This window comes from Lactuca virosa, chromosome 5, assembly GCF_052849685.1.
Source record: "Lactuca virosa cultivar CGN04683 chromosome 5, Lactuca_virosa_CGN04683_v6, whole genome shotgun sequence".
Lineage (NCBI taxonomy): Eukaryota > Viridiplantae > Streptophyta > Magnoliopsida > Asterales > Asteraceae > Lactuca > Lactuca virosa.
In genome coordinates, this window is record NC_136430.1 from 177819858 (window position 1) to 177891946 (window position 72089).

Genomic DNA, 72089 nt, shown 5'->3' on the forward strand with positions numbered 1-72089 from the left:
GACACTTTTCTCCATACAAAGCGTGATAAGATGCCATCTTGATGCTTGAGTGGAAACTATTATTATAGGAAAATTCTACTAGAGGTAAATGTTCATCCTAGTTACCTTGGAATTCCAGGGTACATGCTCTCAGCATATCCTCCAACGTTTGAATTGTTCGTTCGCTTTGACCATCGATTTGCGGATGGTAAGCTGTATTCAAACACAACTTGGTACCCAATTCCTCTTAAAGACTCCTCCAAAACCTTGAGGTAAAACGGCTGTCACGATCGGATACAAATCGTTAACGGAACACCATGAAGCCTCACAATTTCCTTCACATAAGAATTCACAACTTTATCCATAGACCATTTCTCGTTGGTTGTTATGAAATGAGCACTCTTAGTGAAGTGATCAACGACCACTCGAATCATGTCGTGACCGTTCCTTGTTGTGGGAGTTTAGTCACAAAATCCATGGTGATGTCTTCCCATTTACCCATGGGTACAAGTAAAGGTTCTAAACTCCCATACGGTTTCTGATGTTGTGCCTTAACCCCAGCACAAGTTACACACACTCGGCCACATACTTAACAACATCGAGCTTCATCGTCAGCCACCAGTAATAGGGTTTTAGATCCCTATACATTTTTGTACTGCCGGGATGAATCGAGTACATTGTCTTGTGAGCTTCTTCCATCAGAAGATCTCTTACTCCTCCCGTCTTAGGTACCCAAATCCTATCTTTGAATACCTTCAGTCCTTGACCGTTTGTATCAAACACTAACGTTTTATCCAAACGTCCTTCCTTTCGGTCATTTTTCTCTAAAGCTTCCTCTTGAGCTTTCTTTATACCTTTCCCAATTGTCGAGACAATTTCAATTCTCAACGCTCTTGGCCTTTTCTTTTCAAGATTTACCTTCCGACTGAGAGCATCGGCAACAATATTTGCTTTACCAGGGTGGTAAAATATCTCACAGTCGTAGTCCTTGAGTAACTCTAGCCAGCGTCGTTGCCTCATGTTCAATTCCTTCTGATTAAAGAGATATTAAAGAATCTTATAATCAGTGAAAAGTTTATATTAAGTACCATAAAGATAGTGCCTCCATATCTTTAAGGCGAATACTACCACTGCCAACTCCAGATCATGAGTGTGGTAGTTCTTTTCATGCTCTTTCAATTGCCTCGTTGCATATACTATCAATTTATCCCTTTGGGTCAGGACACAACCTAACCCAACTCCAGAGGCATCACTATAAACTGTGAAGTCATCAACTCCTTCAGGTAAGGAAAGAATCGGTGCTTCACACAACTTCTTCTTTAACTTCTCAAAGCTTCCTTACGCTTCTCATTCCAAGTATAAACAACTCCTTTATGGGTTAAAGCTGTCAATGGAGTCGCGATCGAAGAAAAGCCTTGGATAAACCTTCGGTAATATCCAGCTAATCCTAAAAAGCTTCAGATCTTCGTAGGACTTTCAATCGTAACCTTCGAGTTACCAAATAAATCCTTATTGAGGACTCCTTCTTCTTCTTAGAATAAGTACTTTCCTTCATTCATTGTAACAGACCGATGGGTCATGTTCTAATGATCTCTCATCGTACAATGCAATACTTAGACTCAGATCTCCTAGGGACAAATTTCGGAACAAACTATACCTTCCTTCATGTTCTAATGTGATACAATCACAGTTCAACATGTATCATTTCTAATTACCAACTTCTTTAACAATGAGTGCGATACTTCTATTGATCGCTTTGATCATCTTTCACTTCAATCTTCTGGCTTAAGTCAAATGCTACATCGAACTTGGTTCTCTGAACCACATAATGAACTCATCGTAGTCGGACTCGATTCGATATGACCTCTAGGGTCAGAATAACAATCATCTTCTTAGTCATTACCGAAACGATGGTAACGACAGACTAGAACAAGACAGAATCAATTACTAGCTCCTTGGTAACTTTGTGACTTTCCCTGATCCAAGTACGAGTCCTGTGCTTCCGGTAGTATAGGCCTCTACTACCATTCACACCTACTCATACTCGTCCCAAGTATTGTCTCGCAGTTCTCCAAATCACCATACAAGAATTTCACATAGTCATTCAATTCATCAGATGACAAAACCAGGGTTTATATTATTTCCTTGAAAGGATTACACAAAGGTTCAAGTTTACCCTATACTATGCCTCTAATAGGCTAAACCACTTGTTACTATTCACATTACTATTTCATAACTTGATCTTCGGGTATCAAGTCTTTACTTCTACTTCCTAGCGTTGTTATTTGCTTCGTCAAGGAGATTCTGAAATTCCCTTGGCGTTGGCGGCACACTTGGCCTTGTTACTTCATTTTTTTCGGACAGTCCTTAGAAATATGGCCTTCTTCCTTACATAGGTAACACATCCCCTTGGGAATCGTACACTTATTGGCGTAATGCCCAATTTCTCCACACCTAAAACAATTCACCTTCTTGCCACAATTCCCAGAGTGTTTATTTTTGCACTTCCCGCACCGTTTTCCTTTACCTCCTCTTTTGCCAGACTTTTAGAATATGTTGCTCTTGTTGGGCCTTGAAGACCCCTCAAATTTCCTCTTCTTGCCAACTTCAACCTTGTTGGCGGTCCTATCATTGATCATTTCTTCAATAGACTTAGCAACCCAGATAGTTGCCTCAAGAATAGATGCCTGACGTACTGGCACAGTAAGTTCATCCTTACTTGGTTGAAGTAAAAGTTTTGTTTCTTCCATCTGTTGATCCAAGATCGTACGCACCATTGCCTGCACCCCAACCATCGTGATTGGCTCAGGCTGTGGATTATCGTTTCCGAATCCACTTTGCGTACTCGCCATTTCGATCTATACACCAATCGTAGGTGATATTTGATCTTTATTTTCAATAGACGTTAAATATTCGTTATTACTCTGAAACGTTTATATGTTAGTTCTAATATCGTAGTCATACGTTTAGAATCCTACACACATAAGGTTCCCAGATCCGGTCGGCAACAGACCATAGATCCGAACAAATAATGGCATATATGGCAAACATATAGCATTTAGCACATAAAAGCATTTTAGGCATCTTTCCTAAAATAAACTAGTGCTTGTGTCTAAAATATGGTAGACACTCATCTCACAATCATCACTTAGCATTCTAAGTTTAAGTCTAGAAATCCTACAATTTCTTAGTTCGCTTAAACTAATGCTCTGATACCAACTGTGACATCCCCTAATTTCTCGGCCAAAAAAGACTGATTTATTTTATGCTTTTTAGAATAAAATCAGAGTAATCATTTTAAAAGATGTTGCGGAATTTGTTCCCAAAACCAAGCATGATAAAAATTTATCAAAACCTTTCTTTAAGAAATATATATTTTTATTTCATATCAAAACCTCGGGATGTCATGTTCCGATACAGATAAAAAGCATAAACAAGACATTATAAGCCTTACAACAGTTATTTACAACTACTGACCTATAATCCAAAAATCACTCATCATCATCATCCGACTATGCTCGAGGTCCACTACCTGTAATATAAAAAGCTGAGTGGGTCAGGCTTGGAAGCCTGGTGAGCATATAGGGTTTTCAACCCACAATAAATAAATTTATTATACTTAAACATCAATCAATCAACCAAATTACCCCAACCCCATTATCTTATTTATTTCTTAAGGATTTACCCTAAGATTCAACTATCACTCACTCCTAAGGATTCATCCTATGGAATAGGCACGAAGTCACATCGTCGCCAGGGATTATACAACAGGCACTAAATCCATAGCTGCCAGGGTTTATACAACAGGCACTAAGTCCATAGCTGCCAGGGTTTATACAACATGTGCTAAGTCCATAGCTCTTATTCATCGACAGTATTATTCACAGGAATCTCCCTGTCATACATGTCAATGGGTTTTTAGGGTATGACTGATGAACATATAGCTCACACACTTACAGGTTGCGAGCCTGCTAGTGTTCCACAGATCATCTAGAATAGTCCATAGTTGTCATCCATACTCTGCTGAATGACGGGGGCCAACGTTTGGGTAAGGGCTTTTCTCATATTTCACCACTCACCCTCAACTCATGATCTATATCACTGATCATCTCATTTATCCAACTCATCTTTCAACACACACCAACTATTTCATCTAACTATATTTTACCCAACTTTTTGTAGATAAAAATATACTTATACAGTTTAAATTATTTAAAAACCTGTATAAATCATTCCTTCAACATCCTCTCATTTATCCAACTCATCTTTCATCACACACCCACTATTTCATCTACCCATGTTTTACCCAACATTTTTTTGTAGATAAAAATACATATACAGTTTAAATTATTTAAAAACATGTATAAATCATTCCTTCAACATCCATCTCAAATAAACAAACAATATATATATATTCACATAGCACGTATTTTATATAAAATACTTCATATCTATGTGTAAGGTGAAATTGACTACACACTCACCTGATTTAATAATAATCGGGCAGCACTTCGTTTCCTAAAACGATCGTTTCTAATAAAACCGGGAGTTTTATTGAGAAACCGGGCTCTGCGAGGGTCGGGCTTAAAAACCGAAAAGATAAATTTTCCGGGTCTTCGGGCACTTCGGGGCGTGTTTCGGGTGTTATAATTGATACCGGGGCTTCGGGGGATGTTAAAATGGTGAAAATATTGAAAAATGGGTGAAAAGGGGCAATTTTCCAAAATTACCCGGGAAGGCTCGCAAACCTTCTATTTATAGGCGAGTCCGAAGGTCGGCTAAGAGGGCGGAGTCAACAACGAAGGTACGTGGCAGCAGGAGGCGAAGGCACGCAGATGGCTCGCACGTGCGAGGGTCCTGGTGTCACCTTCTGATTGGACCGAGGTCTATGCTCCGAGGGGGGCTCGTGGCGCACCATGCGAAGGTCGGACACGCGAGAAAGGACACGCGTCAGATTTTTAGTGGACCGAAGTTCGGATGTGAGGGCAGGCGACACGTCTCGCTAGGTGGGCTCAGGTGACTCAGCATTTCGGACATGTGGCACATTTTGAGCGAGGGTGACGTGGCCGAAGTCCACCTATGCAAAATTTCTCGATTTTTGTGCAAAAACTTCTAAAATCCATTACTTTCGCATACGAGCTCCGTTTTTGACGTTCTTTGTATGCACGCGTAGGTAAAATTACGCTCTACAACTTCGTTTAGATTTCGTCGGCTAATTTTGAATTTATTTTTATATTATTATTTTTAACAGATCGGGACAAGAAATCCGTTAAAAATTCATAACTTCTTCATCCGACGTCCGTTTTCGTCTGTCTTTTTACTGTTGTACTACTATTTATGAGACCTTCGATTCTCGTTTAGGTCGTGTCGGCTAAAAATCACTCGATCTAAAATTCGAGTTTTTAGCTGTCTACTGCCAAGCTGAAACTTAGAAAAATCTTAACTTCCTCATACGAAGTCAGATTTGGGAGTTTCTTTTTATACATACTCTCGGTTTAACGAACACTACGAATTTCATTTAGATCACTAAGGCTAAAAAGTAGTTTATCAAAAACTCACTTTTTACGACATTCGGCACCGTGCCGGTTTTGTCGCGAAACTTTGACAGGTCATAACTTCTTCGTTATAACTCGGATTTCGGCATTCTTTATATATCCGTAATCTTTGTCACGACCACTACAACTTTCTTAATAGATATCAGCTTTATCTAATATTTATTTTTGACGCTCATTTTTATTCTTAATTAATTAAACCCTAATAATTAAGCATAAAACACATAATTACACATAATATTCACATAATTTCTTTTCATTTCTTCAAAATGAGTTCCAAAGGTTAACCTAGACTGTAACGTCAATATTAATGCCTAGCCTAGAAACATGGGCATTACATGTGTGTTCACGTTTTTAGCTAGTATGCACTCAAAGGTGATGGCCTTAGTAGGATATTGTGCTAAAACTTCCAAACAGAGTGTTTAATGTGTGTTTTCTTGTTGACTAGCCAAGAGTGCATTCAATCATCGTTCCATAAAGCTTGTTACACATATTTATATCCATATATGTTAGCTTAAGTCATTGTTCCTTTGGCCTTCCATGTTCTAAGGTGGGTGGGATACTAGGCTTAATACTAATAGAAAATCTTTTAATCCAAGATTCTTATTCAAATTCATTTGTCTAGTTTTGCCTTGATAAACTTGTTTACTTTCAAGAGGTTACCTTATATGTGATTCTAAAGTGTATACTTCCATATGCATGTACTTATGCCCTAATGGTTTTCAAGGTTTTCATTGTAATAAGGTTACAATTTAGACCTTGCTTGATCCAAATATTTTGGTCCGGATAGGCTGTAGGCCCTGCGAGGCGGTCCAGACGTGTCAATGGCTTGGAGAGCAGTCGAGATAGGATGCAGTCCCTGAGAGGCGGTTCAGTCAAGCTGATGGCTCATTATGCATGATGTTTATATGATATTGTTATAGTTTGTATGGCGTTGGTATTTTGGGGGAACTCACTAAGCTTGGGCTTACAGTTGCCCATTTTGTTTCAGGTAGTTCAGATGATGGCGGGAAGGCGAAGGCATGATCGTGCACCTCCTTATGTTTTTTTGATTTGATTTCTAGGATACTCTGACATGAAACTATTTTGAAAACAATTTGTAATAATTATTGGTTTTTGAATGATTTAAAAAGTTTTAAATTGGCATGATTTTTATGGATGTTACAAGTTGGTATCAGAGCCTTGGTCTGAGTGAATTGGAGGAACACTCGTGTGAATCCAGTCTCAAACTAAGGACAGGATTTTCAAAATGATTTTTCAAATGGTTTTCAAAATACTAAAGGAGGATGCAAGTATACGATCAGCCGGAGCCAGTAAGTTGACCCCAAAATACCTTACGGATTATTTGATTTTGTGATATGTTTGAACATGAAGCTAGTACTAGGCTAGGGATCTTCAGGAATTGCATGATTATATGATGCATGATAGCTTAGGGTTTTCCTTATATGAAATTGACACCATTACTATAGTTGCTTAGTGTATGCATCACGGTCGTATATAACTAAGATCATATAGCCTGAAAATGTTTGGTTTGGCCTTATTTCCTGTTCTTGTTTGATGAAGGGCTTAGGGTAGGATTAGTTATTCGAAAGTCTATAGGGTCCAGCGTTATGTATGACTAGTATACACGAGTACTGCAGGGTTGGTGAAAGTTTCATGGATGAGTTGTGCGGGGTCATTCGACCAGTAATGAGATATTTAGCCTTCCTCTAGGAGTGAGGATTGAGCGATCTCATATGCTTATGTGTATTGTTAGGGCATTGTGATGATACTTTCGACAAATATGGGTAGGTGTAGAAGGTAGTATGAGCCCATACTACTAAAAGCACATGACCCATATGCATGGTAAGGAAGTCACAACCCCTAGGGATTTGTTGGGAGTTGGTTCCCCGATTGTTATGCGGGGTATCTGATATCTTATGGTATATTTTCAGTATGGTGGTTACGAGGCGATTCATGACTGGATCTGGATCGGGATCAGCAGAGGGCAGTCAGGGTGCACCGGCAGTGCCCGAGACTATCAGCCAGATGAGGCCAAATGAGATGGACGCCAGGATTCGGGAGATCCTGCATGATGAGGTTGCTACGTTATTCTGGGCCCAGTTGTCGGAGATGTTTGGGTCTATCAAGACCACCATGGTGTAGTACTTTAATGAGCGCTATGCAGCCATCGTTGAGACAGATGCCGCTATAGCATCTGCAGCCGTAGCCATAGCCGCTGTAGGCAGTAGGGTCAGTCGGGCTTTCTAGTACCCGAACTTCAATAACACGAAGTCCCCAACTTTTGATGGGATTCAGGACCCGATCATAGCCATGAGGTGGATATCTGACGTGGAGGGATGTTTCTTCACATGCTCATGTCCTACTGAACAGAAGGTCAGATGTGCCCTAAACCTGCTGAGGTCCGGGGCAAAGGATTGGTGGAGATTAATGACAGGGTCGTATACTAATGAGTAGAGAGCTGTAGCGACATGGGATCAGTTCAGGGAGATGTTCCACTCCCGCTACATTTCGTGGGTCGAGCGAGAGAGGTTAGCTTAGGAGTTTTTGGAGTTGAGACAGGATGTTGAGTCGGTGACATAGATCACCCGTATGTTCACTAAGAAGGCGATGTTTTACCCAAAGTTTGCTTCCGAGCAGGCTCAGATGACACGTTATCTGAGCATGCTCAAGACTGACATCCGACAGTTTGTGGCTACCCAACGTTGTGATACACTTTTGGAGTTATAGGAGGCCACTAGGCGGCGTGAGCTAGATATTGAGCTGCAGTTGAGGGAGCAACGGCAGGTCGCGGCGCAGTCACAACCGGCGCCAAAGCGGTCTAAGACCGCTGATTCAAGGTCTGGGGGCCAGCGTGGCCGCACTTGCGGGAAGTGCGGGAAGGGCCATTCGGGAGTTTGTAGATCTGGCAGTGCATGCCACAAATGCGGAAAAGAGGGGCACTTTGCGAGGGATTGCCGCCATCCATCCCCGGTTCAGGATATGAGGATTTGCTGCCACTGTAATCAGGTTGGTCACGTGAAGACCAACTGTCCAGTGCTCGCTTCCAGGCCGTCGCAGGCTCCAGCGCCGGCTACACTGAGGATTACTGACAGGAGTCAGGGTAGAGCAGGGCCGCCGAGGGCTTAGGGACGCGCCTTCCAGCTTACAGCTGAGGAGGCCAGGGCAGCACCATATATGGTTCCTGGTATGTTTCTATCCCTTATCTTGTTGATTATATTTATTTTCTTCTTATATGTGTTGTACCATGTTAGGTACATTCTTAGTGAACTCCTTACCTGCTGTGGTATTATTTGACTCCGGGGCGAGTCGGTCATTTGTCTCTCGGTCGTTCAGTAGGGAGTTTAGTTTCACTGTAGGAGAGCTAGAGTGTCCGTTGCGAGTCTCCATCGCCAACGAACACGAGATTTCTGCTTCTTCAGTCTATCGGGGCTGCATTTTGGAGATCTTCGGGGTATCCTTCCCGATAGACCTGATTCTGATTCCCATGGGGGATGTATGTGTGATTGTAGGTATGGACTGGTTGAGTCGCTTCGGTGCCATGATTAACTGCGAGGGTCAGCGGTTGGTAGTTCGAACCCTAAATGGGGGAGAACTGGTTATCTACGGTGAGGGCACCAAGTTGGGTTTAGGGTTTTGCTCAGCCACCAGGGCTCGACAGTATATTCATCACGGGTGTGCGAGTTACTTAGCGTATGTGGTGGATACGCGGGTCAGAGATCAGGTCTCGGTTTTAGAGGTTCCAGTTGTCATGGAGTTTGCTAATGTGTTCCCAGAGGAGTTACTCGGAGTGCCTCCGTAGAGGCAGGTCGAGTTCAGGATCGACCTTGTGCCAGGTGCGACCCCTATTGGGAAGGCGCCATATCGATTGGCACCACCTGAGATGCAGGAGCTGTCCTCTCAGTTGCAGGAGCTGCTAGGCAAGCAATTCATTCGTCCGAGCATTTCTCCGTGGGGAGCACCGATTCTCTTCGTGAAGAAGAAGGATGGTTCACACCGGATGTGCATTGACTACCGGGAGTTTAGCAAGTTGACGGTGAAGAACCGTTATCCACTACCACAGATCGATGATTTCTTTGATCAACTACATGGAGCATCTTGGTTCTCCATGATAGATTTAAGGTCCGGGTACCATCAGGTCAGGGTACGGGAGGAGGACGTGGAGAAGACCGCATTCCAGACTCGTTATGGACACTACGAGTTCGTGGTGATGCCGTTTGGGCTCACCAATGCGCCAGCTATATTTATGGACCTGATGAATCGAGTATGCAGACCAATGCTCGATCGCTCAGTCATTGTGTTTATAGATGACATCTTGGTGTATTCCAAGACCAGAGAGCAACACGAGGAGCATCTTCGGGAGCTATTAGGAGTCTTGAGATGAGAACGACTTTATGCCAAGTTCTCGAAGTGTGAGTTTTGATTATGAGAGGTTCAGTTCCTTGGGAATCTCGTTAACCAGGAGGGGATTTTGTTCGATCCAGCCAAGATCAAGGCCATTATGCAGTGGGAGGTTCCGAAATCTCCCTCGGATATCAGGAGCTTCTTGGGATTGGCAGGGTACTACTGAAGATTCATACAAGATTTCTCCAAGAGTGCAGTACTCCTCACTCGTCTGACGAGGAAGGGGGTGGATTTTCGGTGGGGCCCTAAGCAGTAGAGGGCATTTGAGACCCTCTGACAGCGACTTTGCGAGGCTCCAGTCTTGACTCTCCCAGAGGGAGTTGAGGATTTTTTAGTGTTCTGCGATGCATCCATCATGGGACTGGGAGCTGTCCTCATGTAGAGAGGACGAGTGATAGCCTATGCGTCGCAGCAACTGAAGTCGCATGAGACGAGATACCTTACGCACGATTTGGAGTTGGGAGCGGTGTATTCGCTCTCAAGATTTGGAGACACTATCTCTACAGGGTCTGCTGCACCATATACACGGACCACAAGAGTTTGAGATACATCATGGATTAGCTGAACCTGGACATGAGGCAGCGCAGGTGGCTGAACGTAGTCAAAGATTATGACTGTGAGATCGTTTAGCATCCGGGTAAAGCGAACGTTGTGGCGGACGCCCTGAGCCGCAAGTCGGGTGGATCTTCTACTCCAGCAACATGTATGAGGATATCAGTGGATTCTCCACTTATGACCTTGATCAGAGAAGCTCAGGCTGAGGGTGTACAACAAGAGAACTGGAAGCTTGAGAGAGCGAGATCACCAGATTGGTGCAGGATAGTCGGGGATTGTTGACCCATTGCAGTCGGGTCTGGGTTCTGATGCCTGGTGGGGTCAGACAGATTATACTAGAGGAGGCTCATAAGTCTCGCTTCTCTATTCACCCAGGGGCCACCAAGATGCACCGGGATTTGAGTTTGAGTTATTGGTGGCCGTGCATGAAGCGAGATATCACTTGGTACTTCGAGAGGTGCTTGACCTGCAGGATGGTCAAGGCCGAGCATTAGAGGCCACATGGCAAGCTGCAGCCTCTAGAGATTCCCATGTGGAAATGGGAGCAGATCACGATGGATTTCATCACCAAATTACCGAGAACGACAAAGGGTTTCGACGCTATATGGGTCATCGTGGATCGATTGACCAAGAGTGCCCATTTTCTACCCATTCGGGAGAGCTCATCGGCCGAGAAGATGGCTGATGTGTATATACGTGAGATTGTCGCTCGCGATGGGGTTCCGATCTCTATCGTTTCAGACCGCGATGTTCGGTTCACCTCCTGTTTCTGGCAGAAGTTCCGCGAGGAACTGGGCACGCGGTTGCATTTCAGTACCACATACCATCCGCAGACAGACGGCCAGAGCGAGCGGACCATTCAGACCCTCGAGGATATGTTGAGGGCCTGCGTCATTGACTTCGGTGGGAGCTGGGACTCCTACCTCCCCCTTGCAGAGTTCTCCTACAACAAATTTCATTCCAACATTGGTGCTCTACCTTATGAGTTGTTGTATGGATGGAGATGACGTACCCAGTCTGCTGGGGCGAGGTTGGTCACAGGGTGATGAGACGGACCGAGGTAGTTCTGCAGACTACCGAGATGATTCAGCAGATTAGACAGCGGCTGCAGACCGCTCAGAGTCAGCAAAAAAGCTATGCCGACCGACACCGGTCGGAGTTAGAGTTTTAGGTTGGCAACATGGTACTCCTGAAGGTCTCACCCTTGAAGGGTGTGATTCGCTTCAGGAAGAGGAGGAAGTTGGGTCCCCGATATATTTGGCCATTCAGGATCATTGCCAGCGTTGGCAAGGTGACATATCGACTAGATCTCCCGGAAGAGCTTAGTCAGATCCACAACACTTTCCATGTTTCACAGTTGCGGAAGTGCATAATAGATGAGGAGGCAGTGCTGTCATTGGATGTTATACAGGTCGATGAGCGCCTGAATTACGTGGAAAGGCCAGTGGTCATTCTAGAGAGGAAAGTGAAGGTTCTATGGAACAAGGATATACCTTTGGTAAAGGTACAATGGGAGCATCAGAGGGGATCCGAGTGGACTTGGGAGCCGGAGGCAGAGATGCGAGAGCATTATCCGAAGTTGTTCACCGCGGCAGACTTCGACGATGAAGTGTAGTTCAAGTAGGAGAAACTTGTAACATCCTAACTCACAGGTATAAATTTTAAAGCTTTATATTCATTTTATTGTGTGAACTCGACGAGTTGGAGGCCCCATCTCGTCGTGTAGAACCTGATCAGCCCGTGTGGATCTTAGAATCTACTCGACGAGATGGAGGACCCCAACTCAAAAAGTAGGAAACCCTAATTTTTAGGGTTTGCACCCTATTTAAAGGACCTTAAGTCCTTTCCTCCAGCCACAAGGTTGTTGCTCATGAGGTTGTTACTCACGAGGCTGTTGCTCACGAAGATGTTGCTCACGAGGTTGTAGCTCACGAAGATTGTTGCTCACGAGGCTGTTGCTCATGAATACTGTTGCTCACAAGGCTGTTGCTCATGAAGATTGTTGCTCACAAGGCTGTTGCTCATGAAAACTGTTGCTCACGCGGCTATTGCTCACGAAGCTGTTGCTCACGAACAAAATTGGATGTGGCTTCAAGCGAGTATGAGAGTAAGAATTTGTGAGAGAGTGAAAAAGGAAGAATAAGAAGTGGAAGTGAAGTATTTATAGGTGAAGGTTTCTAGGGTTTCTCAATGGGCTGGGATAGGGCTTTCATGGGCCAACTTGTGGGCCCAAAATACTTGGACGGTACTCAAGTATAAATAAGAGAATGTCAACTTGAGTCGCGAGCGCGAGAATGATGCCTTGAGAATCAAGAAATAATGTAACATCTCAACTCCCATGTATAAATTTAAAAGCTTTATATTCATTTCATTGTGGGAACTCGACGAGTTAGAGGACCCAACTCGCCGTGTAGAACCTGGTCAGCCCGTGTGGATTTTAGAATCTACTTGACGAGTTGGAGGACCCCAACTCGACGAGTAGAAGCTGTGCATGAAAACCCTAATTTTTAGGGTTTGCACCCTATTTATAGGACCTTAAGTCCTTTCCTCCAGCCAACCTTGCCACTTTTCATGACCAGAAGCGAACCCTAATCGATCTAACCCTATTCTTGACTGTGTGAGAGGCTAAAAGTGTGTGTTTGGTGCATTCCTTGAAGAGGCTTGAAGATTTAGAGGCCTGGAATGAGAAGAAGCTTGTGGATCCAGTATCTACATCGTGTTGACATCCAGTTTAAGGTAAAAAGTCTTTACCTTTGATTTCCATTTCTTAGATCTCTTCTTATGTTAGTATATGGGCATTTTGGTGCAAAATGGAGTCACTTTCGGATTTGAGCTTGTCACAAGGGCATGGTTTCAGATCTGGACCCCTCTAGGCCCTTCTGGACATAAAGCCTCAAGCTTTATGAAGCTTTGGTCCTCCTCCATGTTCAAAACCTCTTCCTAAGGCTAGTTTTGAGTGTTTTAGCTTCTTGGAGCCTTGCATGCACGTAAGGTTAGCAACTTTACGTGATAACTACACCCTAGGAGCCTAGATCTACAGTTTGGAGCTTTGGTTTTGCTTAAAAGAGTTTGAATGAGAAATGGACTGAAGGAACTCGATGAGTTGAATAGTCAACTTGACGAGTTGGATGAGTATTTACTGCTATCTAGATTCTGCATGAACTCGGCGAGTTAGAGAGGTAACTCGATGAGCTGGTTAGGGTTTTCCTGACATTCTGGACACTGGATGGACATGCCGAGTTGTCTGGAAACTCGGCGATTCGACTAGGGTTTTCATGATTTATTGACTTCTGAAGGAACACGACGAGTCAGTAAGCTACACTCGACGAGTTGGGTCAACATGGACTGTTGAACTTGACCGTTGACTTTGAATTTGACCAAAGGGTTGACCAGTTTGACTTATGGGGGTATTTTAGTAATTTATAAATTTATAGAAGTGGATCATTGGTGTATGTAGGTGTTGGTTTTTGGAGCCGTGTTTCGGGAGTTTGATACTTCAGTTCCGATCGACATTGTGAGGTGATTTCTTCTCACTATATTAACAGGGTCTAAGGCACCAAGGCCAACCCTTTATGATTTGTATCAAGATTATAGGATTATGCTATGTTAGTGATCTGTTAGATCTGTATCCTGGTTATAGGATGATGTTATGTTAGTGATCTGTTAGATCGGTATCCTGGTTATATAATGATGCTATGTTACTGATCTGTTAAATCTGTATCCTGGTATATAGGATGATGCTATGAATAGTGATCTGTTAGATCTGTATGACTATCTGTACATGCTAGCTAGCGTATGATATTTATGTTCACATGATTGTTTTATTGGGGGTTGGGTTGAGGTGGTCCTGCTTTGTGCTTTGTGCCAAGATACCCACGGCGGCCCGGATAGACTGTAGACCCAGTAAGGGCGTACTAGTCAGGCCGAAGGCCCGACGAGCAGTCTGGATAGGCTGTAGGCCCTGCTAGGCGGTCCAGATGTGACGATGGCTCGAAGAGCGGTCCAGATAGGATGCAGGCCCTGAGAAGCGGTTCAGTATGGCTGATGGCTCATTATGGATGTTGTGTATATGATAATGTTATGGTTTGTATGGCGTTGGTATTTTGGGGGAACTCACTAAGCTTCGAGCTTACAGTTGTTGATTTTGTTTCGGGTACTTTAGATGATTGCGGGAAGGCAAAGGCGTGATCGTGAACCTCCTTATGTTTTTATGATTTGATTTCTGGGATACTCTGACATGAAACTATTTTGAAAACAATTTGTAATAATTATTGGTTTTTGAATGATTTAAAAAGTTTTAAATTGGCATGATTTTTATGGATGTTACAAATAAAAGGTGGCGCATGCATGGATGTTTATCTTAGAGACGTGCATGGCACCTAAGGAATGTTCATGACCTACTTGAGACGTGTATGGCCTACTTGAAACGTGCATGGCCTACTTGAAACATGCATGAAACATTTGTTATGCTCTATATGGACTTGATGATCCACATGGACATGATGCACCAAGTGGCTGAAGATGATCCAATGTTCTTGGTCGTGCTCCAATGTTCTTGAACATGCTCCAATATTCTTGAACATGCTCTAATGTTCTTGAACATGCTCCAAGTGACCGAAGATGCTTCAAGATGGTCCAAGTGACTTCCAGTTGATCCAAGGTAGTAGAGATGGTCCATGATGGTCCAAGTGATCAAGATCCTTCAAGTTGTTGAAATTGCTTCAAGATACTTCCAGTTGATCGAGATGATGAAGATGGTCCAAGATGCCTCAAGATGATCAAGTTGATGAAGATGGTCCAAGATGATTCAAGGAAGAGGAGATGGTCCGAGGAAGAGGAGATGGTCCAATATAGTCCAAGAGCATGCAGTTGCTCCAAGTTGGATGGTCCAAGTGATGAAGATAATCCAGTTCCTCCAAAGTACTTATAGTTGGTCCAAATTAATGAAGTTGCTCCAAGAGAATCTAAGATGCTCCAAGTTGAATGTAGTTGCTCCAAATTTGGTCCATGTACCTGAAGTTGTTCCATGTTGGTCTAAGAGCGTGAAGTTTCTCTAAGATGCTTTGAGTTGGTCCAAGATGGTCCTTTAAAGCTTTTTATCTTTTCCTTCTTCACTACATACGAAAATGCTCCATGAACCAAGAAAAGCACATATGGTTTTCTTGAAGATGATGGTCCACTTGTAATAAGATGCTCTACTTGGCTAAGGATGTTCCATGATCAAGTAAGTGATATCCTCTATCTAACTTAGCCGCTTTACCTAGATTCTAAAGGATGATTTAAACAGAAAGTATGAAAATGAAAACACTAAATAATCTATCTTTAAGGATGATGTGTGTGCATGTGGATAGAGAATCTGAGAAGGGAATAGTAAAATGCAGTGAAGTGTGTGCATGTTGAATAATGTTTTTTTTAAGGAAACACTAGAACTTAGAAGGATAACTGATTTAGAAGCATTGTGGATTATCTTGCTGCCACTTACAGTTTTATCAAGCAACTAAATTCTATGTATGATTCTTCACTTCACATTGTGAAGAATTTCGTTTGTTGATTATTACTTTTGAATTCATTAACATCACACAAAATAACCCGATTTGTACTCACCAATTATGTCTCACCGCAATGCGTATATTTGTAGTTTTCTCATATGTAAAGTAAAAATGAAAGTACAATTTTTTTGGAGTTTTTCTTTTGTGTAAAATAAAGCAAAAATAAAATAAAGTAGAAATAAAATATTTTTGGATATTTCTTAAAAACATTGAGAAAGAAAAACTTCAAATGTCTAAGGAATCTGGATTAAGCATGCCAAGTCGTCCTAGAAAGTGTAAGAACTTGGATTCATCCAGAGCTTTCGTGAACACATCTACAATCTCTTCTTCTGTAGGAACAAAATGAAGCTCAATATGAAATTTCTAAATATTATATTTTAGGAAGTGATACCTGATATCAGTGTGCTTGGTCATTGAGTGGTTGACTGGATTGTGAGAGATTTCAATTGCACTCTTAGAGTCACAATAGATGGGGATCTGTTGCATTTTGAATCCATAATCTCTCAGTTGTGTTTGCATCCAGAGCACTTGAGAACAACAACTGGAGGCAACAACGTACTCAGCTTCAGCAGTAGAGGTTGAAACACATGTTTGCTTTTTTGAAGTCCAACTGACCAATCTGCCTCCTAAGAATTGACAGCTACCAGTAGTTCTTTTTCTGTCAAGCTTGCATCCTCCATAATCTGAGTCAGTGAAGGCTTGGAGATATAAGTTGCCTTTTGCAGGATAGAATAGACCTAGAGATGTAGTTCCTTTCATATATTTGAAAGTTCTTTTGACTACTATGAGGTGTGATTCCTTGGGATTGGCTTGAAAGCGTGCACACAGACATGCTGAAAACATGATGTCTGGCCGACTAGCTGTAAGGTACCGTAATGAGCCAATCATTCCTCTGTAGTGTTTCTGATCTATAGATTTCCCATTAAGGTCTGAATCAAGCTTGTAAGATGTAGACATAGGTGTCTTTGCAGCTGATGCATTCTCCATGGAGTATCTCTTCAAGAAGTTTTTGATGTACTTCTCTTGACCAATAAAGATTCCCTTAGGAGATTGACGAACTTGTAGACCTAGGAAGTAGTTGAGCTCACCCATCATACTCATTCTAATTTTTCTTTTTCATAAACTCAGCAAACTCATCACTAAGATCCTTGTTGGTGGAACCGAATATGATGTCGTCGACGTAGATTTGCACGACGATCAGATGGTTGTTGTGGATTTTCCTAAAGAGAATGGGATCGATAGAACCTCTTTGAAATTTGGATTTTCCTAAAGAAAAAGGGCAAGAGTGGTATGTTGCGTGTAATACATTCCGGTATGAAATGTACCCATCTACAAAGAGTGTCAAAGTTTTATCAGTGTATGGCTAATATAGTGAATCAATAAATTCTTAATAGAAGAATAATTGGGAAAGAGTGGGTAGGTGCATGTAATATATCACAGAAAATGATATACCCATCAACACAAATTTTTCAAATTCTCATCAGCATCTGGTATCATATGTTGAATCATGAAATTCTAAAGAAGAATTTATGGAAAGAATGGTTTGATGTGTGTGATACACTGTGGTGTTTTAGCTTAACCATCATCATAGATTTGTCAAGCTCTCATCAGCATATGGTACATTATGCTGAATCACAAAGCTTTAAAGAAGAATATAAGGGCAATAATGGGGTTGGTGCGTGTGATAGCCTACGATACATAGACTAACCATTGGCACAAGGTTTCAAACTTTTATCAGTGTGTGGTATATCACAATGTATCACTAGGTTTTATTGAGAAGAATTTGAAGGAAATAATGGATTGTCTCAGTCATGCTGAGGTGTAATCAGCATGCATCATAGAGGGTGTTAACTCATTAACAAAAAGTGGTTTGAACTTCTGCATCATAGAGTTAAGTTGTAGTCTTGAACTATACAGCTCACTATTAATTCATTTAATATGGTACGAGATAAAATAAGAAATAATATAAGAATACAACAAAAGAACTAGTCAAACAAAGAAAAAGAATATATAGCCTTTTTCAGAGACTCTATATATATAGCGTTTTCAGAAAATCTTTTGAGTATAATCATAAAAGATAGATCTTTTGAATTAATCACTCATTAATTAATTTCCTATCTTCAAGATATCTACCCTTCGAGACCGGCTATAAAAGAAAACACAAGTAAAGATAAACATACCAAAACACAATAAATTTCACTATAAATTATAAGTGATAAAGCTATTTACCATTGGAACGTTGCATATGGATTATGAGTTTCATATTTATGAAGAGCAAAAGAGAAGTAGAGATCGGTCTTTGTAACTAACGACTTAGCTAACTTGAATCCATAAAACCATTGTGTCTTCAAGATCAACATGAGGGCATTCGATCTTTTATCAGATTTTGAGTCATTATATGAAAAAAAGACTTACTGCATTGATGGTTGCTCTTTGTATCCATGACAGTGAGTGTAGGAGAAAGAGGGTATTCTCAAGAAAAAGAGGACATCATGCCACTCTTTTTCTCAGCACCAAGAGTATTGAGATCTTTTAGCACTTACAAATTCTGAAGAAAGGAGACGTAGATAAATCTTAGATAGGCCTGAAAGATGTATTAGAGAGAAAATAATACTTGAAAATACTAGAAGCGAAGCTTAAAAAAATTATGTAAAAATCTATAAACATATTAAAAATAGTATTTGTTTTCGTGTTTTTGTGCTTTTTTTAGAAAGCAATCAGAAGCAATCAAAAGATTTGGAAAACAATTAAATCATTGAAAGCATGCCAAGATCTACAATTAATTTGTTTAAAGTCTTTTCTTCCAATGCCTTAGTGATAATGTCATCCAGCTGATCGGTGGATGGTATGTAGAACAACTCCACTTTTCCATTTTTAACTATGTACCTGATGAAATGATGACAAATGTCGATGTGCTTGGTCTTGGAACGCTGCACTGAATTTTGTATCATCTGAATGGCACTGGTGTTGTCACAACAAATGGGAGTCTTAGAGAAATTTAGACCATAGTCTAAGAGTTGATTATGAATCCATTTAATCTAAGCATAATACCTTCCAACATCAACATATTTAGCTTCAGCGATAGAATAAGCCACTGATGTCTGCTTTTTGTTGGACCACCTTACCACTCTATTTCCAAGAATTTGAGGTCCTCCTGAAGTGCTTTTTCAGTCGATGCTACATCCACCATGATCAGAGTCAGTGTATCCCACCAGCTTGAACTCAGAATCACGAGGGTACCATAACCCAAGATTGGGTGTATTCTTTAAGTAACAAAATATCCTTTTCAGCAAGAAGATGAGATTCCTTAGGATTGGCTTGATAACGAGCACACAATATAGTAGCTAAAATAATATCAAGGCGACTGGCGGTAAGATAGAGTAGAGAGCATATCATTCCTCGAAACAGGGTTGCATTCACATCAGTGCCATTTTGATCATCGTAAATGACGCTGATGATGACATCAAAATCTTTGCCGACTTGCAATAAGATAATCCATACTTCTTTAGCATATTTGCAATATATTTAGCTTGGGAAACTAAAATACTATCAGTTAGTTGTTTGACTTGTAAACCCAAAAAGAAGGTTAGTTCACCCATCATGCTCATCTCGAGCTTTTTGGCCATGATCTCTGCTAATTCTGAACTTAGCTTTTTATTAGTGGATCCGAAAATGATATCTTCCACCTACACTTGAGAAAGAATGATATGGGTGTTGGGTTTTAGTATACTACATCATCCTATGGTGCATATACAACCCTAAATGCTTTGGATCTATGTTTTCTTTAATTATACATGCAATATTGTTTCCAAAGCATTAAGCCTACAACTAGCATACAATTGACATAAACATCATAGAAATGAGTTATAGAATTACCTCTTTGTTGTAGCTTGTAGTTTTGGCCATTAAGAACTTAGTGCCCCAAGTGTGACACCTCAAATGGTTCACAGCACACCTTAGACAAAGGATGACTTTTAAGAGAATATTCTTACACCAAAATCAGCTCAATGATCTCCAAGAACACTAGTGTGTCATTTGGATGCTAAGGGGCTTCTTATATTGTGTAGAAAGATTAGGGTTACATCCATGCAAACCCTAATGCCCATGACCTTTCATATTACTTAGGATCCATGGGTTAAACCTCCATGGACTATCCATGGACTACCATATTGGTTTAGCCCATCCTAAATAACCATTGGCCCACACTATAAGAATCATTGATTTACCAAATCAATCCCCATATATTTAATTAGTCTCTTTTGATCACTAAATTAATTCGAAATTAATTCTTGATTAATACTAATTAAATAATATGATTTCATATTAATATATTAGAACTTATAATATATTAATAAATCATAATTAACCTCTTCTCAAAAGTCCATCCTATCAAATTGTCGTGGTTATATGCAACCCAAATGGACCATGCTACTCTCGGGTCAAGTACATACCAATTATAGTTATGGGCTTAGACACCTAATCCAACAGTCTCCCACCTGGATAAGTCTAATAACTATTGTTGCAAGTATGACTCCAAAATCCCGACTAGCAATCGTAGCTCTTAAAAGCCATTGTCGAACTCTGACCTAGTCAATGACACGTCCATTAGATAAGGGATCACACATTCCTCCATTCTACAAGATATCATATGGATTGAGACATGGATTATAATCATTCTCTCTGTCCATCTGTTGTTTCTCGATTTCCAATTTATGACGACAGACTAATTGAACAAATCAAATCAGTCCAGGCTTGGCCAAGCACTTAGGTTTGTCATCACTAAATCATCGTGGGCCCTACAAATATTGCTTTTATCCCTCTAAGGGTAAAAGGAATGGATAAACTTCGACTCAAATGCTCACTTGTACTTACTCATCAAATCACACACAACAATATGTTTTATAACACCAAGTTACTGGTGCGTTTACATATGTCAGTGTGCAACCGACTTGTAAAATACAACTCACATGTCTTGGTTTCAAGAATATAAGATATTATCGTCTCATGATCACTCGTGATAAAATCCATGAAGTGATACAAATGAGCATGGGTTGAATCCAATACTCAAATCTTATTACAGGAGTACTCATGAATACTGCATCAAACTTGTTCTATGTCTAACACCTTAGACAATCCTACAGACCCATTCATGATAGTCTTGCCTCAATACATACTTCCAAAGTATGATCGACTGTGGATGGTTTGAATAACCTAGTTATTCGGGAAGTCAAAACATGCAAAGTGAAACACAAGAATAATACTAATCCTATATGGCCCCAAAAACTTTTGAGTGTAAATAAGACACCTTTTATCTAATCGCCATATTGATTACTCATTATTCATTGTACAATGTTTCGAATAATCAACTTAATACTTGAATTAGAACAATAGTTATCCCATGCTCCGAGGATGCACACTATGTTTGCCTATGGTCCTTTCTTTGTGAAAGAGATCAATTGAAAACATTTCAATGATGCTCATTACACAATACCAAATCCTTATGATAAATGTAAGAATACCAAATTCTATCCATTTACTGATATCTATTAGTTTCTCAACTTATATGCAATGATCCTCTTGTAATGACTATGCAGAAAAGTCACAGAGACTTGGCAACAAACAATACAAAGTATTCCAATGGAGAGCAATTCTATGGAAATGAAGTCTCACATTCAAAGTACATTCCTTTGAACATCCTTCTTGCATCAAGTTTTCTAATCTTACACAGATTTAAAGAATAACTTCCACTTATGGAAACATTTCCATATTCCCATTTTGACTATCACTTCTGATCAAGAGTCACCTCTTTTCAGAATATGTCAGTATGGTCCTTCCAAAAATTTCACTATACTTCCAACTGTCCATGAGCAACCAATCTTTGGTAAACCTCAGATTATCCTCGACAATTGCTTAACCACTTTAGTCATATCTTGTTCTAGTCCCTTTTTCCCTCTTAATGCCCTAGGAATTTGGAAAAATTAGAACGCGAGAATATTATAACATATGCAATCGATCCTATACCCGAAGCACACATGATACTTGATCAGTCTTTTGCTATAATATTTCTATTTTTCATGTTCTCACAAATCGAACTATGAAGAGGGATGCCATAATCATAATCGATTTTGAGAACGCAATTAACATTTCCATATATATAGAATTTCCTTATGTTAAACCATTCCAACATAGCATTCATACATATCCTTGACTAAATTTGATTAAAATCTCAATCTAAGCTTTTATAATTGAAATGAAGTATAAATTCCTCTCCCTTAATTATAGCAAAACAACTTTTCAAACCCTGCAAATTGAAACTTTTGTTTTCTATAATTAACATTGCTAACTCGCAACACTTAACGTAATAATTGTGCTCCCACTAGCATAATAATTAAATTCTTATTAGCACAATACTTATGCTCCCACTAGCTTTGACATGTACCCAAAAATCAGCTGAACTTCTAGAAATCAATACTTATTGACTTCCTTACCAAATTCAGATTTCTGACACGAGATGCTTTGATAAGACTTTATCTAGGCTTCTCAAACTCATACACCTTTCCTTAGGTAGCTCACATGTGTGTCTAAACAATTTTAGAACTTACAACAATAAGTCTCAACTGTTTAGACCTTTTGCCATTTCTCACAATTCGAACTATGAAAAGGGATGCCATAATCTTAATCGAATTTGAGAATGCACATAACATAATTGCTATCTCCTTAAAATCTACTTAGTGAAAGCGTTTCCTCACAATCATTTTCATGAATTGGAGAGAAACTTTATGACACTTAGATTTTATGGTGGATGTGTTCCTATCCATGTGAATCTGTCAAAACCATAATCACAAGACAAGGTTAGTGACAAATCCATACTCATATGGACTGAACTTGTTCAATCTTAATTTCTTGCCACCTGGCAGCACAAGGGTCTACCATTGCTTCCAAGTTGTTATGCAAACAACTGAGAACTCATAGAAGTCACAAGCATAGTCAACTTTAACTGGAATGGGGACAGAAACAAGAATATGTCAACACGATAGGTTACAAACCTCAGGTCGTGTGCTAGTGATTAAGAACAGGTTTATTCTTGATTAGTTCTTGAAGCTTTTCAAGATCTTTAAGACTCCTACTGACCTCTTGACATATAAAATTCTCTGTCAAGATACATTCTTGACAACCAAATATTGAAGAGTTAGTGCGGATTCTCATCAAGAATAACACTTCACACAATTGGTCTGAGTTGGTCTTGTCTTATCTAAAACCGCACAACTTACCAATTTCAAATGTATAAGAGTAAGAAACACTTTACTTTACATTTGATGAGTGTTATAAAGCTTCCTTAAGATTATGTCACTCAAGTTACAATTTTGGAGTATGACTCTAAGACTTGATTTTGGAACGAAGTATGACTCATCTTCTTGATTTAACCATTTCAACAATTCATGATTCCTCTTCTTAGTTATACAGTCCTTAGAGGATCAATTGTGATATGATTTTTCATAATCATTAAGATGATCATAAAACACGATACTAAAGTACTCTCCCATCTTTTCAGATTGGAGAAACTTTTATCTTTCTGCCTAATTTGATTCTTCTCATTCGTTCTGCCTTATATTGAAACTTTTCCAATGTTTCAGAATTACACTTAAACTTGTAAGCATAACCATATTTACTAAACTTTAGTAAATCATAACGAATAGTCTTATCGTTCTTTATGGTGGACCTGACCAACGCACAACCAAGTGTACCCAATCCCCTAGTCCTTCACTTGACTCACATATAAATGTGAACAAGGAATTAGTCTTATATCCCAAAAATGAAAATTCTCATTCATCACACAATACAACTTGCATGATTCAAAATTTCTATTCAACTGAAACTTGGGTGATGAGAATCTTTCCTTATTTGGTAAATTTTTGACGCTACTACAAATGAAAGAATCAAATCTATTTTCCAATATTGCTATCAATGGAAACATATAAACAACAATTTTCACCAATGCCATTATAAGGAAACTTAAAATAAGATAAAATAAAAAAAAAACTTTTCTTTATTTATAAAACTACGAAAAAACTTTTCCTTACAATGCAATTAAAAATGAAAACTATGTTGTTATCTATTCCTAAGCAATCTATCACAACTCTTAAGTAACAGCTCAAAATTCTGACCACTGAACCATGCGATCGAAATTCATCTTTTCACGATCAGAATCAGCTTATTCTTCCGTTAAGCTTCCTTTCTTTTCTTCGATTCTCCAAACCATTAACATGTAATTACATCACATCATGTATTAAGAATCTCCAAATAGGAACTTGGTAGAGTTAGATATTGGACTTACCTGAAGTAGAGTCAAACTTTTTGACTTTACCATCCTTATAATCTTTCAGGTAAAACCAATGCCCCTTCTCTTGGCAATAGGAACATATGGACCCTTTGGGAATAGGATACTGGACTATCTCAGACTTAGCCTTTCTCTTTACCATTTAGTCAATTGACTTTACCATGACCGGTCCCTTTGCATTGGGAAGAGAAAGGTTTTCTGGACTTCCATTGTTACCATTGTCAATGTCCATGGAATTTTGGGGAGTAGACCTTCCAATCAAATTTTCTTTACCAGTGCACCAAATCATTGCTGATTCAGCAGCAACAAGTAAATAGGCAAGATCGATAAGGGTCATGTCGTGGTCTGTCATATAGTAGTCTTTAATGAACCCGCTATATGACTCAGGAAGTGATTGAAGAACCCAGCCAACAGCCAACTTCTTCGACACCCAACTCTCACAGCCTTTCAATAGGTAACTTCATCTCCAAGATGTTGGCGCATACAGACTTCCATCTTTGTGTTTGCTTGCCAATAGGGCTTGAGTGACCTTAAACTTTTGAATTCTTTAAACTTGTGGGTTACGGAGAATAATATGGAGGAGGTGGAGGAAGTGAAGTATGACTTCGGGGAACATCATCTTCATATGGAAAACCTTTTTCAAAAAGATTCAGGAAGACCATAGTTATCTGACTTAGACATCTATAAAGGGAGAAATTCAAGTTTAGTTGATTTAAGTCCTTAATATAACACCCAAAACGAAATATTAAGGCTAGGACCCAACACAATAATCTACAATTGTGAAAAGGGATGCCCTAATCCAATTGTAGAATATTTGAAGGTAGGTAAATGATGACTAATATAGAAAGTCAAGGCTCTAAGCTCTATTTACCAATTTCCACCATGAAAAACAAAATTGAACATTAGGTTAAATTCCTAGATCCTTTGAGATTCATTGAACTTTTCAATGGCATGTTTAAATCTCGATTGTGCCCTTCAAGTTTGTGACTGGGATGCTGAGGGTCACAAACAAGGTGTGAATAACCATGCAAATTAGCTTGGTACACCCATTGTTACAAATCACCTAATCAATGTGCCAGTTAACCCCACACGCTCCATTGATCTATGATTAACATCAAGTTACCATTTGCCACACATTTTTAGTCCCAGATTAGTGTGTCGGTTAACCACACATGCTCCACTAACGACTTAACAATGTGTAAAGTGTAATTTCATGGATTGACACCATTTTCACATTTTTCCTAAAGTAACTAAAATTGGGAATTTAATAAAACTTTTGTTACTTTATATTTATCATTATACTTTTAATGGAGGAGAACTAATGTCCTATCCTACCCGTTCGGCTAACGACTCTCCACCAGTGAAGGAAGCGGTGGGTGAGAGTGGACACCCATTAAACTGCCATTTTATAGGCAGTAACCTTATACCCCCTTATAGATCGGCTTCATGAATGAGGCCTACTAACAGTAAGACTGGCTTATTCTTATACATACATACATATATATATATATATATATATATATATATATATATATATATATATATATATTATTAAACCTATAATATTATAAAGTATAAGTGTTGAATTTTAACTTTTCAAATTCTAGGGTTTGGAATTAAAGTATTCAAAAGTGACACTTTACAAATTCCAAAACTTGTCAAAACATTTGGTTTCCATAACTTATGAGTTTAATATGGTTTTGATGAAATTTTTTTCAAGTTCCATAACTTGAGGACAAGTTATGGAATACTTTTAAGACCATTTAAAAATGAGACTTTTCATTTTCTATAACCTATGAGTTTAATGACTCTTTTAAAGGAAAAACTTTTCATTTTCCATAACTTGAGGACAAGTTATGGATTTCTTTAAAATCATTTAGATCATTATTTTAATTAACGCAATAATCAAATAATACATACATGATCTAGTTAAACTCACAAGAACAAGTAAATTCGTATCATCAATCTTTAAGAAATTAGTCCAATCATATAAACTAATACAAATCTTAAAATTATGACAATTATCTTTAAATTGGACAAGCATGATCATTACCTTATGAAAAAATAGATTTCATGGTTCAAAAAACAGTTTGGGGGTAATGATCCTAATCTAATTTCTGGCCAAAACTCGAAAATTTGCACCCTGGAGCACCTATTCGATGAGTTCATGAGCTGGACTCACCGAGTTCATGTTTTACTGAGTGGACTCGTCGAGTCACCCAGTGGACTCGGTGAGTTCATCAGTCAGAATGCAGAAAAATGATTTTTTTCAACTTTAAAAACCAATAAGCATCAAATATAATAGAAAACAACCCACGGCTCTGATACCGCTGTTGGGTTTTAGTATACTACAACATCCTATGGTGCACATACAACCCTAAATGCTTTGGATCAATGTTTTCTCTAATTATACATGTAATATTGTTTCCAAAGCATTAAGCCTACAACTAGCATACAATTGACATAAACATCATAGAAATGAGTTATAGAATTACCTCTTTGTTGTAGCTTGTAGTTTTGGCCTTTAAAAACTTAGTGCCCCAAGTGTGACACCTCAAATGGTTCACAACACACCTTAGACAAAGGATGACTTTTAAGAGAATATTCTTACACCAAAATCGGCTCAATGATCTCCAAGAACACTAGTGTGTCATTTAGATGCTAAGGGGCTTCTTATATAGTGTGAGAAGATTAGGGTTACATCCATGCAAACCCTAATGCCCAGGACCTTTCATATTACTTAAGATCCATGGGTTAAACCTCCATGGACTATCCATGGACTACCATATTGGTTTAGCCCATCCTAAATAACATTGGCCCACAATATAAGAATCATTGATTTACCAAATCAATCCCCATATATTTAATTAGTCTCTTTTGATCACTAAATTAATTCCAAATTAATTCTTGATCAATACTAATTAAATAATATGATCTCATATTAATATATTAGAACTTATAATATATTAATAAATCATAATTAACCTCTTATCAAAAGTCGATCATATCAAATTGTCGTGGTGATATGCAACCCAAATGGACCATGCTACTCTCGGGTCAAGTACATACTAATTATAGTTATGGATTAGACACCTATTCTAACAATGGGATCCAAAATTCTTTCTTAACAAAGTGTTATCAATCTTTCCTCGTTTTTATCCACTTGAAAGAATATAGCTTGCCAATGTGTCATGCCATGCTCTAGGTGCCTGCTTTAAACCATAGACAACTTTATCAAGACGATACACATGATTTGGAAACTCTACAATTTCGAACCCTGGAGGTTTCTTTAGAAAAACTTCTTCTTGATGATCTCCATGTAAAAAGGCAGTCTTGACTTCCATCTTATAGACTTTGAAATTCTTGAAAGAAGCAAAGGCATGAAGCAAGCGAATTGCTTCTAGTCTAGCAATATGAGAAAATGTTTCATCATAGTCTAACCCTTCAAGCTGACAGAAACCTTGAGCCACAAGTATAGCTTTGTTTCTTATCACAATCCCATCCTCATCCATCTTGTTCATGAAAACCTAGTGAGTGCCAATGATAGTCTTCCCTTGAGGCTTTGGAATAATAGTCCACTCAGGATGACGTTCAAATTCATTCAGCTCATCCTACATAGCCTTGATCTAGTTAGCTTCTTTCAATGCATCAGTAACATTCTTTGGTTCAATCGTTACGATGAAGTTAATAAAATGCAGAAGTTGCTGCTAACTCTACTACGGGTGAGAATCCCAGAATTTACATCTCCAGTGATTTGAGATTCAGGATGATCTCGAAGAATTCTTGTATTATAACTTTAATTTGTATTACATTGAGCAGAGTCTTCCTGATTTGATGTTTCATCTTCTTTAGGGATGACAAGCTAATATTCATATATAGGTTGTGAACTGGTTAATTGATCAACATTTGGGACATTGGGCTTATCGCCACTTGGCAAGAACTTAGGAACAGGGTCTGAAGTACTGTAAGTAAGTTCATTAAGAATTGATGAAGGGTGATCAACTCGATCATGAATGAACGAGTCTTCATCAATGGTGACATGAGATGTTCCCTCAATAGTTTGCCTTGAATATTAAATACCATGAAGGCCTTGGATACACTGGAGTAACCTAGAAATACTCCTTCATCGACTTTAGCTTCAAATTTCGAACGCTGAGCTCTTTGATTCAAGATGTAAGAAACACATCCAAACACATGAAAATAAGAGATGTCTAGTTTCCATGCTTTTAGTAGCTCATAAGCAATTTTACCATCGCACTTAACAATGATGGATCGGTTTTGGGCATAACATGCCGTATTGACAGCTTCAACCTAAAAATACAAAGGAAGACCACCTTCAACGACCATAGTTCTTCCAGCTTCAATGAGACTTCTATTTCTTCTCTCTCCAATACCATTTTGTTGGGGAGTTCTAATACCAGGGAAGTTCTGAGAAATCCTTGAGTTTGAGCAAAAGTCTTCCAGAGAGGAGTTTATGAATTCAGTACCATGATCATTATATACTTGACTTACTTTGTGATCATATAGAACTTCCCACTGCTTGATGAGAGCAATGATTTCATCAGCGACATGAATCTTCTTTCTTAAAAAGACTACCTATGTAAACCTTGAAAAGTCATACATAATGACGAGAGTGTATTTCTTCCCAGCTCTTTACTTAATCGGAACTGGTCCAAAAAGATCCATGTGAAGAAGATGAAGAGGTTTGATAATGGAAGAGCAGGACTTTGGTTTGAAGGAATACTTGGTTTTCTTTCCATTTTCACACACTGAGCATAACTTATCCTTGAAAAACTGCATATTGGGAATTCCTCTTACAAGCCGGGAATTCCTCTTACAAGCTGATTCCCCGAGATCTTCGATATGTTCGTGAAACTCATATGCGATAACCTCTTGTGCCACAACACGGGAGAGGAAGAAGTGACGAAGAGATTTTTCAATAGAAAACATATCCAAAACATAGATATCATTCTGTCGATTTGCAGAGAGAACGGTTACACTCCTTTGGTCAATAACCTTTCCTTCTCTTTTGTTAAAATAGAACTTCATAGCCAGCGTTACATAGTTGGCTGATTGAAATGAAATTATGATGAAGACCTTTTACATAAGAGACATTCTTGAAAACAAGATAATTGCACTTGATGGATCCATATACCTTTTAACTCCCTTTCCATTATCTCCATACGTAACAGTCGGACCATCCTTCTTTATGAAGTCTTCCAGAAGTGACTTGAATCCGGTCATATGTCTTGAGCAGCCGCTGTCTAAATACCAAATATGCTATTTACCCTGAATATAAAATATACAATATGCCTTGACACAAAAGAAAAAATTAATATACACACAATATACACTGACCCACTTGCAATGGATCACTCAAGAAAAAATATTATAAGAATCATTAGGGAGATAGTTTAACGAGTTTGCCTTTTTGATCCACTTATCATTGCAAGTCATGATGTTGTCAGCGTGAAAAAAATTAATTTTAAAGGTGCACTCGTTGCCTTCATGAGAAGCATCACCACATCGATAGCAAACTTTGATTCCTGGATTCTTTCCTTTCGCGTTAGATTTTGATTTCTTTTCAACTTGTCATCAGGCTCATGATGCATTGAAGAGTCATTTGTGGTAGAAGAATTTGATTAATATTCAGGTTCAGAATTGCTAATTGATCACTAATACGCTGAGGTATCATCCCATTTTGACTTGAGGTCTTTAGCAGCGTGAGGAAGATCAGCGTCAAGGATCCCAACACTGTCATGTGAAATGTCAGCGCGACATTCAACAATCTTATCCATGAGACACTTACCTTCATCGTCTGAGGAGTTTTCCTTTTCAAAAGTAGATGATAGAGTGATCCTCATCTATTGAGCAGTTAAGTAGTTTTGGACCAAACGATAGACAGAAAAAGGGAGTGAGTTTTCAATACCAGTTCTCGCCTTTACATCCAGATTTAGCATCCTTTTCTCTTATTTCTTATATCCAAGAACAAATTTTCCCTTCAGCTTACTACTAGATGCTCCATCATTGGATGATTGATGCATAGCGGCGATAGGACTTTTATTGATGACATCGAGCATATCAAAGTCCATGAACTTGAGAGATTCCATGGCCTTTGATTCCCAGGTATAGAAGTTTTGTTTATCAAATAGAGGGATCTTGTTACATATAGTTGATTTTGGAGTGAGGGAGGTCGGCATAATTACTTGAGTGTATCAAAAAGCTACTCTGATACCAATTTAAGGTTTTTATCGATCGGATACACTTCAAGTATAAAAATGAAAGTAAAACTTAATCTAATAAATTAAAGAGCAGAAAGCAAATCACAAAGAGAGTTCTCCAAATTGTTCTTTCTCCAAGAAATAATTTTGTCTTCACCAAGAAGACGGGTTGTCACAAAGACGATTGACAAAAAGCCGAACTCTCTACATTAGGGTTTACCCTAATGTATATTATATACTAATCTATACATGTGAATCCCTTGATTTAAGGGATTGTATCTTATCTATACTAAGAAGCGACCTTCATAGCAAAGATAATGGATCTGGTATCTATTCTATAATTATCTATACAATTACCTAATATACAAATGATAACATAGAATAACTATATTATGCGCTGACGCTGACAGATGTGTAGAGTGTTTGACTCATCAGATCATAAGGTGTGGCCTCACACCAAGCAACACCACTACACCACCAACAATCATAGCCACCGCCACCTGCCACCACTAGATTCAACCACCATCGCCTTGAACCACCAACCTACATTCTATATCACCGGTTGGCATCGGTTTTTGTATATCTCCGATGATAATTAACACCGAGGAACAACATCTACCAACCCCACCTACAACCTACCATGTACGATTTCAACACCGACTGCCATACCCAACGAACCACTGCCGACTGCCTAACAATTATGACCACCTTCTAGTTCTTTTTTTTAATAAGCTACTGATTTGAATTAATATGCTTAATTGAAAAGTGCTTAATAAGGAATATTTCTAATTTCATGTTAATATAATTTGAAAGTGCTTAACATGTTTTGAAAATGCATAATCAAGACATGCTACTGATTTAATGTATTACTATGCTTAGAATATGCTAATACTATGTATGTTTTGGTTCTTATACTATTTATGTTGCTACGTTTGAGATTGTTCACATATAATAGATAAAAGCGTAATTATAAGCATTGAATTTTGTAAGTTGAATTTTGGCGACTGTATTGATAAAAGTTACGTTTTGACGTAAAAAAAACCTGAACAAAAAAACACATACGTAAGAGTAAGCATGAAACACTAAAGTTATTTTTACGTCGAAATGTAAACGAACTCGATACGTGAAAAAAATGTAAAAAAAAAAAAGTTACGTCGAAACGTAGATAAAATCGAATATAATATATTTTTCTAAGCTAACGAATAAAAATTATTATATTTGATGTGAATAATATGTAGAAATGTACATAGAATTAAACACAAAAATATAAAAAAAAAAAACCTCGAAACATAAACAAACCCGTATATAATACGTTTTTTTTAAAATTAACAAACGAAAGTTATTATATGTGACGCGTCTCATACATAGGAAATGTACATAAAGTTAAACACAAAATGGAAAAAAACTACTTCGAAACGTAGACAAACTCGAATTAAAACCGACAAGTTTATAAAAAAAACCATGTAATTAAAAAAAATAACGAAAGAAAGTTCTAAATTAAAGTCGAAACGTTGACCACCTTGAATTATACCGACAAATATATAAAAAAAAACATACAAAAATAAGTTTTTTAGGTTAGCTGTGACAACCCGAAATTTTTTTGCTTTGAAAGCTCAGTCAGTCAACTCAACTAAGTGTCAGACTCATTGGTAATGAGTTCTAGCCTGGTTAAAGGTCATTCTAAGGAGTTTTAAGCCTAGTACACTTAAGGAATGAGTGTTAGAATGTACCTGCTAGAGACACTGCACAACGATTCCAGCCTTAACCTTATCATAAGGAGTTAACGGCCACAATGTCAATGAGTTTACGGCCGTAAACTCATGTGGCCGTAAACTCAAGTCCATATATACGGCCCTTGATCATTTCTAGCCATTTCTTACATTCCAACCCCAAGAACTCGAGTTCTCTCTCAAGTATCATCGAGTTCATCATCTTAGATCGTCAAAAACGTAAGTGTTCTTTCCTTGATTTGTTGTTACACTTCATCTCCTAGTTACACTCTTTGATTTCATCCATGGAAATCAACTTTTCTTAGATCTTTAAGAAACACCAAGAACACCAAGAACACACACTAGTGTTCTTGGCCAAAACCAACCATTTCAAGCCTCTATATCGTAAGTACTCTTCCCTATACTTGATATCTAGTTAAGACTCATGCTTAGAGCCTTGAAAACATCAAGAATGCAATACCAAAAGGAGTTTACGGCCAAGCCATCTGCCATGGCCGTAAACACCTATAAGTATGCCATTTTGGCCATAAACTCTTCCTAAGGCTTAGATTTGAGGCTAGAACACTCCCTTGTGCTTTGTAAGACCTTGAATCATCACCAAACTCATCATTTAGAGAGTTTACGGCCCAAGAGTAAACACCCTTGGCCGTAAACTCCAATTATGGTCAAGTCTTGGACCTTAAACACATCTAGGCCTTTGCTAACCTTTGGGACATTTAAGAATTTGAAACTCCTTACCTTTAAGACCCTAAATGTGACCATTTAGAGAGTTTACGGCCAGGAGTAAACTCCCTTGGCCGTAAACACCTCAACACTCTCCATTGAGTTGGTCTTTCTCATTCTTGTGTAGAGCAAAAGTCCCTCAAGCTTCCCTAGTCTTCAAACACCCTCTTATGCATGTTTGACCATGACTTTACGGCCGTAAACTCCCTTGGCCGTAAACCCATGGCAGTAAACTCATGGTAGTGCCATTCCACTTTCCTTTGATGAATCACATGTGATTCCAACACTTGGTAAAAGTGTTTCCTAGTCTCGGAAGGTGTTTCCTTTCTTATAGTTTCTTATAAACACTATATTTATGTCAGTATGTGCCAATATATGTCATTTAGGACTTGTTGTATCTCGGGACTTCATTCGTGGAACTTCTCATCCGTACGCGCGTATTCGTTGAATCACCCACATCAGGTGAGTTCATACCCCGTGATGAATCTTTTAAATGTTTTAAATGCTTTTAAGGGGGGGAATACAAGTTGAACACAATGATAATTGTGTAAATGTTTTCTATAAATACCTTTCAAAAAGATTACTTATGTCTTTTATAAGTGATCAAAACATTTCAAAAAAAACTCTTTTAAAGTTATGTTACTTTATAGTTCTACAAAACTCCGTTTTTAAAGTACAAGCATAACTTAGTAGATAAATGAGTCTTTTCAATAACAGTTCAAGTAAAACATTAGTAAACTATAATAGGTATAGTTTAGGGAGTCACTACTCATTACTTCTAGTACAATGAAGCATACAAAGGGTCAGTTCATACATGAGTCAGAACACACTATTATGAGAAACAATACACACTATACACTATACAAGAGAATATACTATACACTAGTACAGAAAGAACATTACTACGCTATGACTTACTATACAAACACGGATATACAATAAATTAATGTGACATACTATTTAAGGATACAACAATACAGTGTTGTATCATATTGTAACCAGAGTCTCCTGGAGGGAGAGCGGGCATCTTGTATATAGATCTATACGAGACAGACACTCCCACACCCCGACTGCTAGCTACAGTCCCAGCCGATAAGGCCAAGGGGTGACAAATGTCACCTCACTACATGTGACACCGGAGGGTCATCATTTATTCAGCCGCCGATCAGCATGGTTACATACGAGTTCACATTTAAACCTTTAATTAACCGACTAAGGATTAAAGGCAAAAAGACTCCCCGAGGTGTATTGTACATTTAATACTACCTGGAGTCTGTATGTTATTACTTTATAGCCAGCAGTGTCACTGCTGAGGTAAAACATTATTTTCCCTATTACATTTACTTTGTGATCTTCTCACATATTCATTAATGTATAAACTATATTTAGTTAAAGATAGTATCACTTGGGAAAATACACGCTCATACAAGAAACAAGCATACATAACATTTGATGCCTTGGTAGAAGGCTACGTTTAGTAGAAAGGACCATAATGCTAACCTTATGATTCCTTATTGTATACATCAAAGGATACATATATATCAATAGGATCCGACAGGTAATAGGATGTGTGCTCTCCGTTTCATTTCCTGTTCCTTGTTTGGTTATGGGCTTGGAACAGATTCACCCAGTCTATTATCTATTCGATTCTAGATATATAGGTTCAGTATACATTAAGTCATCATAAGGGTAGCAGGTATGGGTCAAGTCATAGGACACACAGTCAACGCACAGTTTTCTAGTACAAAACATACTTTCCAAATCAGAACTTTTGGTATACAAAACTGGAAACTTACCAGTTAAGGGTTTAATCCATTTTATTAAACTAGTATAAACTTAAATGACCTTAGGTGATTAAATCTATAATACTTTAGTTTATACATCATGGTTATATATCATTAATACCCAATAGGTAGTTGGATGTGTGCTTTCCGCCTTACTTTCTGTTCCTTGTTTGGTTGTGGGCTTAGGGCAGATTCACCCAATTAACTATCTATTCGATATTAGATCATATATAGTCAGTATAAACTAAGTGATTATAGAAGTAATCACTGTGGTCACCATTTTATTATAAGTAATAAGGGTTTTCTTAATGAATATTTTCATTAAATTTAAAGGAACCATCACAATTAACTCCATGAGTAACAAGTGAATACACCAGGGCTATATACAACAATGATCTAACAAACAATGGGATGTGTGCTATCCGCCTTACTTCCCGTTCCTTGTTTGGTTGTGAGCTTAGGGCAGATGCGCACAGTCAATTGTTTGTTTACTCTGAGTTTTATATCACTTGTATCCATTTAGTACTCATAGAAAGGATTGTAGAATCATTTTTACGTATCTTTCATCAAAGTATGAAATATAGGATTTTCTAAGAGGAACAGGCGAACTTTTCTAAACAGAACTTACAACTTACTACATTTTTCAACTACATTTTCAACAACATTTTACAACAACTTTCTACAACTTACTTACATCACTAAAATCTTATGAACTCACCAGCTTAATTGCTGATCAACTCTTTCAAATAACTTGTATTCTCAGGAGCCTAGTACACATGTACTCGCGTTGGGAATTCAGAAGATGGAGCATAATAGCTTCAAGTCTTGTTTGTTATTTGCTTATGTATTCTATGTTTTGTGAACACACACGTTGTAAACACTTTCTTTCTAATGATATGGTTGTTCACTGCTTTGATTACTATGATGCATGTCTTGTGATACTAAACATGACGTCCTCCACCCCCAAACGTTTCCGCCGTTCCGGTTTTGGGGTGTGACATATTGGTATCAGAGCCTTGTTTATAGTGAACTAAGTATATCAACCGATAAAAGATATACAACTATAAATACAATGGGGCTTAAGTGCTCTGGATAATGATATATTTTAAGAGTATAACGATAAGTTATAAAAATATACCTACTTGCTTATACATGTACATACTAGACCAAGTATCACAAGACGAACAGAACTAAAGTATTTAAAGGTTGAACACTATCGTCAAACCTGAACAGTTATGTAATCATAGATAGGATCAATATAGCCTGATCAACTATATTCATTCGAGATGTGACCGACATGTGTTTGGGAGTGATGTAGTGTTGCAACAGTCTTAAAACTTACCCAACACCAGTCAAGAGAATAGTAGATCAAGTACATTAGATTTAGAATACTATAAGAGTATTCTATGATACTATAACGCGATAACAAGTTTAAAACATACCAAGTAGATTACATTAAAATACTATAGGAGTATTTTAGGCACTATATAAACAACTTACATGATAACTTAAAGGACCTTTACGGTAGGTCTATAATCTTACAATGTATACTCCCAAGGTTTTATATAATTGAGATCTTATAGACTTAGAATTTGTGATCTACGCTTCACTACCAATTCCTTATTTGGTTGTGGTTTTGGAGTAGGATCACTTATTCGAATGTCTATTTAATCTTGAATTATATATAACTTGTATACATTGTGAAATTATAGGAGGACTCTGTAAGGATCACCCCATAATGTTTCACTTAAATCTCATAGATTCTTTAGTCACTTCCATTCTCGCACGACGAGCCCAGATAGATGTAACAACTTCCTCATAGTAGACAACAGAAGAATCAGGAGGAAACGAGAGCAAGATCATGAGGAGCTTTCAAAGAAGTATCAACCGAAGTAACCAAAACGTCTTATGAGTCACACTAATAAATAATAATCTTGTTTAACTTAATGAGCGAGTGGAAACACTGCTCACATTATGTGTTAGGATTATTTTCTTACATGCAGCTGGTAACAGTTATTCAGGTAACAAATATTCATTCGAGGATAGCCATTTCAAAATCATAGAGTTTATTAGGTATAGACTCTTTTATGAATTGTTTCTAGAACCCTGTGGAAGTCAGGACCCGATACACCCAAAACTAGGATAACCTCGTCTTTTCAGCTTTCGGCTTGTGTCCATTGCTTTAGACTTATTCCGTCTATGCCTCCTCGTAGATCAAACATACACACTACTCCGATAACTCCAACTCAACCGCCACTACCCCCGCCACAGTTCGACCTAGCTGCTTTTCAGGCAGCGATAACAGCAGCAACGACAGCCGCCCTAACCCAAATTCCCGCAAGTGGTATCAGTGGATCTGGTAGCGGTGCTCACCTAAACAACCACGGAGATACCCGCGAACACCCAAGGGAATGTTCGTATAAAGACTTCATGAGCTGCAAACCCAATTCCTTCGACAGAAATGGTGGAGCGGTACGTTTCGATTTAGTAATTGCTGGTTCGTATAAAGATTTCATGAGCTGCAAACCCAACACCCAAGGGAATGTTCGTATAAAGACGTCATGAGTGGTACGTTTCGATTTAGTAATTGCTTTGAAAAATTAATTTATATTTATATAAGATTAAAACTTGGGGATAACACTTAAAAGTAATTATAATAACTCACTCATAGGAACAAGTCACAGTATTCAAGAGAACTAAAGGATTCGTTTAGAGAAGCTATGATGGCTGAACATATACATCAGGGTTGTGCATAACTAAGATGTTGCAGACTTAGAGTGAGTAATTCCACCTTAATTCCTGTTCCTTGTTTGGTTGTGGATTTGAGGCAGAGTTACTCAGTCGACCGTCTTATTCATCTTAAATATTCATAACTTGTATATGACAGGTGATCGTAGTGGTACCGAGGAGGATCATGATATAAAGTATCATCACCAGTTATCAAAACACTTTCATTTGTATGTACTCGCTCATCGCGGTACGATGCATAGAAGTGTTAACATCAAGGGGAAAACAGAAAGCACTAGAACATTTACAAAGAGTACATTGTCGAACACACTAAGAGTACATTGTCGAACACACTAGGAGTACATTGTCGAACACACTAAGAGTACATTGTCGAACACACTAGGAGTACATTGTCGAACACACTACGAGTACATTGTCGAACACACTAGGAGTACATTCACACTAACGGATAAACAGTAACGACATCAGCAAAAAGGGACATTCACACAAGTTTTGGAAACCACAAGGACCATGTTCGTTAAAAAATATTAGCAACGACTGAGTTTGTGACATTTGGTAAACCACATGGACCATTTTTGTGGTTTTATCTTTATTTAATATATTATTTTAGGTTATGCATTCAATACTATATTGTAGTCAACAAGTTAAGTATATTATATTGATAATTCAAGAATTCTACCATTTATGATAATATTTATAATTAAGAACATATTTAAGTTAATGAAATTATATTATATCGATATATGAATAGTTAAGAGTTTCAAATGGATATGGTGAAAGAAAAAAATGCTTCATTTTTAATATAGTATGACACTTTAATTGTCAATTGGTAAATTGGGCAACAATTCCAGTTTTGTTTTTTTTATTCCACATGTTATGTTCATAATGTTGTTATTGTTGGATTAAGGTGTCTCAGCTTATAACTAAATTGGTATAAACTTGCAAATAGAAGTGAAATCATTTTTGGATTGCCCTCATAACCAGAAATAGCTAGAAATGATATTAGGAGAGAGAGAAAGAAATGATTTTTTAATATATTATGTGATTAATATATTAATTAGAAATAGATAATTGATATGTTAATTTTTTATGTGATTAATAAATTAACAAGAGATCAATGGTTAAACAACTGATTTATTAATTTACATGGTTAATAAATTAATAGGAAATAAATTAGAATTAATTAATTATTAATCGAAATAATTAGGAATTAATTTGGGATTAATAGGAATTAATTAAAGGTGCAAGGAGTGAATTGTAATTGTTCAATAAGTGAACAAAAGACGTAATTATAGAACCTTCCATGGCATGGACGGTTTTGGAGGCTCTTCTAAGGTTTCTGGTAGTCTCTTAAATGCAAATAAGGAAAAGATTTAAATTGAGATTAAATCTATTATTTAATTAATTCAAATCTTACTTTGCTTGCAAGTTACCTAAACTATAAATAAGACCCATCGGCTCATTATTTTTGTTCATGACCTTCCTAAGAAGTATATGAACAAAATTTCTTGCTCTCTCCTCATCATCCTAGGGTTTCTAGGGTTTTGGGTGTAAGCCATTGGAGGCATTATATTTGTAGTGCTTGCTGATGGGTTTGAGCATTCTAACACTCGTATGGTGTACATGCAACCCTAGAAACCTTGGATCTATGTTTTCTCTAATATACATGCAAATAAGAATTTTTCCAAGGTTCTCATCCTAACTAGCATAGCATGGGGTACTTGTAATATAAAACCTAGTAGAATGACATACCTTTGTTGTTGCTTGGATTCCTTAAGACCTTGTGAGCCTAGCACCCTAAATGTGATGCCTCAAATGTTCCACACAACACCACAACACTTGGAATAACTTGAGAATAGAACACTTTGATCACAAAATCGGCTAGCCCTCCTTGTCTTGTAATAGTGGCCGATTTTTCTCCATATGAGGTTCCTTTTATAGTGTGCCACATGTAGGGTTACACCATGTAAAGCCTAATGTGCATGGCTTTTCATTTCCCCCATGATCCATGGGTTTTTACCTCTATGGAGTATCCATGGAGCACCCAATGGGTTGTAGCCCAATCTAGTGAATCATGAACCATAAGCCCACTACATAAGAATGAATGATTTACATAATCAATCCTCATATATTTAATTAGTCTCTTTTTGATCACAAAATTAATTCCAAATTAATTCTTGATCAACACTAATTAAATAATATGATTTCATATTAATATATTAGAACTTATAATATATTAATAAATCATAAGTGTCCGTTTTCTCATTTTGTCTATCCAAATGTTGAGATGTCGAGCAACCCAAATGGACCATGCCAAGCCGGGTCAAGTATAATTATGGACTTATACACCTTATCCAACAGTTCCCACTTGGATAAGTCTTAAAAACTATAGTTGCAAGTATGACTTCAGGAACCGACCAACAATCGTAGCTCTTTCACAGTGTCGTGGAACTGAGATGATGATGCGCCATTTAAGATACGTGATCATATAATCCTCTGTTTTAGATATCAGCCGGACAAATACATGGAACAACGTCATACTTATTGTCTAGCAGTTTGTTTCCCGATTTCCGATTTGTTTGACATAGAACTAAACTGAACACATCAATTTGGTTCTGACCGGGTCCGGTACTTAGGTCAAAAACAAAATCATCGAGGGGCCAAGATATCGCTTTTAATCCTCCAAGGACTAAAAGGAACCGATAAACTTTGACTCATATGCTTGTACTAACTACTTGTTGAATCATACATAAAAGCAAGTTTTATAACATCGAGTTACTGATGCGTTTTCGTACGATCAATGCACAACCAACTCATAATCAACAACTCATATCTCTAGGTTTGAAGACTTATATGATATTACCGTCTCACGATCACTCGAGATAAATTCCATGAAGTGATACAAGTGAGCGTGGGTTGAATCCAATACTCAGAACTTATGAGCACTCATGAATGTTATAGCAACTTTTGCTATGTCTAACATCCTAGACATCTACAAACCCAATTCATGACAGTCTTGATTCAAATCTACTTCCAATATATGACTGACTGTGGAGAGTTTGAATAAAGTAATTATTCTGGAAGTCAAAACATGCAAAATTGAAACAATAGTAAACAATTGACACAAGATAGAAACACTTTACTTATAAATAAACAACAACTTTTATTTAATCATCAAATGTCAATTACATTTTACAAGTTTCAGAAATAACTATCTAATCTGTAAAACTAATATCATCCTTCAGCCTGATGCGCCTCGGATGCTGCAAATGCTTAGCCTTACACAGTCCCTTCGTGAAGGGATCTGCTGGGTTCTCATCCGATGATACCCTCTTCACCACGAGCAGTCCTTCTTCTATCCGATGTCTAATGAAATGGTATTTTCTGTCGATGTGCCTGGATCTGTCGTGGTCCCTTGGTTCCTTAGCTAAGGCAACTGCACCCTCCTTATCATATAAAATCTCCATAGGCTCCTTAATAGCTGATACAACTCCAAGGTATCCAATGAAGTTCTTTAGCCATATTGCCTCCTTTGCTGCCTCGCTTGCTGCTATGTACTCTGATTCGCAAGTTGAATAAGCTACTGTTTCCTGCTTGGAACTTTTCCATGTAATTGCTCCTCTATTTAGGGTAAAGACCCAGCCCAACTGAGAGCGGAAATTATCCCTATCAGTCTGGAAACCAGCATCACTATTCCCTACTACTCTCAAGTCATCATTCCCACCAAGGGTAAAGACCCAGTCCCTAGTCCTCCGTAGGTACTTGAGAATATTCTTCACCGCAGTCCACTGAGCCTTGCCCGGATTCCCTTGATATCTGCTAACCATGCTCAAAACAAAGGCCACATTAGGGCGAGTACAAGTCATAGCATACATGATTGAGCCCACAGCGGAACCATATGGTACATGACTCATCTCAGCTATCTCAGCCTCTGTACTCGGACTCTGAGTCTTACTTAGTTTGGCGTTGCACTGGATTGGTAAGTCACCTTTCTTGGAATCCTGCATGTTGAACCTTTTCAGCACCTTATCCAAGTAGGTACTTTGACTAAGTCCAATTAGTTTCTTACTCCTTTATCTTAATATCATTATCCCTAGGATATAGGCAGCTTCTCCAAGGTCCTTCATAGCGAAACACTTTCCAAGCCAGGATTTAACTTCCTGTAGGGTTGGGATGTCATTTCCTATGAGTAGTATGTCATCCACATACAATACCAAAAAGCTAAATATACTCCTCGAAAAGCCAAACTCTTTGAATTTCTCAAAACAAACACTTTGACTGAATCTCGCTATCCATGACCTCTTTTCATTTGGCAGATTCAGGGCCTGCCATGGCTTCCTTAAAACTATTAGGTTCATCCAGATTTACCAGTGTCCTATCACTGATAAATTCATCACCTTCTGCAGTAATATGAAAACCATAGTAATGCTCAGGTGGATTCCTAACTCTTATGGAACGCCTCAGAGGTACGGATTCATCAACAGGAGTTTCCTCCTCAGGTTGACTGCTAGGGTTTGAGGTGATGGGTTTTGAGCATTCTAACACTTCCTAAATGTACATGCAACCCTAATAACCTTGGATCTATGTTTGTCTAATAATCATGCAAAGTTGAATTCCAAGGTTATATTCCTATCTAACATACATGGGGAACATTTTTAACTTGAATGAAAGATAGAATAACTTACCTTGTTGTTGATTATGATCCTTGAAACCTTGTGAGCCTAGCACCCCAAGTGTGATGCCTCAAATGCTTCACACAACACCAAATGCAAAGGAGTAAACTTTGAGAGAATCTTACACTTGCAAAATCGGCTCTAGCCCTCTTGTTTCTTATGTGTAGCCTATTTTGGTGGAGAATGGGTTTCTTATATAGTGTTGACACATCTAGGGTTACACCATGTAAACCCTAATGTGTCATGACTCTTCATTTCCATGACCCATGGGTTTGTAACTCCCATGGCGCATCCATGGAGCATCCTATGGGTGGAACCCAACTTGATAATCCATGGAGCCTCTTAGCCCACTATATAATATATGGAAGATTTACATAATCTACCCATATATTTAATTAGTTATCTTTTGATCACTTAATTAATTCTAAATTAATTCTTGATCAAACTAATTAAATAATATTATTAATATATTAGAACTTATAATATATTAATAAACCATAAGTGTTATTTCTCTCATTTTAGTTTATCCAAGTGCATGGTGCCATGCAACCCAAATGGACCATGCCGGGTCGGGTCAAGTACATACCATAAATAGTTATGGACTTAGACACCTTATCCAACAGTCTCCCACTTGGATACGTCTAATAACTATAACTGCAATACTTCAGGAACCGATCGGCAATCGTAGCTCTTTCAAGGTCTCTCGGAACTGAGAAGATGATGATACGCCATTTAAGATAAGTGATCATATAATCCTCTGTTCTAGATATCAGCCGGACAAATACATGGAACAGTGTCTTACTTATTGTCCAGCAGTTTGTTTCCCGATTTCCGATTTGTTTGACAAAGAACTTAATTGAACACATCAACTTAGTTCTGACCGGGCCCGGTACATAGGTCAAAACAAAATCATCGAGGGGCCCAGATATCAGCTTCTAATCCAAGAAGGAACAGATAAACTTCGACTCATATGTTTGTTCTACCACTCATTGAATTATACACAAAAGCACGTTTTATAACATCGAGTTACCAATGCGTTAACGTACAATCAATACATAACCAACTCATAAGTAACAAATCATATCTCTAGGTTTGAAGACTTATATGATATTACCGTCTCACGATCACTCGAGATAAATTCCATGAAGTGATTCCAGTGAACGTGGGTTGAGTCCAATGCTCAGAACTTATGAGCACTCATGAGTGTTGTAGCCATGTCCAACAACTTAGACCTCTGCAACCAATCATGACAGTCTTGATTCATACCTACTTCCGACATATGACCGACTGTGGAGGTTCGAATAATATGATATACCAAACATAATTATTCTGGAAGTCAAAACATGCAAAAGAAATATAGTAAACGATCGACAAGAGATAGCAACACTTTACTCATAAATAAAACACCTTTTATTCATAATCTAATGTCAATTACACTTTACAAATTTCAAGGTTATCTAACTACTAAATCTAATATCATCCTTCAGCCCTATGCTCTGAGCATGCTGGAGATGCTTAACCCGAGTCAGTCCCTTCGTGAGGGGATCTGCTGGATTCTCATCCGATGATACCCTCTTTGCCACGAGGAGTCCTTCTTCTATTCGATGTCTGATGAAATGGTATTTTCTGTCGATGTGTCTGGATCTCCCGTGATCCCTTGGTTCCTTGGCTAAGGCAACTGCACTTTCACTATCACAGAAAATTTCCATTGGCTCTTTAATAGTTGGTACAACTCCAAGGTCTCCAATGAAGTTCTTCAGCCATATCGCCTCCTTTGCTGCCTCGCTAGCTGCTATATACTCTGATTCGCAAGTTGAATTAGCCACTGTCTCTTGCTTGGAACTCTTCCAAGAAATTGCTCCTCCATTTAAGGTAAAGACCTAGCCTGACTGAGAGCGGAAATTATCCCTATCAGTCTGAAAGCTAGCATCACTATACCCTACAACTCTCAAGTCTTCACTCCCACCGAGGGTAAGGACCCAGTCCTTAGTCCTCCGTAGGTACTTGAGGATATTCTTTACCGCAGTCCAGTGTGCCTTGCCAGGGTTCCCCTGATACCTGCTAACCATGCTCAAAGAAAAGGCTACATCAGGTCGAGTACACGTCATAGCATACATGATCGATCCTACAGCCGAAGCATAAGGTATTCGACTCATTTCTGCTATCTCAGCCTCAGTACTAGGGCTTTGTGTCTTACTCAATCTGGCGTTACTCTGGATGGGTAACTCTCCTTTCTTGGAGTCCTGCATGCCGAACCTCTTCAACACCTTATCCAAGTAAGTACTCTGACTAAGTCCAATTAGTCTTTTACTCCGGTCTCTCAAGATCCTTATCCCTAGAATATAGGCAGCTTCTCCAAGGTCCTTCATAGAGAAACACTTCCCAAGCCAGGACTTAAGTTCCTACAGAGTTGGGATGTCATTTCCTATGAGTAGTATGTCATCCACATACAATACCAAAAAGCTAACTATACTCCCACTAGCCTTGACATATACACAAGATTCATCTTCACTCCTAGAAAAGCCAAATTCCTTGACTTTCTCATCAAAGCAAAGATTCCATCTGCGAGGTGCTTGCTTTAACCCATAAATGGATTTTTCAAGCTTACACACTCTATTAGGGTACTCTGTGTTGGCAAAACCCTCTGGCTGACTCATGTAAACATCCTCAGCCAACTTTCCATTAAGGAAAGCGGTTTTGACATCCATTTGCCATATTTCATAGTCATGAAATGCGGCTATGGCTAACAGAACCCTAATAGACTTAATCTTGGCCACTGGAGAAAAGGTCTCATCATAATCAACTCCCAGAGTTTGTGAGAAACCCTTTGCAACCAGTCGTGCCTTATAAGTGTGTACATTACCATCCATGTCGGTCTTCTTCTTGAAGATCCATTTGCACCCTACAGTCTTACGACCCGGTACATTCTCAACCAAGTTCCAAACTTGATTGTCATACATGGATTGTATCTCGCTGTCCATTGCCTCTTTCCACTTGGCTGACTCAGGGCCTGCCATGGCTTCCGCGTAACTGTTAGGTTCATCCAGACCTATCAGTGTCTCATCACTGATAAGTGTATCACCTTCCGCAGTAATATGGAATCCATAGTAATGCTCAGGTGCATTCCTAACCCTTGTGGAACGCCTCAGAGGGACATACTTGTCAATTGGCTCAACAGAAGTTTCCTCCTCAAGTTGAGTGCTAGGGTTTGAAGTTCCTTCACCACTTGACTCTTGAATTTCCTCAAGGTCAACATGCCTCCCACTGTCTCCTTGGCTTATGAACTCTCTCTCTCGAAAGAACGCCCTCCTAGCTACAAAGACCACATTCTCACTAGGTCTATAGAAGAGGTAACCAAAGGATTTCTGTGGGTAGCCGATGAAAATACACCTCTCACTTCGAGGTTCGAGCTTATCATGAGTCTCGTGTCTCACGAAAGCCTCGCAACCCCAAATCTTAATTTGGTCTAGTTTGGGTACTTTAGCAGTCCACATCTCATGAGGAGTTTTGGCAACTTTCTTTGTGGGAACTAGATTAAGGATATGGGCGGCAGTCTCTAAGGCATACCCCCAAAATGAGATTGGTAGCGAAGCTCGACTCATCATGGAACGAACCATATCCAACAAGGTTCGATTACGCCTCTCAGCTACACCATTCAACTGCGGTGTCCTGGGAGGTGTCAATTGTGAGACAATCCCACATTCCCTAAGATAGTCGAGGAACTCTGAACTAAGATACTCACCACCTCGATCGGATCGAAGCATCTTAATGTTCCTGCCCAATTGATTCTCGACTTCCTGTTTAAACTCTTTAAACCTCTCAAAAGTCTCTGACTTATGCGTGATTAAGTAGACATATCCATATCTACTGTAATCATCAGTAAAAGTCAAATAATAACGATTATCATCCCTTGTGGCATGTTTGAAGGGCCCACACACATCCGTGTGTATAAGATCCAACAAACCTTCACCCCTCTCACAAGAACCTGTGAAGGGTGACTTTGTCATTTTTCCAAGTAAGCATGATGCGCAACTATCATCTGACTTTAGGTCAAATGACTCCAATACTCCATCCTTTTGGAGTTGGCCTATGCGTTTCTTGCTTATATGTCCAAGACGACAATGCCATAATGATGCTTTATCCAAGTTATTATCATTAACATAATTAATACACAATACATTATTTCCTAAGTTATCAACCACAGATACAGTTTCATACACACCATCACAAGGTAGTGCTTTAAAATAAAGAACATTATTAAAGAAAGCATTAATCGAACCAACTTCATTATCAAATGAAAAGGTGAAACCTTGTTTATACAATGCAGGAAAGGAAATAATATTTCTTGCCATTTCTGGCGAATAACAACATTTATTCAAATCTAAACTAAACCCACTACTTAGCGATAAAGTATAAACTCCAATCTTGGTGACAGTTAAATCTTTCCTATTCCCCATGATTAAGTTTATTCTTCCATGCTCCACATTCTCACTTCTTCTTAGTCCCTGCAAATCTGAACAGATATGAATACCACAACCGGTATCAAGGACCCAAGAGTTAGAATGGGGTGAGTTATTAGATAAGATAGTGTAAATACCTGCATGGTTGGGTTTAACTTTCCCATCCTTCATATCTTGCTGGTACTTTGGGCAGTTCCGCTTCCAATGTGACTTTTCATGGCAATAGAAGCATTCAGCCTCTTTAGGGTCAGAAGAAGGAGTGACAAAACCTTTCTTGGTTCCACTTGAAGAAGAGCCATCAAGGGTCCTAGCCTTGGTACCCTTCGAAGAGCTCTTCCTGTTCTTCCCTCTACCTTTCCCGATTGCCAAAACCGGGGCGGAGTTTCGAGTAGGAGTGTTAACAACCGACTTGCCCTTAAGACATGTTTCTGCGGTCTTGAGGAGTCCCTGAAGTTTGCTGAGTGTGACCTCTTCCTTATTCATGTGATATGTCATGCGGAATTGATCATAGCACGATGGTAAGGAGTGCAAAATGATATCTATTACAAGCTCCTCAGGGAAGTTCACATTAAGCTTCAGCAACCGATCCACATACCTTTGCATTTTCTGCATGTGGCTCGTGACGGATTCCCCGTCCTTCATCATGGTTGTTATGATAGAGCATATGATTTCATACCTCTCTTGTCGTGCACTTTGATGGTCTCTTTCCATTAGATCTTGGTGCATTTCAAAAGGGTCGAAGTCCTCATAGGACTTTTGGAGTTCCGCTGTCATGGTGGCCAACATGATGCATGCCACTTTTGTAGCATCCCTTTCATGTGCCCGGAAGTCAGCGATCTCCTGGGGAGTTGCAGTGGTCTCATCAATCTCCTTAAGCTCCTTGTCAAGGACATATTCTTTGTCCTCGTAGCGGGTAATCATCCTGATGTTTCTGATCCATTCATTGAAGTTGGATCCATCAAAAGTGACTTTCCCACACAAGTTCATAAGGGTAGAGGAGCCATTAGGATTAGAGCCAGAAGCAGCATTGTTTGAAGACATCTGAAAGAAGAGAACAAGATTAGTTTAGATATTAAGAGAGTCCTTAATAAAACACCCAAATGTAATATTAAGGATAGGATCCAATCACAATATATTATAACTTAGAAGAGGTATGCCGTAATCCAAGCTATATAACATATTTGAAAGGTAGGTGAATGACAATTCACCAATTTCCACCATGAAAAACGAAATATAAATATTAGGTTTTTAATTGGTTCTTAGAAATTCCTAGATTCTTTTGAGATTCAATGAACTTTTCAAAGGCATGTTTCAATCTCGAGTGTGCCCTCCAAGTTTTGTGACTGGGATACCGAGGATCACAAAACGAGGTGTGAAGTAACCATGCAAATCACTTGGTACCCTCAAGGTTTATCACTCAATAGATGTGCCGGTAAACCACACACGCTCCACCGATGCTATGGTAAACCTTAAGTCACCCTTTACCTACCTTGTTAAGTCCAAGTTAGTGTGGCGGTTAACCACACACGCTCCACCAACGACTTAAACAAAGTGTAAAGTGTAATTTCATGGATTAGCACCTTATTCACATTTTCCTAAAGTAACTAAGATTGGGAATTTAATAAAAGCATTTAGTTACTTTATAATATTCATCATACTTTTAATGAGAATTTATAAGTCCTTGTCTTACCCGTTCGGCTAACGACCCTCCACCAATCAAGGAAGCGGTGGGTGAGAGTGGACACCCATTAAGTTGCCATTTTATAGGCAACAACCTTATACCCCCCTTATAGACCGGCTTCGTGAATGAGGCGTACTAGCGGTAAGACGACTTGACGTTATACATATATATATTAGTAACTTATAATATTATAAAGTATAAGGATTGAATTTTAACTTTTAAAATTCTAAGGGTTGGAACTAAACTTTTAATCAAGACTTTACATGTTCCAAAACTTGAGGGCAAGTTTTGTAAACTTCCAAAACTTTTCATTTCTTTTAACTTATGAATTAATTGAGTAATAAAAATGAAGACTCTTTATTTTTATAACTCTTGTGTTCTTTTAATGGCTTTAATAAAAGTGAGACTTTTGGTTTTCCATAACTTGAGGAAAAGTTATGGACTCCATTAAAACACATTATGATCATGAATTAAACTACCATGAAGGTTACAAACAATTCCTATGATCATCTAATCTTCATAAGTTCAAGAACATGAATATGAACACTTTCAAGAATCAAAAATTACACTTAAAAAAACTTGTAATTTTAATAATTGCCATTGTAAATGGATTAGCATAAACATTACACCATCTAAAACAAGCTTTAAAACATCAAAACAATTTAGGGTAATGTTTCTAGTCCATTTCCAGCAACAAATGTGCAAACTTTCATACGAGCAGAAAACAGAAAAACGATTTTTTTTTTCAAGCTGTTTGCACACAAAAAAAAACAACAAACAAACCTAGGCTCTGATACCACTGATGGGTTTTGAGCATTCTAACACTTCCTAAGTGTACATGCAACCCTAATAACCTTGGATCTATGTTTGTCTAATAATCATGCAAAGTTGAATTCCAAGGTTATATTCCTATCTAGCATACATGGGGAACATTTTTAACTTGAATGAAAGATAGAATAACTTACCTTGTTGTTGATTATGATCCTTGAAACCTTGTGAGCCTAGCACCCCAAGTGTGATGCCTCAAATGCTTCACACAACACCAAATGCAAAGGAGTAAACTTTGAGAGAATCTTACACTTGCAAAATCGGCTCTAGCCCTCTTGTTTCTTGTGTGTAGCCTATTTTGGTGGAGAATGGGTTTCTTATATAGTGTTGACACATCTAGGGTTACACCATGTAAACCCTAATGTGTCATGACTCTTCATTTCCATGACCCATGGGTTTGTAACTCCCATGGAGCATCCATGGAGCATCATATGGGTGGAACCCAACTTGATAATCCATGGAGCCTCTTAGCCCACTATATAATATATGGAAGATTTACATAATCTACCATTATATTTAATTAGTTATCTTTTGATCACTTAATTAATTCTAAATTAATTCTTGATCAAACTAATTAAATAATATTATTAATATATTAGAACTTATAATATATTAATAAACCATAAGTGTTATTTCTCTCATTTTAGTTTATCCAATTGCATGGTGCCATGCAACCCAAATGGACCATGCCGGGTCGGGTCAAGTACATACCAGAAATAGTTATGGACTTAGACACCTTATCCAACATGAGGTTCCTTCACCGCTTGACTCTTGAAGTTCTTGAAGGTCAATTTTCCTCCCACTATTTCCTTGGCTTATAAACTCTCTCTCTCTCTCTCTCTCTCTCTCTCTCTCTCTCGAAAGACCCCTCTCCTTGCCACAAAGACCACATTCTCACTGGGTCTGTAGAAGAGGTAACCAAAAGAATTTTGTGGGTAGCCGATGAAAATACACCGCTCACGTATCACAAAATCCTCACAACCCCAAATCTTGATGTGGTCTAAATTGGGAACTTTCCCAGTCCACATCTCGTGAGGTGTTTTGGCAACCTTCTTGGTAGGGACTAGATTAAGGATATGGGAGCCAGTCTCTAAGGCATACCCCCAGAATGAGATTGGTAACGAAGCTTGACTCATCATGGAACAAACCATGTCTAACAAGGTTCGATTGCGCCTCTCAGCCACACCATTAAGTTGTGGTGTTCTGGGAGGTGTCAATTGTGAAACAATTCCACATTCCTTAAGATAGTCAAGGAACTCTGTACTAAGATACTCTCCTCCTCGATCGGATCGGAGCATCTTAATGTTCATGCCCAACTGATTCTCCACTTCTTGTTTAAACTCTTTGAACTTGTCAAAGGTTTCTGACTTATGCTTGATTAAGTATACATAACGACATCTACTGTAATCATCAGTAAAAGTCACATAGAAGCGGTTGGCATCCCTTGTGGCGGTTCTGAAGGGTCCACACACATCTATATGTATGAGATCCAACAAACATTCACCCCTAGCACAAGTACCGGTGAAGGGTGACTTTGTCATTTTTCCAAGCAAACAAGACTCACAACTATCATCCGACTTTAAGTCAAATGACTCGAAGACTCCAGCCTTCTGGAGTTGGCCTATGCGCTTCTTGTTAACATGTCCAAGACGACAATGCCAAAAAGATGCTTTATCCAAACTAGTGGGAGAATCGATATGTAATACATTATTTCCTAATTTATCTACAACCGACACAATTTCATATACACCATCACAAGGTAATGCTTTAAAATAAAGAACATTATTATAAAAAGCATTAATACCACCACATTCATTATCAAATGAAAAAGTAAACCCATGTTTGTAGAAACCGTGAAAAGAAATAATATTTCTCACCATTTTCAGACGAGTAACAACACTTATTCAAATATAACACTAACCCACTACTTAGCAAAAAAGAATAAACTCCTATCTTGGTGACAGGTGAAACTTTTCAATTCCCCGTGATCAAGTTTATCTTTCCGTGATCCACATCCTCACTTATTCTTAGGCCCTGCAAATCACAACATATATGAATACCGCAACATGTATCAAGAACCCAAGAAGTAGTATGTGGTGAGTTATTAGACAATATAGTGTAAATACCTGCATGGATAGGCTTGACCTTCGCATCCTTAACATATTGCAGGTACTTGGGGCAGTTTCGTTTCCAGTGCCCCTTTTCCTGACAATAGAAGCATTGAGCTTCTTTTGGGTTGGAAGAAGGAGTGATAGAACCAGCTTAGGTTCCACTTGAAGAGGAGCCATCAAGAGACTTTCCCTTGGTACCCTTCGAAGGGGTTTTCCTCTTCTTCCCTCTACTTTGCCTGATTGCCAGAACAGGGGCCGCAGTAGGAGTAGGAGTAGTAACAACCGATTTTCCCTTAAGACCAAATTCAGTGGTCTTCAAGAGCCCTTGAAGTTTGCTAAGTGTAATCTCGTCCTTGTTCAGGTGATATGTCACTCAGAATTGATCATAACAAGTAGGTAAGGAGTGCAATATGATATCAATAGCCAACTCCTCAGGGAAGTTCACATTCAACTTGAGCAAACGGTCTACATACCTTTGCATTTTTTGCATGTGGCTCGTGATGGGTTCACCATCATTCATTCGGGTTGTTATCATGGAAGAGATGATTTCATACCTCTCTTGACGAGCACTTTGATGGTAGCGGTCCATCAGGTCCATGTGCATCTCAAAAGGGTACAAGTCCTCATAGGACTTCTGGAGTTGAGGTTTCATTGTGGCCAACATGATACATGCCACCTTGGTACCATCTCTCTCATGCGTCCTAAAGTCAACGATCTCCTCTGGAGTAGCAGTAGACTCATCAATTTCATTCAGCTCCTTGTCGAGGACATATTCCTTGTGCTCGTAATGAGTGACCATCCTGATGTTCCTGATCCAATCATTGAAGTTGGAACCATCAAAGATGAATATCCCACAAAGGTTCATGAGACAGAAAGAGCCGGTAGGGTTTGAGCCAGAAGCAACATTGTTGGAAGACATCTAAAAAGAAGAAAGATAAGTTTAGATTAGATATTGAATCTTTAATAAGGCACCCAAATGTAATATTAAGGCTAGGACCCAACACAATACTTTATAACTTGGAAGAGGGATGTCGTAATCTAAGCTATAAAATATTTGAAGGTAGGCGAATGACGATTCACCAATTTCGACCATGAAAACGAAATAAATTATAAGGTTTTAACTGGATTGAAACTCCTAGATCTTTTGAGATTCATTGAACTTTTCAATGGCATGTTTAAATCTCAATTGTGCCCTTTCAAGTTTGTGACTAGGATGCCGAGGATCACAAACAAGGTGTGAATAACTATGCAAATTAACTTGGTACCCTTAATGTTTATCACCTAATCGATGTGCCGGTTACCCACACGCGCTCCACCGATCTATGATAAATATTAAGTCACCCTTTGCCACTCTTACTCGTCCATGTTAGTGTGCCGGTTACCCACACGCGCTCCACCAATGACTTGTTAAGGTACAAAGTGTAATTTCATGGGTTAGAACCAACTTAGCATTTTCCTAAAGTAACTAAGATTGGCAATTTTTAAAAGGTTTAGTTACTTTATATTTATCATTATACTTTTAATGAGAATTATAGTCCTTGTCCTACCCATTCGGCTAACGACCCTCCACTAGTCAAGGAAGCGGTGGGTGAGAATGGACACCCATTAAGCTGCCAATTTATAGGCAACAACCTTATACCCCCACTTATAGACCGGCTTCGTGAATGAGGCCTACTAACGGTAAGACTGACTTGATCTTATACATACATATATATATATATGTATATATATATATATATATATATATATATATATATATATATATATATATAACTTATAATACTATAAAGTATAAGGGTTGAATTTTAACTTTTAAAACTCTAGGGTTTGGAATTAAAGTTTTCTAAAGTGACTTTTTAAATTCCAAAACTTGAGGTCACGTTTTGAAACTATTCAAAACCTTTCATATTCATAACTTATGAGTTTAATGGTTTATTAAAAATGAAGACTCTTCACTTTATGTAACCTATGATTCTTTAATTACAATTTAAAGAAGTGACTTTTGGTAATCCATAACTTGAAGACATATTATGGACTCCATCAATAACATTTAGATCAAGAATTATATCATCAAACAATTTGCAAATAATTCCTATGATCTTACTTAAACTCATAAGCATGAACATTCATATCAACGATTTCAAGAATCATATAAACACATATAAAACTTAAAATTTTGATAATAACCATTGTAAATGGATTAGCATAATCATTACACCATCAAAAATAGGTTTTATAAGTCCAAAACAGTTTAGGGTAATGATCATAGTCCATTTCCAGCAGCAAAACTCGAAATTCTGCACACATGTGCATCACCACGTCGTGGTAAATACAGCCACATCGTGGTGAGCAGTCAGATGCAAAAATGGCAGATTTACTACTTTGGAAAAACATGTAGCATCAAGTATAACTGAAAACAAGCCTAGGCTCTGATACCATTGATGGGTTTTGAGCATTCTAACACTCCTATGGTGTACATGCAACCCTAGAAACCTTGGATCTATGTTTTCTCTAATATAGATGCAAATAAGAATTTTTCCAAGGTTCTTATCCTAAGTAGCATAGCATGGGGTACTTGTAATATAAAAACTAGTAGAATGACATATATTTGTTGTTGCTTGGATTCCTTAAGACATTGTGAGCCTAGCAACCCAAATGTGATGCCTCAAATGTTTCACACAACACCACAACACTTGGAATAACTTGAGAATAGAACACTTTGATCACAAAATCGGCTAGCCCTCCTTGTCTTGTAATAGTGGTAGATTTTGGTCCATATGAGGTTCCTTTTATAGTGTTCCACATGTAGGGTTACACCATGTAAACCCTAATGTGCATGGCTTTTTATTTCCCCCATGATCCATGGGTTTTAACCTCCATGGAGTATCCATGGAGCACCCAATGGGTCCTAGCCCAATCTAGCGAATCATGAACCATAAGCCCACTACATAAGAATGAATGATTTACATAATCAATCCTTATATATGTAATTAGTCTCTTTTTTATCACAAAATTAATTCCAAATTAATTCTTGATCAACACTAATTAAATAATATGATTTCATATTAATATATTAGAACTTATAATATATTAATAAATCATAAGTCTCCTTTTTCTCATTTTGTCTATCCAAATGTTGAGATGACGAGCAACCCGAATGGACCATGACAAGCCGGGTCAAGTACATACCAAATATAGTTGTGGACTTAGACACCTTATCTAACACTTGCTTTCCAAAGTTTTCAAGAAGGAATTTTGTTTGGTTATTTACTATAATAACCAAAAGGTAAGTAAACCCTAACTCTATGTTTATTTCGATTAGTATAGAGTTACTTTAGGGCTCTTGATTTTCATAGTTTATTGCTATCGATATAGAAAACATAGATGCAAATAGGTTGCATGTCGACTTAATAGTTAAGTTATTTTCCTGCATCATGCAAAGATTTATAATGTAACATCTAGGTGTAATATCGTAAATTTTCAAACCAAAATTTTCATTTTTAAAAGCACATAAAACTCATATATTGTATTTCATAGAACCATAAGTGTCTCAAAATGTCAACATAAATCCACAAATAAAGTCAAATCCTAGAAACCTCAACATAAATCACACATCTCTCATGCTAGTGCCTTCCCGCGGTCTTGAGAGGTACCTGAAACACATAACACATAACACGGTAAGCACGAAGCTTAGTGGGTTCCCACAAATACCACACATATCTCATTAGTCTCACATGGCTATAACTCAATAAGACCCTCTGGTCAATGTGTCTTAGTGGGACCCTCCAGTCCGGTATCTCAGTGAAGACCCTCCGGTCCTAACTCAATAAGGCACACAAATCCCAGACTCTCCGGTCCTAACTCAATAAGGCACACAAATAATACGCAAGATAAATCACAAAGAATAATGAAGGATATATCAGCACATAAGACCCTCCAGTCACACATAGATTACCACTCTAGGTAAGTATAGTGAGAAGAATCACCTTGTAAGTAGGCTACGAAAATGTGTACTCCTCGAACACGAATCACCGAATCTGGCCTCCGCCTAATCACATATGATAATTATCTCTAATTAACACCTTAATCACAAATTCTAAATCCAAATCTAGGATTGGGAAAAAGACCATTTTACCCCTCCATGGTCTCCATAAGTCATGATTGGCCAAACCCTAAAGTCAACAGAAGTCAACACTCGAGTCAACTAGCCATGTTGACCTGACTCGCCGAGTGCATCTATGTGACTCGCCGAGTCCCCATTGTTCCTCAGATCAACATCACGAAAACCCAACTTAACTCGTCGAGTTTCCTCATCAACTCGCCGAGTTACCCTTGTCTAGACTTATCGGGGAAAATCCTAGCCGACTCGTCGAGTCAGCTCATTGACTCGTCGAGTCCCTTAAGTCAAAATCTCATTCAAACGTTTTAAGGCAGATCTACCACTCTAAACTCTAGATCTAGCTTCCCAAGGTTCGAATGTCACGTAAAGCTTCAATATTTACGTTCATGCATGGCATATTTGCTCCATAATGCCACTACAAGCTCTAACTAAGGTGTTTAAGCATAATAATTGCTTTATGGCTGGATAAAGATGGAACCTTTAGCCTCTATGGACCTCACAAGGTCCAAATCTGATGTCTCAATGCTTGGCAAGCACAAGTCATACCAAAACTCAATGAAATATAGAAAAAGCCCCAAAAGTTCTTCATTAACATGATCTAAACAACATGATGAGCAAGGTGATGGATTTTACCTTCCAACAGAAACTCCAAGTGAAAGAATACTGGATCCCACAGCTTCTCCTTGTTCCTTGTTTGCATCTCACTTCTTCCCTTCCAAAAGATTCTCCAAAACACTCAAATATTAGCTCTATCACTCTCTCTTATCTCAATGGCCGATTAGGGTTTCATACGGGGGAGTTTGGTAGCTGGTGAGGCAGAAATGAGGACATAAGTTCCTTTAAATAGGCCCCAACCATGGAGATTTAGAGTTTCATCTCACAGCGCCAACTTGGCGAGTCGACTCTCTGACTCGACGAGTCGGTTATTAAACCCTCGTGGTCAATCATCTCTACTCGACGAGTTGAGGCACCAACTCGTCGAGTTTCTTAATAGATCTCAAAAATAAATATATAAATAATATACCTGGGAGTCCGGATGTTACAATTCTCCCCCACTAGAATCAGACTTCATCCTCGAAGTCATAATCCAGAAATAACTCTGGATAGTGCTTGCGCATCTCGGACTCCGGCTCCCAAGCCCACTCGGATTCCTTCCGATGTTGCCACTGAACCTGAACTAGGGGTACCTCTTTGTTCCTCAGAACCTTCACCTTCCGATCCAAGATCACGATCGGTCTCTCAATATAATTCAGGCTCACATCCACCTGAATGTCCTCTAATGGTACCACCGCCGTCTCATCGACTACACACTTCCTCAACTGAGACACGTGGAAGGTGTTATGAATCCGACTCAATTCTGCAGGTAGCTCCAGCCGGTAATCTACCTTACCTACTCTGGCTATCACTCTGAAAGGATGAATGTATCGGGGTCCCAACTTGCCCCGTTTCCTGAACTGGATCACCCCTTTCCATGGGGAAACCTTCAGGAGGACATAATCTAAGACCTGGAACTCTCGGCTATCAGTAACCTCTGTCTAACCTGCTGAATCTGCTCGGTCGTCTTTAGCACTATCTCAGTGCTACCTATCACTCGCTGCCCTACCTCTTCCCAACAGATGGGAGTCCGACACCCCCTCCTATATAAAAGCTCGAAGGAGGCATTCCAATACTGGAATGGTGGCTGTTGTTGTGTGAAAACTCAGCCAAGGGCAAATAGGTGTCCCAACTTCATCCGAAGTCCATGACACATGCACGTAGCATGTCCTCGAGCGTCTGAATCATCCGCTCACTCTGCCCGTCTGTTTGCGGGTGGTATGCGGTACTGAAATGCAAGCGGGTACCTAACTCCTCATGAAACTTCTTCCTGAACCTGGAAGTAAAGCGCACATCTCGATCTGACACTATCAAGGTCGTCACCCCATGCCGCGCTACCACCTCTCTCACATAAATCTTTGCTAGTGTCTCTGCAGAAGAGCTCTCACTGATCGCGGGAAAGTGAGCACTCTTCGTCAGCCGGTCTACAATCACCCATATCGCGTGTACTCCACGCGCAGTCCTCGGTAACTTGGTGATAAAATCCATGGTGATCTGTTCCCACTTCCACTGGGGAACCTCTAAAGGCTGCAGCTGACCATGGGGTAGCTGGTGCTCTGCCTTGACCCGACAATAGGTCAACCATCTCTCGACTACCCAAGCCACATCCCTCTTCATACAGGGCTACCAATAATCCCTCTTCAGATCCAAATACATCTTATTGGGCCCTGGGTGGATCGAGAATCTTGATCTATGTGCCTCCACCATCAGTATACGCCGAGCTCCACTCGTGTACGACACCCAAATCTGTCCACAGAAAGTCATAAGCCCTCGACTATCTGTCTGGAACTCGGAAATCTGCCTGACCACACGTTCCCTCTTGCGGTTCTCCGGTTTCACAGCCTCCACCTAAGCCTCTCGAATGGTATCTAAGACTAGAGTCATCACCGTCATCCTCATACACACATCTCGGATCAGAGTGCTCTCGGCTGTACGACTCAAGGCATCGGCTACCACGTTAGCCTTGCCTGGGTGATATAAGATCTTGTAGCCGTAGTCCTTCAATACATCTAACCACCTCCTCTGTCTCATATTCAGGTCAGGCTGATCCATGAGACACTTCAGGCTCTTATCGTCCGTGTATATGGTACACCAGACTCCATACAGGTAGTGACTCCAGATCTTGAGGGCGAACACCACCGCCCCCAACTCCAAATTGTTTGTGGGATACCACGTCTCATGAGGCTTCAACTGCCTCGATGCATATGCAATCACATGTCCCCTCTGCATCAACACCGCTCCCATCCCCAATATAGAGGCATCACAGTAAACTATGAAATCCTCCACTCCCTCGGGAAGGGCTAACACCGGCGCTTCGCACAATCTCTGGCGAAGAGTCTCAAATGAGGCCTGCTGCTCGGGTCCCCAAGTAAAAGTAAAACCCTTCCGGGTCAATCTGGTGAGTGGAACAACAATCTTGGAGAAGTCTCTGATAAATCTCTGATAGTAACCAGCCAAACCCAGAAAACTCCAGATCTTGGACGGAGATCTCGGCACCTCCCATCTCATAACTGCCTCAATCTTGGTCGGGTCGACCAATATCCCATTCTGATTAATGAGATGTCCCAGGAACTGGACCTCTCGTAACCAGAAATCACACTTGGAGAATTTGGCATAAAGCCTCTCCGACCTCAATACTCCAAGAATCTCTCTAAGATGCTCCTCGTGATGCTCTCTGGACCTCGAGTACACCAAAATATCGTCAATGAACACGATCACCGATCAATCCAAAATGGTCCTGTACACCCGATTCATGAGGTCCATTAACGCCGCTGGTGTGTTGGTGACCCCGAAGGGCATCACCACAAACTCGTTGTGCCCATAACGAGTCCTAATGGCCGTCTTCTGAATATCCTCCTCGCTTACTCTCATCTGATGATATCCATGATGGATTTTCTATGCTACAACAACCTATGGTGCGCATACAACCCTAAATACCTTGGATCTATGTTTTCACTAATTATACATGCAAATGGTTTCCAAGGCATTAAACCTATAACTAGCATGCATTTGACATGAACCATATAAGATACTAGTTAGAGTTACATATCTTTTATGTAGCTTGAAGTCTTGATGTATTTGGCCTTAAAAGCTTAGCCCCAATAGTGTGGAAGCCTCAAAAGAAGTCACAACACATCATGGACAAAGGATGAAACTTGAGAGAGAATTCATACACAACAAAACCGTCCATATCCTCCAAGAATACATTAGTGGTGATTTTGGCTATGAAATAATATATTTATATGTAGGATTCCAAGGGTCATGGGTATAACCCAAATCCATACCCATGGGTGTTATGATCCATGGTTCATGTGACCCAACTCTTTATGTATCCATACATAAACTTGGTCAAACATGGATCATAAGCCCAACACATATAAATATAACTAATTACCATAATTAGTCCCTATAGATTTAATTAGTCTCTTTTCATCACAAAATTAATTCCAAATTAATTCTTCATCAATACTAATTAAAACATATGATTTCATATTAATATATTAGAACTTATAATATATTAATAAATCATATATAACCTTCTCTCAAGAGTCCATCCTAACAAATTGTCCTGATGATATGCAACCCAAATGGATCATGCTACTCTTAGGTCAAGTACATACCAATAATAGTTATGGGCTTAGACATCTAATCCAACAGTCTCCCACTTGGATAAGTCTAAAACTATTATTGCAAGTAAGACTCCAAAACCCGACTAGCAATCGTAGCTCTTTAAAAGCCGATGTCAAACTCTGACCTAGTCAATGACGCGTCCATTAGATAAGGGATCATATATTCCTCCATTCTAGATATCATATGGACTGTGACATGGATTATAATCATTCTCTCTGTCCATTTGTTGTTTCCCGATTTCTGATTTATGACGACCGACTAATTAAACAAATTCAAACCAGTCTAGGCCCGGCCGAGCACTTACGTTTGCCATCACTAAATCATCGAGGGGCCCACAGATATCGCTTTTATCCCTCCAAGGGTAAAAGGAATGGATAAACTTCGACCCAAATGTTTGCTTGTACTTACGCATCAAATTATACACAACGATATGTTTTATAACAACCAAGGTACTGGTTGCGTTTATATATGTCAATGTGCAACCGACGCGCAACTACAACTCACACATCTCCGTTTGAAGAATATAAGATATTATCATCTCATGATCACTCGTGATAAAATCCATGAAGTGATTCAAATGAGCGTGGATTTAATCCAATACTCGAATCTCATTCCAAGAGCACTCATGAATGTTGCAAAATCTTTAGCTATGTCTAAACACTTTAGACATCTACAAGCCCAATTCATGACTGTCTTGATTCATACCTACTTCCAAAGTATGATTGAATGTGGAGGGTTTGAATAACCTACATATTCGGGAAGTCAAAACTTGCAAAGTGAAACACAAGAATAATCGAATCCAATATATGCTCTTAGAACTTATGAATATAAATAAAACACCTTTTATTTATCCCCATATTAATTACATATTATTCATTGTATAAAGTTTAGATTTATCAAACTAATACTTGAATTAAAACAATAGTCATGCCATGCTCCAAGCATGCACACTATGTTTTTCTATGATCCTTACTTTGTGAAATAGACCAATTGAACATGATTCCAGTGATGCCCATTTCACAATCCCAAATCCTTACCGCAAATGTAAGAATACAAGATTCTTTGCCATTTACTGAAATCTGTTAGATTCTAAACTTATATGCATTGATCCTCTTGTAATTACTATGCACAAAAGTCACAAAGACTTGGCAACAAACATTTACAAAGTATTCCAATGGAGAGCAATTACATGGAAACGAAGTCTCACATTCAAACTACATTTCTTTGAACATCCTTCTTGCCTTACGTTTTCTAATCTTACACATATTTAATGAATAACTTCCACCTATGGAAACAATTCCACATTCCCATTTTGACTATCACTTCTGAACAAGAGTTGCCTCCTTTCAGAATATGTCAATATGGTCCTTCTAAAATTAACACTATACTTCCAATTGTCCATGAGCAACCAATCTTTCGTAAACCTCAGATTGTCCTCGACAATTGCTTAATCATTTTAGTCATATCCAGTTCTAGTCCTTTTTTCCCTCTTAATGCCGTAGGCATTTGGAAAATTTAGAACAGATGAATATTACAACACATGTAATCGATCCTATACCCGAAGCATATGGGACACGATTCATGATGTTTCTCATAAAGACATGATACTTGACCAGTCTTTTGCTACAATATTTCTTATAATTTGCCATGTTCTCATAATTCGAATTATGAAAAGTGATGCCGTAATCATAATCGAATTTTAGAACGCAAATAATGTAATCATGACCAAATTTGATTAAAATCTCACAATCTAAGATTTTAGATTTGAAATGAAGTAGAATTTTCTCTCTCTTAATTATAGCAAAACAACTTTTCAAACCCTGCAAGGTACATTTTGCAAATTGAAACTTTCATTTTCTATAATTAACATTGTTAACTTGCAACACCTAACATAATAATCATGCTCCCACTAACATGATAATTATTAGCATAACACTTATGCTCCCACTAGCTTTGACATGTATCCAGAAATTAGCTTGACTTCTAGAAATCAATACTTTATTGACTTTCTTACCAATGTTTAAATTTCTGATACAAGATGCTTTGATAAGACTTTATCAATATCATACACCTTTCCTTAGATAGCTCACATGTGTGTCTAAACATTTTTTAGAACTATGAAAAGGGATGCCGTAATCATAGTCTCAATTGTTTAGACCTTTGCCATTTCTCACAAGTCCATGTTAGTGTGCCGGTTAACCACACATGCTCCACTAACGACTTTGAAAATGCAAATATCACAATTGCTATCTACTTAAAATCTACTTAGTGAAAGCATTTCCCCACCATCATTTTCATGAATCGGAGAGAATACTTATGACACTTAGATTTTAATGGTGTATGTGTTCCTATCCATGTAAATTTATCAGAGCCATTATCACAAGACAATGTTAGTGACAATTCCAAACCCATATGGACTGAACTTGTGCAATCTTAACTTCTTGCCACCTGGCAGCACAAGGGCCTACCATTGGTTCCAAGTAGTTATGCAAACAATTTTGAGAACTCATAGAACTCACATGCATAGTCAACTTTAACTTGAATGGGCACAAAATATGTCAACACGATGGGCTATAAACCTCAAGTCGTGTGCTAGTGATAAACACCAGATTTTATTCTTGATTAGTGCTTGAAACTTTTCACGATATTTTAAGACTCCCACTGACCTCTTGACATATAAGATTTTCTTGTCAAGAACCATTCCATGACAAAGCAAATATTCAAGAGTTAGTGCGGATTCTTAAGAAGACAAACATTTCACACAATTGGCGTTAGTTGGTCTTTGTTTTATCAAAAACATCACAATTTACCCGTTTCAAATGTACAAGAGTAGAAAACATTTTACTCTACATTTGACAAGTGTTATAAATCTTCTTTAAGATATGTCACTCAAGTTACAATCTTGGAGTATAACTCTAAGACTTATTGTGGAACGAAGTATGATTCACCTTCTTGATTTTAACCATTTCAACAATTCATGATTTCTCTTCTTACCCAAACAAACGCATTAAGATGTCACACCCCCGGACCAGAATGGCGGAAACATCCGGAGGCGGGTGAGGTCTTTGTGCAGTATCATAACAATTGAATATATAAATGAAACATAGCAAATCCAAACATCATACATTGAGATAACAAACTTACATGGTTTACATCTTGTTTATGCTCTTGAATTACACAAAAGAGATAACATTGAGTACATTTCAAACTACATCAAAATAAACTTGAATCCGCATTTCCATTAACCTGCTTGTTGATTTCCTGAGAATACAAGTCGTTTGAAACGCGTCAACATAAATTATGTTGGTGAGTTCATAAGCATTTTTGTATAAAAATCTGTGATAGTTGGAAAACCAGAAATTCCCATAGTTTCTTATCAAAATAGTTATAAGTCTTGTTTCCAATCGAGTATAGTTGCATGTGTGTTTTAGTTTATCATTTTTTCGAAAATCGTATAAAATCGTTTTCCCCAGAAAATCCTATATTTTCTTATGTATAAAATCGTAGTCCTACAACCCTAAGACTTGAGTGGTAAAAGCTTCGTTTAACGTACCCAATAATAGTTGTTTTTAATCGAAAGGTGTAACTTGCCTAAAGTTCTAGATAATAACTGTTATATTTTGAGTTTGTCGTTATAACCATACTAATATGACGAAGTGCCCGTTCTGACGTTCTTCAGGCGTCGGTTTCGTTTAACACATTTGTCACCCTAGACTGGCCGGTCTAGCTGTAGCGAACAGCGAAGGTGCGGGGTGTCAACCCCGTATAATCTATACACAAATTCCCGCTCCCCCTCCAGGAGACTTTGGTTATAACTCTTACAGGACTTTAAACGTACACTATAATATATATATATATATATATATATATATATATATATATATATATATATATATATATATATATATACTGTGAAGATGCGTCTGACTAGAATACTAACAGGTGTTTGTGAAAATCGTTGTAATCCGTTATTTATTAAATAAATAACAATAATTGCACTCGTTGAGTAGATATTTCGTTTTCTTTCATTGAAAATAATCCCTTTTTCATCAAACTCGTCAAAATGACCCAATATTATTGACGTCGGCAAAAATGGTCTTTCATTTTTATAGCTTATTAGATAAGACTTATATTTGTCAAAAGGTGTCACAAGTGGTTCAAACTATGTGAGTAGTTGAAAATGGTCCATTTCTTCCAAAATACTTGTTTAAGCAATTTTTGAAGTAAATCCTTATGATTTTGTCATAGAAATTTGTGATTTCTACTTTGTAACATACTAGTTCTTGTTTGTATACATATTTTGTGAAATATGGTTCAAACTCTTGAGATTTGCTCAAGATTTCAAGTTCATGGAGTTTTCATAACTTTAGCACATATAACTTAACATACACGCATAACAAGAAATTACATCAAGATTTAAAACAAGGTTTTGACTTGCGTTCTCCCCCCCAAAAACAATAAAAACTCGAAAAGTAGGGATGGAAGCTCACCTTGGTTTAGCTTGTTTGATGATTTGAAGAGGTGTTAAGGAGTTTCCAAGTTCTAACTCTTGAAAGGTTTGATAACTCTTTGAACTTTAGAATATCCTAAGAATATGTACCCAAAATTTTATGTGTAAATATAATGAGTTTTATAGAATAATGTGGAGAATCACTAGTCAAGAAAAAGAGATACTTACAAGAATCTAGGATTTTCTTTGGAGGAATATGACTTGAAGCTTGAGTAAGTTTGAGAGCATACTTAGGAGTACACAGAATATGTATATGAGAAGTGGGATATGGGGAGGAGTAGTTTACGTTTCTAATACGGAGGATAAGGGAGTGGCTTGACACTTGTTTGGATTACTGGTGGACAGAGCCTTGTTATCTATGGTTAATATGTGTTTTACTGGGATTTTCATGGGAAATGGGGGATCACATAAAATCATAAAGTCAAACCCCCTTAACACTTTATGATTTAATATAATACTTTTATAAACATTGAATATTATTTTATTTAAATATGTTTTAAATATTCAAATTTGGCATAAAATAGGGGTTTAAGGGGTCTAGGTTATGAAAAATACGAGTTTGGTGGGATTCCCGACGTCAAAATACCTTAAAATGAAGAAAAGGTCTGAAATAGACAAAATTCGGAGTCAAATGGTGAGTTCCGGAGTCAAACTTCAAATTTCAGAGTCAAGGCATGAGTTCCGAAGTCAGACCTTCAGGTTCCGGAGTCAAATGCGAAGTCAGCAGGTCCGGACCAGAGGTGCGAAGTCAAGCTACGAGTTTTGAAGTTCTTCTCAAGTTCTAGAGTGGATTCAAGAAGTTCTGGAGTGGCTGATCTTCCGAGAGGGTTTGGTCCGGAACATTCGAGATTGTCTGGGGCGAAATCTTCCGAAGTATGCGAGGCATTTCGGGGTCAACATAAGGTTCCGAAGCAGGAGGAAGTTCCGAGGCTGATCAGGAGGTCCGAAGTGTGAAGTTGTCGGGTGCGGTTAGGAGTTTCCGAACTGGGCTTGCTCTTTCAAGTTTTCTCTTTTCTCTTTGAGTTCATTTTGACTAAGGAAACTATATTGGGAGATTAGAGAGAGATTTTGGGAGAGATTTGAGATACATAGAGAGATTTGGGAGAGATTTGAGATACATAGAGATATTTAGGAGAGATTTGAGAGACATATATGCTTTGCATTATAACAATACATGGTTCATTAGCAGCCATAATGTAAACTTTAACGTGCTAGTACAAGTCTTACAATAGTTGGTGTTTACATGAGGACATAATTTCCTAGCTAAAAATGCTAGTTGTGACATCTTTTAAGACTCCCACTGACCTCTTGACATATAAGATTCTCTTGTCAAGAACCATTCCTTGCCAAAGCGAATATTCAAGAGTTAGTGCAGATTCTTATCAAGATAAACACTTTACACAATTGGCCTTAGTTGGTCTTTGTTTTATCCTAAACATCACAATCTACCCATTTCAAATGTACAAGAGTAGAAAACATTTTACTCTACATTTGACAAGTGTTATAAACTTTCTTTAAGATATGTCACTCAAGTTACAATCTTGGAGTATAACTCTAAGACTTTTTTTGGAACAAAGTATGATTCATCTTCTTGATTTTAACCATTTCAACAATTCATGATTCCTCTTCTTAGCCAAACAAACGCACTAAGATGTCCTTAGACAATCAATTGTGATATGGTTTCATAATCACTAAGATAATTATAAAACAAGATACTCAAGTACTCTCATATCTTTTTAGATTGGAGAAACTTTTATCTTTCTGCCTAATTTGATTCTTCTCATTCGTCCTGCCATACATTGAAACTTTTCCAATGTTTCAGAATTATACTTAAACTTTTAAGCACAACCATATTTACTAAACTTCAGTAAATCATGATGAACAGCCTCATCGTTCTTTGTGGTGGACCCGATCAACGCACAACCAAGTGTACCCGATCTCCTAGTCCTTCACTTGACTCACATATACATGTGAGAAGGAATTAGTCTTAATTTCCCAAAGATGAAAATTCTCATTCATCATATAATACAAGTTGCATGATTCCAAGTTTCTATTCAACTAAAACTTGAGTGATGAGAATCTTTCCTTAATTGGTAAATTATGACACTAGCACAAACGAAAGAATCAAATCCATTTTCCAATATTGCTATCAATGGAATCATATAAAGTACAATTTTCACAAATGCCATTGTAAGGATACTTAAAATAAATAAAATCAAATTTTTTTCTTTTATTTAAAACTTGCGGAAAAAACTTATCCTTACAATGCAAATGCAAACGAAAAACATGTTGTTATCTTTTCCTAAGCAATATATCATAACTCTTACGTAGCAGCTCGAAATTCTGAACTTCAGATCATGCGATTGAAATCCATCTCTTCTTGATCAGAATTAGCTTACTCTACCTTTAAGCTTCCTTTCTTCGATTCTACAAAACATCAAAATGTGACCTAGTCACATCATGTAATAATAATCTCCAAATAGGAACTTAATAGAGTTAGATAGTGGGCTTTGCCTGAAGTAGAGTCAAACATTTTGACTTTACCATCCTTATGATCTCTCAGGTAAATAGGGCAGCTTCGCAACTAATTCCCCTTCTTTTGGCAATAGAAACATATGGACTCTTTGGTAATGGTACATGTGACTATCTCAGACTTAGCCTTTCTCTTTACTATTTGGTCAACCGGGTTGACTATCACCGATCCCTTACCATTGGGAAGAGAAGACTTTTCTGGACTTCTAATGTTTCCATTGTCAATGTCCATGAAGGTTTGGGAAGTAGATCTTCCAAACAAATATCCTTTACCAGTCCCCTAAAACATTTCTGATTCAGCAACAACAAGCAAATATGTAAGATCAATAAGGGTCATGTCATGATCTGTCATTAGGGAGTGACTGAAGTACCAATGTTTGCCCACTAGATTATGTATCTTGGTATAGAGGATGATGATATTTTTAGTGATCTGTTAGATCAGTATCCTGGTAAAGAGGATGTAGTATGAAGTACTGATCTTTAGATCTGCATGTTTGTTTGATGACTAGTTATATATTTATCTATTGTTGGATATATGTTATATGTTATGTATATGTTGACATGGTATTGTTGGGTTGAGGTAGTACTGCTTTGTGAGGTAGCCAATAAACCCGGGAGCAAGCTAGACATAAGATGTAGGCCTGTAGGGAAATCCAAACTTATGCTATGGGCTCGGGAGTATGTCAAATATGAGTTGTAGGCCTGTAGGGCAAGCCAGACTTATGTTATGGGCTCAGGAGCAAGCTAGACATAAGATGTGGGCCTGAAGGGCAAGCCGGACTCATATTGTGGGCTTAGGGGTAATCCAGTCTATTAGTTGTGGACCCAATATATGCTGCTATATGTTGTGTGATAGTACTTTGGGGAAACTCACTAAGCTTTGGCTTACAATTCCAATTTATTGTTTCAGGTACTTCAGATGATCGTGGAAAGGCGAAGGCATGATCGTGTACATCCTTTGGTTTTTATGTCGTTTGGATTTTGGGATACTCTGATTACTTAAATAAACTTTTGAAACAATGACTTTGTAAACATTTATGGTTATGGGTTGTTTTTGAAAAATTAAAATTTATTGTGATTTTTGGGGTGTTACATATAAACTACAAAACCCGTTAGTGGTATCAGAGGCTAGATTTTTGGGGTGTTACATATAAAATATAGAAATTAAACATATGGACTCTTTGGTAATGGTACATGTGACTATCTCAGACTTAGCCTTTCTCTTTACTATTTGGTCAACCGGGTTGACTATCACCGATCCCTTACCATTGGGAAGAGAAGACTTTTCTGGACTTCTAATGTTTCCATTGTCAATGTCCATGAAGGTTTGGGAAGTAGATCTTCCAAACAAATTTCCTTTACCAGTCCCCTAAAACATTTCTGATTCAGCAACAACAAGCAAATATGTAAGATCAATAAGGGTCATGTCATGATCTGTCATTAGGGAGTGACTGAAGTACCAATGTTTGCCCACTAGATTATGTATCTTGGTATAGAGGATGATGATATTTTTAGTGATCTGTTAGATCAGTATCCTGGTAAAGAGGATGTAGTATGAAGTACTGATCTTTAGATCTGCATGTTTGTTTGATGACTAGTTATATATTTATCTATTGTTGGATATATGTTATATGTTATGTATATGTTGACATGGTATTGTTGGGTTGAGGTAGTACTGCTTTGTGAGGTAGCCAATAAACCCGGGAGCAAGCCAGACATAAGATATAGGCCTGTAGGGGAATCCAAACTTATGCTATGGGCTCGGGAGTATGTCAAATATGAGTTGTAGGCCTGTAGGGCAAGCCAGACTTATGTTATGGGCTCAGGAGCAAGCTAGACATAAGATGTGGGCCTGAAGGGCAAGCCGGACTCATATTGTGGGCTTAGGGGTAATCCAGTCTATTAGTTGTGGACCCAATATATGCTGCTATATGTTGTGTGATAGTACTTTGGGGAAACTCACTAAGCTTTGGCTTACAATTCCAATTTATTGTTTCAGGTACTTCAGATGACCGTGGAAAGGCGAAGGCATGATCGTGTACATCCTTTGGTTTTTATGTCGTTTGGATTTTGGGATACTCTGATTACTAAAATAAACTTTTGAAACAATGACTTTGTAAACATTTATGGTTATGGGTTGTTTTTGAAAAATTAAAATTTATTGTGATTTTTGGGGTGTTACATATAAACTACAAAACCCGTTAGTGGTATCAGAGGCTAGATTTTTGGGGTGTTACATATAAACTATAGAAATTAAACCCGAAAGGCTTGAAATTTCGACTTGGCTAGGGTTTCTTGAAACACTAGCCGGCTAGACGCCACCCATTAAATTCGAAAATGGATAGGATTCCTTAGGGTTTTTTAGTTTCCTTAATTATTGTTTTAAAAGCCTTAAAATAGAATAACTAAAATTGGATAACCCAAATGCTTATTTTCGAAAATTAGATAGGGTTATGGATTAGGATTAAATTTGAATTATTTAATTAATTGTTTAATAGAAAATAATTATTTAATCCCTAAAATGATAAATTAATTTAATTAATTGTTTAATTAAAAGATAAAGATTAAATCATGTTTGATTTAAATTAATTTAATTAAAAGTTAATTAAATGATAAAGATTAAATCATAATTGGTTTAGATTTAATTAAATTAAAAGTTCAATTTAGATAATTAATATTTAAACCTTGTATTTTGAAATTTTGTAAAATACACCTTATGTGGATATTATTAAAAGTTTAATAACTATGTGTATATGAAAAGTCAGTCGAATCAATAGTATGCCTTATTCACGAAGCCATACTCTAAGGGGGTATAAGGAAACAACCTATAAAATGACCATCATTGGGTGTCCACTCTCACCTAACGTTCTCTTTTATGGTTGAGGGTCGTTAGCTAAATGGATTTGATATTACATAACCTCAATTAAAGTATAATGATATAAAAGTACAAGAACCTTCTTTAAAAATCCCACTCTAGTAAAGTATAATGATATAAAAGTACAAGAACCTTCTTTAAAAATCCCACTCTAGTTACTTTAGGAAAAATGTAAAAAATATGCTAATCCATGAAAACGCACATCATGATTTATATGTCGTTAGTACAGCGTGTGTGGTTAACCGACACAATAATAGGGGCTACAAAGAGATATGATGGAGCATCTCGAAAATTATCATTGTTAATGGAGCACGTGTGGCTAACCGACACATAAATTTGAGATGATAAAAGACCTCGAGGTTGACAAGCGGGTTTGCATGGTTATTCACATCTCGTTTGTGATCCTCGACATCCCAGTCACAAAAGTGAGAGCATAATATGAGATTAAACATGCCATTGATAAGATTCAATGAATCTCAAAAGATCAAGGAGTTTCATAAGATTGAAATTGGTAAAAAGCCTTACCTACCTAAAATAGATTTGAATTTGATTATGTCATCCCTCTTCAAAGTTCAAATAAAAAATATGGATCCTAGCATTAATTTAAATTTATGGGTTAATAATTAAGGATTAAAATCAACTAACATGAATTCTATTTTCTCCCAATTATTCATGTCAAATCAAGACAATAATGGTCTTCTTTGTTCCTTTAGAAATAGTTTTCCTCTTCCTTTTTAAGATGATTTTCCACATTTTGATCAAGGTAAAAATGTTTTCCCATCTTCGGGTAATGATGGAACTGGACATCATGCTTCTTCAACTCTTCCACCTCCTCCTCTAGTGACTCTCCCAACATCACATTTTCCTCAAGTTGAAAGATATGAAACTACTTAAGCCCTATTGACATGTACACATCAAGATGGAAATTTTGTATGTGTGCATGTTCTGAAAATGAAATTATACATTGACAAGTTACATAGAATGGGTGTCGTTTTCTTAATCGAGCAAGCCCTTGATTTGGTTCTTCTTTCGCTTCCAAAGCCATATGATCAATTCATTTAGAATTTTATACGAAGAATATCGACGTGGCCCTAATTGATCTGAACCAAATGTTAATAGTTGTTGAAGCAGAAATGCTTAAGAGTACATCTGAAGCATAGGTGCTTAAAGGGTCTAATTCCAAGGTTTTCATGGACATTGATAATGGTGACATCGGTGGTCCAAAAAATAGTTCTCCTACCAATGGAAAAGGGTCATCCAAAATAAAACTATTTGATCGTATGCTAAAGAGAAAAGCTAGTTTTCGGATCGTTCCATGTGTTCGTCCCAAAGAGTCCATTTGTTTCTACTGCCAATTGAAGGGACATTGGTTGCAAAGCTGCCCAAAGTACATGAAAAGACTCAGAGATGGTAAAGTCAATTCGAATGAATCTACTTCAGGTACATCCGTGTAACACTATTGTTCAAGTAATTTCATTTTTGACCCTTAGTATGAGATTTTGTCTGCAAAGTGGTCCTAAGTGGCATTTAAATGAAAACGTGGGTCTGATCATGTACCCTGGGCGTACTCTATGTACGCTGGGTGTACATGGCTGATGCCCAAACCCTAATTTTTAGGGTTTGGACCGTATTTAAGCATCATTAACTCTGAAGATCTCTTCCCCTCATCAGCCTCCATTGCCCACTCCGTTCGTTTCAAACCCTAATCTCCATTGGTGGTGTTTTGAACTCATTTTTGTTGTTGGTGTCCACTTTTGAAGGAAGGAAACCATTGGAAGGCAAATAAGGAACTCCAAGATTGGTAGTTATGATTTTTTCTCTTCTTGAGCAACCTACAGAAGGTATATAGCTCTGAACTTGTTGGTTATTTCATTAGATCTTAATAGATGTGGATTTTTGGTGCTTATTAGTATCATAATCTTTTCCATTTGAGTATGAGCTACTCTAGACCATATGAGTTGTCCTTTTGGACGTTTTAGAGTGTCTATAGTGATAAAAATGTGATATTCCCTTCTGGTCCTTTCATGCAATGGTTATGGTGTCTTAATGGGTTAAGAAGTTAGGGTTTTAAGATTTGGACCCTTAATAGCCATGCAAGATCATAAAGTTGGAAATTTTATGATTTAGAACACTATTTGGGACTAGATCTAGGCTTTAGACCAAAGGGCATAATAGATTAAGCACTTATTACAAGAAAAAGTTGGGCATGTATGTACGCCGGGCACACCTTATGGTACGCTTCATGTACCTGGTCGAGATCCCGATTTCTGGTGAGTGAGATGCATTACGTTGGGCGTTATAGCTAAGTACAGCGGGCGTACTCAGCCTAAGTCAAATCGATTGACTTTTTGACCTTTGACTTCGACCAGGATTTTGACCAAGTTTGACCTATAGGTATTTTGGGTATTTTGAGCTATAGTCTGAGTTTTGGTCACTGTTTGCTATAAAGGTGACCAATAGAGTGGGTATTCGAAGCAGCGTGTTGTTCAGCT